This window comes from Bidens hawaiensis, unplaced genomic scaffold, assembly GCF_021521415.1.
Source record: "Bidens hawaiensis isolate Kalapana, Puna unplaced genomic scaffold, B.hawaiensis_p1.1 tig00002772_1, whole genome shotgun sequence".
Lineage (NCBI taxonomy): Eukaryota > Viridiplantae > Streptophyta > Magnoliopsida > Asterales > Asteraceae > Bidens > Bidens hawaiensis.
Genome location: NW_027491150.1, coordinates 929,583 through 1,001,671, shown reverse-complemented (window position 1 = coordinate 1,001,671; position 72,089 = coordinate 929,583). Strand labels below are relative to the sequence as shown.

The following is a 72,089-nucleotide window of genomic DNA, read 5'->3' as shown; positions in this document are numbered from 1 at the left end:
TGAGAAGTGATGATGATAAAGATTTGAAGGTGGTGGTGAGTGAATGTGTGGATTGTTTGAGAGTGAATGTTGATCTTATTATTATTATTATTATTATTACCATTGTTATTGTGATGATTATTAGGTTGGAGTTATTGGTTCATTTTAGATGGGAAAGGTGTTTGCTGCTGCAACTGCAAGCTAAGAAGAAAGGGGGGAATATTGGAAGAATGTGTATAAAACCCGGACGAAGGTAAAATGCAAGCATTGGAGCGGTACGTTGACGCTGATTTAGCCGGTTTCAGTTACGTGCGTTATAACAAAAATTTATAAAAAATGAGGTGGACCAATGGGGTGACGTCGGCTAGTAAAATTGGAGCGTTTGTAGAACCAGGACGGTGTTGAGGTGGCCAGTCTAGGTAAATTCAGCTAGTTTGTGTCATGTTTGTTATGGTACCGGAACTAAAACAAAAAAAATATAGGCATTCGTCGGGTTCCGGAACGTTCGTTACGGTAGTGAAACTATAACAAAACGCGGTGAGTTTAGGCGAATTTGGTTGGTTTTCGTCACGTGCGTTATCGTACCGGAGCTAAAACAAAAAAAAAGTTTGGCAATCGGTCGGGTTTCATAACGTTCGTTACGGTTTGGAACCATAACAAAATGAGACGAGTCTACGCGAATTTGGTTGGTTTTCGTCATGTTCGTTACAATACTGGAATTACAACAAAACAAAAGCAAAATTGAAATTCAGTCGGTTTTCGTTATATTTGTTATGGACTGGAACTAAAAAAAATACGTTGCACAAATAAGGTGCCGCAACGTGCCCTAATCGGGGATTTTGCAGCACCAAATTTTTTATCTGTATATTTTAGTAATTAGTAATTCGGTTTTCGGTTTTTTTTAACAGTGCTACTATACAACTTGTATTGGCTTATATGGGTCGTGTAGATGGCAAACTGGCAAAGTGTGTCAAGAGATGTTGACTAGTAAAAATCATGCATCGTATAAGCCTATACTTGTCATATAGACACTCATACTAGTCATCTATACCACTTGTATAGGCCTATGCGAGTTGTATAGGCCTAAGTGACAAAATTAGAAGCAGAACCACCACAATTGAACTATGTCACCGGAATCACACCACATGTAGTGATTTGAAGGGTCAAACCATACGAAAGATAGTTTGTTGATAAATTAATAACGAAAAGTTTTGATTGGTTGGAGAGTCAACGGAGCCCGGACTCCGCCCCTTAGACGAGTCATTGAATACCTACAGGTGATCGGGTTTCACATACATGTGTCCATTGTTTTCTAGTTGTGTTTGTTAATCTTTGTGTATGCTTAGAAATAATGTGTCAAAATCACAAATTCAAAATATTATTTAAGATAGTTGTGGATTTTAATCTTTCTATTAATGTGGGCTGGATCATGAATGTTGGGCCTATTTCCTCACATCTTTTTTTTTAGGTTTTTCTTCGGGCTTCGGCTAGTCTTACTTCTAGCCCAAGCCCTGTTATTAATAGAATGTTCCCATAGACAATTAGTGTGGAATAGGATGAGCAATAATCGTACCGTTAACTGAAACTAATGAAACGGAACCAAAACTAACTGAATTAACCAAAAATCAGTTATCGTTATTTTGTACCCTCGGTTAACCTAAACCGAACCAAGCCACTCACATTTCATATATTTCTAGCTTAAGCATAAGTTTTAGCCCAAGTTTAATTTTGATTATTAAACCGAAAACCGACAAACTAACCGAAAACCGATTGATTAATTCGGTTGAAGCTAATAACCGAACCAAACAACACACAACCTTGGTGTGGAATTACCACCTTCTTTTTGTTCTACATGCGGTTATAGTGCACAAAGTACAAGATGTATAGACTAATTCAGGCCTACAAGTTACAATGCATGGAGTGCAACAAGTAATGCATGTTGCACAAACAACATGCAGGTTAACATCTCCAAATAATAAGCAAAAAAGTTGGGTATAATAAGTCTATGAAGCAAGTAACCTTTGGTGTTTGTTGACTAGACTGTTAGGGCACGGAAATTTAACACTGTGGATACGTTATCCTGACATATGTTCTTGGATCAGTTATCCTTAGACAGATCCTGTCAGGATCAGTGGTACTCAGTACTTGGTATTATTAACAATTGTTTCTTGTGTGTAGGTTGTTATTTATTAAGTATAACGGCGCCAAGACTTATTCCACCGGATATCTCGCTATTGGACTTGTCAAACACGTGGTCAAATGGTTGTAACACGTTTAGTGGGAGAAGTGGCGGATTTATAGGACTTCTTGTTGTGTCACAAATAACTGAGTACTGAAGATATGTTATTCTTGAAGACATGTTTGAATCAATTATCCTTCTGAAGAGTTCCAGAGCTATGTCAGGATCATGGATCCTCGGTATTTGATGCTGTTAACGGTTGTTTCTCATATGAATGTTGATATTTATCAACATTAACGGCTCCAAGGACCAAGTCTGCCTAAACTTTCGCTTCAAGACTCCTTTATGCATGTGGTCAAAGATATGGAGTGGATAGTGGAGGATTTGCGGATTTTTAGGACATGTTTGTTAGTTAGTTATTAATTATTTTCTTTATATACTGAGATTATGATCGATTAGGAGGTTCATTCGTCACTGTATACACACACACTCAGAGCAGAACCAAACACTCTCTGTACACATTAGCAATTCTTGTAAGATCGATCTAATCTCCACAACACTTGTAACTGATTTTTACCATTAATAAACTTGACGGTGATAGTTTTCACCGTCCGGGGTTTTTTGTGCCGGAGACCACGATAATCATATACTCACCGACCAAAGGTTACCTTGTTGATCATTGACTAAAGTAATCCGACCAAAGATTATCTTATTAATCCTTGACCGGGGTTATTTTACCAACGATTACCTCGATAAGTTTTGACCAAAGTAAGACTATCGTGATTAAGGGCTTTTTCCCTCGTGATCAAATTATTGTGTTCACCTATATTACAATCATACACTTGCTTTTACCGAGTTAGCACCTTACCTCACTTAACAGATTTGGATATGTGATCCTTGACAGATTTTTGTCCAAAACATAGACTTTTATCATTGCTACTCCAGGTAACGTTTTTTAACATGTTGATCGAACTTGCAAAGGACGTGTGGCGGCGTTCATGTGTCTCTCACGAGTTTTGAGTATGGGTCGTGTTCGGGTTAGGCCCACCAACCGACTAACACAACCTGTTCAACCCCCCCCCCCCCCCCATTTGTCTAGGATATCATAAACTACACCACCTTAGCACAAATAGTTCGCGATGAGTTTTGTCTTACAATCATAAACTATACAAGTGACCCTGACCTTCTTATAAAGGCGTGAGATTCTTTGTAATCACGTATCTATTATTTGGAACTCGTCAACTAAATTAAAGCTTAAAATATCTATCATATGTATTAATTTGAACTCGCTAATAGTTAAAGTAAACTTATGACTTTATGAGCTTTTAAGTAATGTTTTAAAATTTTCGAATACCTTTGACTAAAACAATGACTAAATAGCAATTTGCAATAAAAAAGATAACTAACTTAAGCCAAAGTCCCATTTTGAACTATCCTATTAAATGTAATCCGACTAATAACTTTGATTAAGTAAGAATTTTAGTAAGGTATAGTAAACCACTACCATCTACAATGAAATTTTTTTTGGGGCTACAGACTAGATACATAGAATAGACTTTGGTCCATGGACCGTCCGAGAGGGGGAGAGAGAAAGGTGCGTGGTCCCTAGGAGAGGCGAGAGAACGTGATGTTTCATAAGGGGTAGTTTATAAAGAGACATCATCGTGTTGCAGTTGTACTATGGTTTATGCTACTGATTGATAATAATTTATTTAGATAATGTAGAAGGTGTACAAATTATGTCCATGTAATTTGTCAAATGTTTATGTGAAATTACAAGTACCCTTTTATAAATGATGAGCTTGTGTTTAAATGTTTGAAGGATCGTATTCAAGAACTAGTGAATGTGGTGTGATAGTGTTTATGTTATTGATTATTCGGTTTGTAACGAACTTCCCGTTGGTGTCATTCCACCATAGAGAGCCTTTATAAGTAGAGCACATTTCGCGTTATTGTCGTTTGTTGTGACTTAATGATTCATGATGGTTTGTTGTTAATTTCCCAATTATGTAATCCCACATAACGAGACTCAAGATGGGTTGTGGATGTCATGTTGGTGGAGTTGGGTATATATCACCTTAAGATTAATGTGGATTGTGGAATCAATATTTTCTATGTCTATAAGCCAATCAAAACACTTTTATTTTATCACATATAAGATTTTCCAACGAAGTAATCAAACCTGAAACCGAAACTGACTGCACGTTTTCTAATATCGTTCTTTTGTTTTAGTTTTGTGTGTAGGTTAGTACTTAGTTTATCTATACGTAATTTAATCTAGCATTAGCATAGTTTGTCATGAATCAACGATATCTTTGGTTTTAGTTTTCATATTCAAATGAACTTTGTAATACTAACAACATGTTGATACCTTAATTACCATAGTTTATGTAAACTTGCCTTTTATGCACCACATTTCAAGCCTACGAAAAACAACGATGACAATCCACAGATACTTGGGGTTTCCGGTGCACAACAAGTGACGATGACACTAGGGTTTTTAGGAGTAAAACTATGGAACAATAAAACGCTTGTGTAAAGAAGTTAGTGAACTAACATTTAGGCTTATAAATGATACTGTTGAGACCTCGAATGAATTGTAAGGATTGAATGTGCGCGTGTGTTAGGTCAAAGTGGTCGTCTTAGTCGTAGGTGATCGTTTACCGGTGAATGGAAGGTATTCTGTTAAATTTAGTGAACATGAGCCTATTACAAAAAGAGTGTGTTACATATATAGGGTCCCAGAGGAATCTTTTCCTGGGACCGTTACCCTAGGCTCTAGTCTATTATCCGGCGGTTATTTCCCATCCCTCTGACTTTCACAGGAGGCTCGCTTTTGTCCGCTAGGTATGTCCTTTGCTCCAGGAATACGTAAGCTTCAGCTATGTCGGGTGTCAGCCCCATAGCGATTAGTCCCTTGTTGACTTCAGTCTTTGTCTTGGTGTGCACTTGATATCCTGGACTGGGCCTCGCTTCTTGTGTCTGCCTGTCTTGCTAATGCTTCTTGGCTTCACCAGGCTAACTCTGAGGTAGCCTCTTTAGATACCATTAGGTTACAATAGAGAATATTTACGTATAATAACAAAGACACTCTTGGGTATAAAACATATTAACACCGAAATAGACAGAAGATAGTATTAGATAATAAATAACAACCGAGCTGATTCCAAGCTTGAAAATCAAGTCCGAGCTCGAGTGGCGTATAGAAAACTCGTTTAGGCTCTTGGAACTTTGAGTCTTGTGTGTTTTAATTTTGCATCTTATAAACTTCTATGAATTAATTTCACACTACACAGTTGAACTTAAGCTAAACTTAGGCTCGTTTAAGTACTAAACAAGTTCGAGCCAAGCCTAGTCTTATTTAAGGGTTTTTTTCCCCTCAAAATATATAAAAAAATAATTAAAAACATATGTAATTTAACTAATAAATAACAACCGAGCTGATTCCAAGCTTGAAAATCAACCAGGGGCGTAGGTAGCTTTAAGGGAACGAGTTCGGCCGAACCCGTACAACATTTTGTTTTAGTATTATATATTAGTGTATTTTGACATCGAACCCGTAGAAATTTCAACATCGAACGCGTAGAAAATCCAAATCTAAGTGATAAACAGTCGTTTGTCTGTCCCTCGAAAATTTTCAAACCCGTAGGAATATATTTCAGGCTACACCATTGAAATCAACTCACGGATCTTAAGCTCGAACAGTCGTAAGTCAATACGAGTCAAATTCGGCTCGGTTACACCCTTAGTATAACAAATTATAGCATTAAAGGAAAGTTATATTTTTTTTATAACAAAGACTTTTATCATAGGTGATAAACATCCAAAGAGTTCTAGTCTTCTAGATAGCATGCTCAACTTTATAAATTACAACACATTGTAACACTCGTTGTTAATGATGTAATAATATTTTGGGTTGGGCATTTGATCAAACACCTTTGGTACCATTTGTCCCCACATTATTAAAGAATGGCCTTGTTATTTGTATGGTGGTCCAATTCTTGGGCCCCAATATTCACCCATTCACCATCATTTACCCAATCCCACATCCTCTCTTTCTTTCTTGAATTCAGAGAATCGAAACCAAACCAAAAACCAAAACTTTTTCATTCATCTTTACAATCCCATCTCCAGTTCTTTACCACCATGACATCCTCGCCGCCGTCACCATCACTTCCTTTAATCCAACTAAAGAAAGAAACTTTATTGGAAGATGAGCAGCAACAACAACAGTTGTTGCCACCTCATCCTTCTTCCCCACCCCTCCCTACTATGCTACAGCCAGCGCAGTCTTCCAAACGGTCCTCCATGAAGGACCGCCACACAAAAGTGGAGGGTCGGGGAAGAAGGATCCGAATGCCCGCGATCTGCGCCGCGCGGGTATTCCAGCTCACCAGAGAGCTCGGACACAAGTCCGACGGCGAAACAATCCAGTGGCTTCTACAACGAGCCGAACCGTCCATAATTGCCGCCACCGGTACCGGTACCATCCCCGCAATCGCCACGACAGTAAACGGCACTCTAAAAATCCCCACCACCTCCACCACCGCCACCGCCACCACCAATACCAATAACAAAAGAAAACTCCCATCCGATTTCGACATAAACCGAACCGGAACAGAAACCGAAAAATTAAATACACCATCCACCGTCACCACCGCTACCGCAACCGTATTCGCTCCTATCACAACCACCACCACCACACACCCTCAATCTTTCGTACCGGTATGGGCGATACCGGTTAACGGAACGACGGCGTTTTGGGCGTTCCAACCACCCGCAACGCCATTCGTAAACTTATCCGCAACACCGATTTCATTCCTCGCCACCGGAGAAAATAAACCGAAAATGACGAATGTCACACCTACTCCCAGCTCCACTTCCACCACTGAAACTCAACTAGTGAGCAAGAGCAAAGAGTTTCATTTCATTCACACAAATAGTCCAACACCTTAACAACTAGTTTTCAACAAGTCATGTTTATCTTCTTCAATATGCAGTTTCTTCTTCATAATAATAATATTATTATTATTAATGATAATATTTTTTAATTTTGTTTATCATGTGTGAGCACGTGAGTGAGGAGTGGGGTCTACAAGGTGGGCAGGCATTGGGGTCTACGGTAAATGTGGTGGGGGCTATGTTAGTGGGGCCGAGGGGCCCAGTAAAGGACCACAGATGGTGGAAAGTGGGCCAGTGGGTTTTAAAAACAGTTGATTTTATGCGCGTTAAAGTGGGGCCGGGCTTACGGTGGGCCTGCGAAGCATACGGCAACGAAGTCTGCCATGCGTCTTATTCGGGATGGCTTTACGATACTTTGTAGGGCTTTGACACGTGGATGTTTTTCATTGGTTGGTTATTGTTTTTTAGTTTTTAGTTTTTTTTAATATTATTTTAGTGGGTCCATATTTAGATGCACGCGGGGTAGTCTAGTCTAGTGCTCCACCCACCTAGTCTTGTATTCCTTGCTTTAGTGACTTGTACTTTATGCAATTAAGTATGTACGATCTTCAAAAGTCAATTTTAGAACCTTACACTTGGAATGCTTTTAACTTTTTATAATTAAGCTAAAAACAGGGGTGTAAACGGGTCGAGTTTTACCAAGCTCGTGGCTTATATAAATCTCGTTTCGTTATCGAGCGTGAACTTAAGTTTATATGAGAAGCTCTTTTAAGCTCGTTGAGCCTTTATATCTTTTAGTTATATCTGTTTTGGATTTCCATCTATTAATTTCACATTTCCCGGCTAACTTTAGAAAAAGAGCTTGAAATGAGTTGAGCTCGAGTTCTCTTAAGTCAAAATGAACTGAGCTCGAGCCAATTCAACTAATGCTAACTTTTTGTAACCTAGGGACAAAATATAAATTTATTGAATGTCTTATAACATTATAGCATAGATGAACAATTTTTCGAAGTTAATAACACGTTAACATTGAAAGATGGAACAATTTTTTTCAAAATCAATAATAAGTAAAGAACCACGAGCATAACGTACTATACATTTTTGAATGTGATTTAAACAATGTCTATGTAGCCACTTGTATATTTATCTCCCTTACTACTTATGATTATATTATGTGCACAACGTATGTAATAATCTTATCATATTATTGGTTATGAAATGAACATGTTCCTGTTTTATTTTATTTGAAAAGGTAAAAAAAGGAATGATCGGTTAAGTGAAGACCTCATATCTCCTAACAAGGACCAAAAATAAATATTTATCTCTCTTATGTTAAGATTATCTTATTTGCACAACGTATATATGCAATAATCTTATTATATTATTGGTTATGAAACGAACATGTTCCTGTATCATATTATTTTTAAAGGTAAAAAATCAATGATCAGTTAAATGGAGGCCTCCTATCTCCTAACAATGACTAAAATCAGCATATTAGATTCTTAATAGAAGATATAAGTTTTAAAAGCCCCTCATGCTTCATGAGTAGTTTAAAAAGGTGTTATAAAGTTGTTGATATTCTATAGTCTATAAATCATAATAAAGAAGCTTTATATCCATCCACATGGAGTTCGTTACCTGTGACATCCAGTAAGTATGGGATTCAAGTTTATTTACTCTGTTTCTGGACCAGTTTTTTAAGTGGGACCATTTAAGATACTTTTTTCCAGACTTAATTACTTTATTAAATGTTGGTTCGGTATTTGTGTTCAATAAACATTGTTTATATTATTTAATGTATTTTTTTATCGGCCAACAAACTACCACCGTTAGCTGGTCCACCTTAGTCGTACGGAGCTCTTAAATACCTCAAAATTATATTCAATTATGGGGAAACCTCACCTGCCCGATTGTTCACTTATGGTAGAAACCTGGAAGCCATCAGAATTGAACTGAATATCACAGATTACTGATGTACTATATAATCTAAAATTTGAAAATGAGTTCAAATTTAAGATAAACAATATTGTTTTAATCAATGGAAACTATTACTATGTAATTCTTTTGAAGATAAACAAATAGAATATTTTTTGGTTAAGTTATACGTTTAAAAGTTGGACCAAGTTCATGAAATACGTTAATAAAGTTTGCGCATCAACTTTAGGCTATGTGTAATTGATATGTAAGCATGAGAGGGGCTCAACCACAATATTGACAATAGCACCACACCGGGTTATGTGAATGGGTCGTGGAAAAGTCTATTGTGAGAAAGCCCACAGGCGTTACTCGTAAGGCTATGTTAGAGGTACACAATATATCCGGTTTCGGACACGACCCGGTGTACCTGACCTAGAGCCGATTTCTATCCGGAAACAGGTGGGTATGACATGATATTGGGTTTCTCCATGGAGCCGTACCCGGAATCAGACCCGACGGAACCGGTTCCACCTCCGGTCAAAACCCGGACCGACCCTACCTGCAACTCGAAAAAACCCAGAATAGCCGGTCAAATACTCGACTAACCCAGAACCGGGTCCTACATGACCCGATTTTGACTTTTGTTGACTATACCCATAACTAGTTTCTACCCGTTCCATTTACTGAAAATCCCTGGTTTGTACACCTCTGGACTATGTAGAGTAGAGGTGCACAAATCGGGGTTTTTAAATACCCGGGTTCGGGTATAGAACTGGGTTCGGGTATGACCGGGTACAGGTATGATCGGGTATTCGTAGTAATCGGGTCGGGTTCGGGTAGGGTATTATCTCTAAAAACCATACCCTATGCATCGGGTTGGGGTCGGGTATAACACCGGGTATTCTAAAACCGGGTATTTGAATACCCTATTATCGGGTATTGAAAAAACCCTATTTACAGGTTTTTTTCCGGTATTTTTTTGGTATAGATTGGATTTTTTAAAAGTTTACACTTTTTAGGGGTATTATTCGGGTATGTTTAAGGTATTTTTTGGGTATACATCGGGTATTTGAAATACCCGGTTTCGGGTATTGGAAAACCCCGGTTTCGGGTTCGGGTATTACCGGGTACAAATCGGGTTTTCGGGTATTACCGGGTACAAATCGGGTTCGGTTCGGTTCGTGTTTTAGTGCCAAAATGCATACCCTATCCGTACCCTACGGGTCGTGTACGAGTTCGGGTATAAAAATCCCGGGTATTAGAAAAACCGGTTCCGGGTATTTATTTCGGGTCCGGTTCCGAGTTCGGGTTTTTTGTGCACCTCTAATGTAGAGGATTCAAGACTTAATTTGGGCCAATCGTATACCTCCACAACACCATAATTAAATCTGGGAAGTAAAAAATTGGGCTCACACAAAAGTTTGGGCTTTATAATGGTTGTGGTCCTGTGGATTATTTTTTTTAAAACCAGATGTGAAATGGGCTTTGGCACTGGAATGGGCTTTAACTTTAAACATTTGACAAATTACATAGGCATAACTCATAAGTTGTAAACCTTCTACATTATACATTATTATACATTATGTATATAGTTTAATATCAATCAATAGCGTATTTAATCAAAATCTCTTTTCATTCTAGATCGTAGTACTTTACTATAACTTACTAAAACTTTTATTTAATCACAATCATTAGTCGGGTAACGTTTAATAGGATAGCTCAAAATGAAACTTTGGCGTTAGATATCTATGTATTACAAATTGCTATTTAGTCTTTGTTTAGGTCACTCAAAGGTGTTTGAGACTTTAATACATGACTTAAAAGCTCATAAGTTCATTTTAAAGTTTACTTTAATCTATCAGCGATTTCTAAATATAGATAGTTTTATCTTTACTTTTAGACGAGTTCCAAATAATAGATACTTGATTATAAAGAATGTTACACATTTATAAAAGAGACATAGTCACTTATATAGTTTATGATTGTAAGACAAATCTCACTACGGACTATTTGTGCTAAGGTGGAGCTTATGACACCATGGATAAATCTCACGTGTTACCATAAATGTTGTTGAGGCTAGGGTTGATAATTTCTGACACGAGGCAAAGTACGACAAAAAATAATTAAAATTGAGTCATCATATCAAACCAATTTAATAAAAGAGTGTTGTTTGATTTAACTCGTTAAGTTAAACTTGTTCTATATGAATTGACTTTTTTTAATAATAATTTAGATGGGCTGATGTTAAATAACTTAACTCGGTGGTGTCAGTTCCAAGATTCATTAAAGGAGGGAAAGGAAAGATTAATGGGAAAAACAAAGAAGAAAAGTAAAGAAAAATTGGAAAGAATTGAAAATAAAAGAAAGGAAAGAGGGAAAGAACAAGAAAGGGAAAAGAATTGAAATTCATAAACATCTTAAAAACAACATTGTGATAATAACACGTTCCACGCATACATAAAAATTAGCAAACAACATTATAGAACAATGGACAAATGCATATTGAGCTCCTTGTGTTTACTCCGCTGCTTGAATTCCTATCTGTTGTAGGCATTCATCGACTCGTCTAAGGGGCAGAACTCCGGTCCATCAAACTTTTCATTAATAGGTTATCAACATGCTCATTTTCCGTATGGCCAGTGGCGGACCCAGGATTTTTTGTCGATGGGGTCCCAATTTTTCGGTTTACAAAATTTTTTGGGTCGGTCGTTATTCGGGTCGGGTCGAGGCGAGGAACATAATAAAACACGGAACTATGGTGTCATTGGAAACGAGTAAGTAGAAAGAATCTAAATTAGAAACTAGATGAAACATACACTTTTAATTCATACCCGAAAAACATGAACGTAATCTGATGGAAGGTCTTCCAAATCAATTTTCTTAGATGTATTACTTGAAGAAGACGAGGGCTCAAACTTTCTTTTCAATGATTCTTGCATAATTAACCCTAAAGTTCAAGTTTTTAAGAAAACTAAGTCACAATCTAACAACAATATACAACATACAATAACCAACATGAGTATAAATGTATAATTATATATAAAATCAATCAACTAATTAGCCCTAAAATTACCTTTAGTTTGAGACAAAATCAGAGGAAACAAAGACTTATAAGACCAAAGAGGGGTGAACGGTGGCTGGAGTGAGGCGGAGGCTGGCGGATATGGGCGGAGATGGGCGGAGGCTGGCCGGAAAAACTGAGAGAGGCGTGAGTTAGGGATAAGCAGTGGGGTTGAGATGTGTGTGGAGGGTGTTACGTCTGATGAGTTGGGTTGGGATATGTTAAAACCCATGGGCCAAAAGTCAAAACTAAAACTAATATAAAGTAAATTTTTAAAAAACGAAATACATAAAAAAACGGGAAAGAGCAAGGCTCGAACTCGGGTCATTCGTGTGGTATTGGAAGGGGGTTTCCACCAGACTAGAATGGTAATATTGATATGGGGTCCAAGTGTTAATTTATATGGGGTCCTTCAAAAATTTTCTATATCGCTTCTAAATAAATTTTAAAAAACATTGGTGTCCCGGGACCCCGACGGCTACTATGTAGGTCCGCCCCTGCGTATGGCTTGACCCTTAGTTATTACAATATTACATATGGTGTAGTTGAAGCGAAATAACATAAGTAAAAGTTTGTTACGACGACGTTCAGCTGTGGTGGTTCTAGGAGGAAATTGATGGATGGCATCTTTCACCACTCATTATGTGGCGTCCGATATCATGAATCTTTACTCCATCCATCATGTGATGCCTATGTAACACAACTCATCTTTTATCACTCACCAGGCGTAACACATGCATAAGTATATACCTTTACAAATAAAAATAGATATTTTAATTAATTAACAGTTATATAGATATTGATGGTTAACTAGTTGTGTACCACCGCGTTGTGGATTTGCATTAACGTGCATTCGGTTGGTATAAGTTAAGTTCATTATGATAACGACACTAAGTTTAAAAATTAAAATCTATCAACGCAGTAAACAGTAGCGACACTCGTATAACTAATATACAAAATAACATATATATATATTACATATACAGTACCGGCACGAAACACAAAAAATAAAATACTAAACATTCAAAACAAATCGTAGATTTCCTTTCCCCAGTAACGACAAAGGGGGGACACCATTCTCCACATCTCCGACGACCCAATCCGATGCATCCATAGGGAGGGTGAGGGTGCCGAATGAAGGTTACTGATACTTACCGTTAATTCTAAAGTCACTAATATAGCCAATGTGTTTGAGCTTCTTAAAGATTAATTATACAAAACCTGCTAGCTTTCAGCTTCTATCTACTTATTGTGTTTTGATACAACAAATAGTTGGTGTACCACGGATATTTAGGATTAAAGGGGAAAGTTAACGTACAAATGAAATTAACGTGTTAAACGTGAGAATCAAGTAGAGTAATTATATATACAAGTAAAGTAGTTATATAATTACGTCATAATTACTTATGCTTCGCTAGGTTCTTCCAATTCAACGGTTGTTGGAATTGTGATAAGTAATCTAATATGTTTGTAAACAACTTTATTTACCCAACTCCTTAAGATCTAATACTACCATCCCTGTTTTATTTTGTATTTTTCAATCACAGTTAGAGCATATATACCATGATTCATGGGAATGACTTCATAGAGTGATAGAGGTAAACTAAATTTAGTGTGTTGTAACTTGTAAATTATACGTTCGGAGTGTATTCGCATATTTAAAACCTAAAGCAATTTTCTTTTTTATAATTTTCAATGACAGTACCATACAAGAATCCTGAGAATGATGTCACAAAGCGTATATATAATTTAATGTCCTCTAGATTAGACAAAAAGAATTGTTTATTAATCCTATTATTAACGGACTTTGTGTTGAAACCGTGCTTTTCAAGAGAAGGTGAAAAGAATTATATTAACGAGTAAAAGTTAACCTAGAAACAAGAAAGTTATTTTGTTATTAACGGGTCAAACAGGTCAAAATGATCCTGGTAACGGGTTAGAAATTTTGGCATCAACAAGTAAGAATTAACACCGAAACGGGTAATATTTGTTATATTGTCAACAGGTTAAGTTATCCGGGTAACTTGTAAAAGTTTATTAACCGGTTATGATGTCATTTGGGTTAGTAATTGGTGGCACATGATATGGATTACGTACGTAACTTAATTTTATTAACCACATCTACAATACTATTTTAAAACAATATTGTTTTAAAAAAGTGTGGTGACTTCATATTATGAAGAAGACACGTATCAATGTGATTCTTGTCCTCATAACTGAAATGCTCTTTTTGTATGATGATTATGACTTCTAATTGTTGATTTTACATGTATGTAAGTTGATTAGTCATTAGTGGCAACATTTTGAGGAATGGATTAGGAATCCAAAATTATAAGAATGTGATTATTTTTTTGGTAAGAATTTATGGTTTCACTTAAAATTGCTAATCAGACCTCATGATACCCATAAAGGTTCTTGGGTCTAGGCAGTTTTCTTTGACAATGGAGCAAGTTCTATTTCCATTATTTGGTAAAAAAAATACATGAAAACTATTTGATAACATCTTCAATGGTTTGAAAATACTTTATATACAAATTTTATTGAAATATAAACTAACTAATAGCATATATATTTCCAATTTATACCCAATTTAGTTTTAGTTACATAAAGCAGATTTTAAAATCTGGTTTTCCAGATAATTTTATTGATCTATTTTTACCCGTTTGGACCCATTATATATAATGTTGTCAAGATTACCAACTTTACTTATTTTAAATGTGTAGGCTTCTTCTTGGCTGGTTATAACTTATAATCTTGGTTTATCGGATACGGGACAGGAGTTCACATGTAGCAGGTTAGTGGGTTAGCGGGTCATCAACATTTAGATTATTTTGACATGTTTCTTTTGTGTTTTTGATTGTGTCAAGTAATAATATTATAGTGGGTCAAAATCATAGGTGTGTTTTATGGCTTTTATAGGCAACTCTATCTTCAAGGTGAAGTATTAGTAGAGTAGAGGCTAGTCGGTAGATTTCTGTTTTTTGTAGCCTATTTATGTAAAGTTTGGTAGTCAATAAAATATGGGTTTTTGAGGCCGTAAATTCATTAATTCAATTCTGTTTGCTACTTTGGTTTTTGAGTGTTCTAAGCTTTGAAATAACACAAATCAAATTAAATCTTGGCTACAAAAGCCATTAGCGATTTCAACAGAAGGCATGAAAACAATTTCTGTGGAGTTTGATTTGGATATTTCATGATGTTTGGTCGGTTTACGGAGACCGGTGGAACTCACTTTAAAAAGTATAATGCATATAGATTTTTTATATCTTATTTATTAAAAACCTTAACTTTTTTAGTAGCCTTAAAATTTGTATGTATATATATATTGCTGACCACACTCAGTTCAATATCTTTGTTGAAACAGTTAAAACTTAAGACAAATTCTCATTCAAGTTCTTCATCCTAATGTGCTTTATATTGTCTTGCCAGTCGGATACTAAGTTATTATGTATGGACGTTGGATCTATATTCAAACCAACATAAAATGTATTTGATTTTATTCGCATATCAATGATAGTTATTTCGTTTACAGTTGTTTTTGTTACTAACTTATTATAATATGTAAGTATTCGAATACAATATTTATTTATTATTAAATTTTCTTAATTTCAACATTTTTTAGACCCAGCCCCGTGCAATATACGGGTTTATAACTTAGTATATACAAGATAACTTACCAAATCAACATCCACAATAATAACCGATACGACTAGAAGTCTAGAACCAAAATGTATAAACCATTTTAGCTAAGAAGTTCATTTAAAAACTTTGTTATTTTGACCATATAACATACGAAATGTCAAATCCAACACGCTAGCATAAGTAAAGAAATTTATGCATGCCCTTAACCATGAAACATAGCTTGACTAGCAACAATGCTGTCTCTGAGGATTTCAATACATCGGCCGACCAAAATAAGAAGGCCCATAGCCCTAATGAGTAACGTAATATAAACTAATTTTTTTAAACGGCGATTTATGTTATAAGAATAAACATAGAAAATATATTGTTAAAATAAAATACCGTGAACTAACCAATGATTCGTGAAGCTCTCCTAACATTGGGAAAAAAAAAACATATTTTGGTCCTTGGTGGTTGGCTTGGTCAACCACGGAGGTGCCTAGTGGTCAACGGCAAACCAACAATGGTGGTCGGCTGGGTTGGTCGTTGTTCATATTTTGTTCTGCATTTGTATAGAAGGAAGAAGCCAAGGAAGAATTTCAATCGGCCTCAATGCCTTTTATTTTGTATTTGATTTTTACTTAATTATTTAGTTTTTAGTTTTGGTCCAATACTTTAAACTTGATTGGATAATGCATTAAAAAAAGGTTTCAGGCCCATTAATTATAAGATGATAAAAGATCAATCATATTTGATAAGTTTTATATTTTTAAATGTATATATAAAAACATTTTGGCCTCCAAAAATTAGGTGCCCCGGCTGACGGTCCGAAGGGCACCACCTCCCAGCCGCCCCGAGTCTAGCAGTATAACTAACATCATGAAAAGCACGAGCCGAACATCTCGTCTTGAGATCTTGCATCTCATTCTTGATTGCATCAAGCTACATAAACCTTCCATCATTCACAAGTATTGTTACTAGAACTAGACCAACACTTAGGCAAATAACAAGGTGCATGCTCCTCCTTTTTCTTCCATGAGTTGGTACTAAGTGAGTAAACCAACACATTGTTGTTGTTGTTGTTGTTGTATCGAAAGTTCTCGATAGAAAACCAAACCCCAAGACAACATGCGAACTTGCATCAGGCATGGCAAAGCCATTAATAAACAACATAACTCTTCAACTTCCGCCAAGCCCATATGTTGTCTAGCCAATCCCGTTATCCGTAAATTTCACCCGCGTACATTATTAAATGATCCGATACTTAACACCACTTATTTCTCTCAAGTTAAAAACAATAAAGGGAATTGAACCTGAAATGTCACCTCTCCGCGTCAACGGTAGATCCATTGGCGAAGTTTAGTCGCCCCCTGTTTTTTTTGCGTAACAGTGTAAATTTACATGTTTTCGGCTGAAAATTATTATACGTAGTGTAAGTTTAGTCCTTTTCGGCCGAAAATTTGAGCCTGACCCCCTCGTTTGTGAAATTTTGCATACATTTTGAGCTCGCCCCCTGGTGCCTCAGCCCAAGTTTCGCCACTTGGTAGATCAAAAATGTAAATCGTGTTATTGCCACCTCTAATATCGTTTCATAACTCGGCTTAAGTCAACCCCTAATTCTTTAACTTCTCTTGAAATTTCTATTATAAGTTTCCACGGACCCGGAATCAAAACCTTTGCCAGAATAAACGACCATAATCTTTCCGAATGATGAATACCCCCAAATTATCTCTTCAAAGCACGTCTTCTCATTCATGAAATTCCATAGCTAATACGAATATAAACGGTTACAGTGGGTTCCCTTGGCGAGCCATTTACTAAAGTGACGACGTGCCACACGCCAAGATTTCCGAAACCCAACTCCTCCATTCATTAGGGAAATTCATTTGCTCAAGAACAAAGTCAAGGAACTTCCAACTCAGCGAGTCATAGGCCTTTTCAATGTCTCCTTTAGAAATCATACCCCTCTAGCTTCTTCGCTTTTTTTCAACAATGCTACTATTTCGTTTAAGTACATTAGTTGCCCATCGAGTATACTTATGTTTGACAAAAACACCTATTGTTCGACACCTTCTTTAGCCGATTCACTAGCATTTTATATATTACTTCGTTTATACCCAATTAGGCTAATTGGCCTAAAGTCCACTAGCTTAGCCAGGTCATTCACTTTCGGTATAAAATAAGGCAATGAAAGAAGCCAAAACTGATGTTATAACCATCTGGGCCGGGTGACCGAACTTCCTCACAATTCCAAACAACATTTTTAATTTCTAGTCAAACGGGGCGCTTTGCGATGAATTTGGTGGGTTCGTGGGATCTATAAGTTTGACCATCTTAATGTAAATAACAAACACACATTTTATATGATGAAATAAAAGTTAGAAAAAACAAAAACACAAAGAAAGTATATGTCTGACTTCACTTTCAGATTAATCAGAGTTCATAGTTTTCCTTGTTAGTTGTCAAGGTTCTTTCAAGTCATTTGCATCTAGATATATATATGTTCATCACACACACACAAATTAATAAAACTAGTTCTTTTCATTCATACTGATAAAACTCTGACTCAATAATATTTCAAATATCTCAACAACTAATTAACCTTTAACCTAGCCACAAGGAAATCAAAAACAGTCTAACAAGTAAAACACAAATGGTATAAGGAGCACCCCCCTCTATCACCTTAAAATTCTTCCATAGCATCAAAGTAGACAACCGGTTCAACAATGCAATAAATCAAATCAATCCTTGTCCAAGCGTGCCCCGCAGTTCCCCAATCCTCCCCTTTCACATCCCTTACCTGAATCGAGTAGTCGTTAGGTGTCGGGTTGTCCGCCAATGTGTAAATACCTGTAATCAACATAGCGTGGCCGTCCGCATTTGGGTCCTGATCCACACCGAAGTAATCTCAAGGATTCTCGGCAGTGCAACGTGCTGCGTTACTAGGAAACGCAAATGGTCCATATTTATAGCACGCCGCGATAAGCGGATACCTCTTCCCTCCCGGGCGAAAGTTGGAAACCAGGATCCCGATCTTCTCTTCCATAGTGTGGTGAACAGTCAAATCATCGATCGTGTACCTTCTCTCATGTGTATACACAAAATCCATAATATTAGGGTTTGGAACCCGCTCGTCCATTGCTTCCAGGCCTAACCAAGGATTGGTAAGATACCATATGAGCTGCTCAAGTGTGAAGCACCTGTTGAATATAGCTTGAGGTGAGAGCTCAATGTTCTCATCATCTCCCTCCTGCCTGATGACCATCGTCATCATGCTGCTTGCCACATATGGTAAGCAGTTGGGCGTGTCGTTGACCCAAATTCTGGAATAATTTATTGCTGTCGTACCCAGAAATCCAGCCCTTCTGGGATCTGGCCTTCAAGATTAGATTAGGGTTTAATTAATTAGAGAGGAAAAATATAAATATTGATTTTAACTATTTCCCAATAAATACAAACATAACTAATTATTAACTTTCTTTCTTTTGAACAACAATAATTAACTACTTGAAACAGGTTAACCAAATCGAAAACCGGTAAAAAAATAAGAGCCGATGATAATTGATCGTAAACCGTGCAAAAAAAAACGGTTTCAACACAAACCAAAACCGATCATAAACCGGTTTAGGGTTTGAAACCGATTTGTGCACCCCTAATTTAAAAAACAAACTAAATTTTAGATATATAAGAAAATGTTTAGATGTGATCAATAATTTATCATATAACATTTAACAGAAATATAAACATTTTGGTGTAAGAATATTTAAATCACCTACTTGATCAAATATGCTAAGTCTATCTATTTTATAAACCAGAAAACGTTTAGTGATTGATTTTAGTGTAAGAATATTGTAAAAATCAGCTGCTTGATCAATTATGCTAAGTCTATCTATTTTTTATCAACTACTTGAAATTTTATGTTTTTTGTTGGTGTGTAAATTGTCTAATTTAAGGTGAGAGACAACATAATTAATACTAGGGGTTTAATTAGAAAATAGACAAGGTGTAGTTACTAGCTAGAAAACCTATAAATAAAATGAAAACTGTTTTTCAAAGGTTAGGGTTTAATAATATGAAAGATCTTACAGTAATGACACTTCAGATTTAAAGGAAGAACTTACTGCACTGGAGCACCAACTTGATTTGGGTCTGCCATGCAGGGGCGGATCTACAGTGATATCGGGTGGTTCCTCGGAACCACCCGAGTTTTGAAATAATAGTGTAATTATATATAGAAAATAATAAAGGAACCACCCTATAAATTAAAAAGGAACCATCATATAACCATTTGAAGTGTTTGTTTGTCTGGTAACATGCCGGTTTTGTAACCCGGAGGTCGCGGGATCGAATCTCGTTTTTTTAATTTTTTTCTTTTTTTTACTAACTTACCTAACATCAGTTAGGGTTTTAAACAAACACAAACACATAACCAGCACAAACAACACAGCGCCTCTCCACCCCTTACCTGATTTCAGCCCCTGACTCGGTCACTCCCGCACTCCGGCAGCCTCACTCAGTCACTCCCGCACTCCGGCACCGTCACTCCGACCATCGCCGTCGGCCATCCCCGTCCTCTGTCAGCCGTCTCCTTACAGTCCTTACTCGAATCCTCTTAATCTCCCACTTTGAAGGTAATTTTACATTTATAATTCATTGTTAAATGTTAATTATTCTTGATTTCTTGTTAATTGTTCTTAATTGTTAACTGTTAACTACTTAATTGTTTAAGTTATTTATTAAATTTAGTTTTAGTTTGTTAGATTATTGGTTTTAATTTGTTACTTTCTTAGTTTTAAATTTGTTAGTTTGTAATTGTTGATTTGTAGGTATGTTGAATGTGAAGATATATTATCAAAGTGAACCATCGAACCTTGGATCATAAGCATTTTATTTTTAATTCGTAAAGACTACTGTATAGATATTATGTGTTTTTTAATTTCTAACGACGGTGTCTCTTTTATTAATTTTGTATATTTATTATGTAATGAACTTTTCCCAAACCATCGAACCGACCGGAACCTCAAACTGACCCGGAATTTTTTATACCCGACACGGTGAAATTGAAACATCTAAAAGTAGTGCACCACCCGAAAAAAATTTCTGGATCCGCCACTGCTGCCATGTGAATATGTGATCGAAAGCTGCACATTTAAACGTATATGTTATAATCCAACCTTAATAATCTTTAAGATATTACGAAGTATTAAACAAATTAATAAAACTAATAATCTTTAAGATATCAAAAGTATAAAACAAATTTGAAAAAACAAGTAAAAAAACTAATCTTTACAAGTTAAACCAAATAAACAGATTCAAAAGCTGAAACCGAATCAAGAAAAACAGACACAAAAATAAATAAATAAATCAATCTAGTAATCTTGAAGATATATAACAAATATGAAGAAATCGAGAAAAAACAAATAAAAAATGCTAACTTTAAACAGCTGATGATATGATTCGATCAAACGTGAAAAACGATCAACAAAAACTAATAAAAACTTCAATAAAACAATTTCACCTTTTCTGATAAGAACTGTGGGTGTGAGAGGTGACTGGTGTGCTGTATATATAGAGTATAAATTACATATTTGGTCCCTGAAGTCTAGGAAATTAAAATCTTAGGTATGTTCCTTTTGGCGGATTTAGTCCCCATTCTGTCGTTTTCTTTAAACGGCTTTATTTTTTCATTGAAGACATTAGTTAGCATTTTAATCCTTGATAATTGATATGCTTGTGAATTTACACCAATAATATAAACTATTTATAGAAACCATGATAACAGTGGCGAAGCTTGGACATACACGTCGAGGGGGGCCGGACTCAGTATGTATAAAAATATTCATAAACTAGAGGGGGGTAGGCTCAAAATTTCGTTTGGAAACACGCTAAGCATAAAAATTTTCGGCTAAAAAAGGATAAATACACACTACCGAGCATAAACATGGAGGGGCCGGGCTCAAAATTTCGGTCGAAAACGGGTAAATTTACACTATGTATACAAATTTTCGGCCGAAAAAAGGATAAATTTACCCTGCCGAACGAAAAACAGAGGGGGGCGGGCTCAAATTTTAGGTCAGATACAGGTAAATTTACACTATGTATAAAAATTTTAAGCCGAAAAAGGATAAATTTACACCACCGATCGAAAAAACGAAGGGGGCCGGGGCCACCCCTGGCCCCAACTAAGCTACGCCAATGCATGATAAGAATAATCGTGAATTTTTTGTATTTGAATTTATAAGTTACCTGGATTGATTACGGAATTTTAGATATCTTGTACAATTTGAAAATTATAAACTTGTTAGATAAGTTACTTTTGAGTTTTTGTTATTCAAAAAGGGCTAACGCGTAGCTTGTTGCCCATATGACTACTATATTTATGTAAAACACTACTTTTAATGAAATTTAGTTATGATTTGGAATATTTCAAAAATATTGTTTGTTAAATTTAAACGGAAAAACAAAAATAAAATGGAAGCAATCGTATATCGATCGCTAAATAGATACCTCAAATGGTCACAAAAATTATGTGTTGCGAATAATTGTCGGTCCCAAACTAGTCTTAAAATGGCTACAAATAAAACGCTTTTTTAATCGTAATTTTGATCACGAGTCAATTAGGCAAAAAAATAAATGAACTCTTCCTTGAAAAAAATTTATTAATGTTTATAAACACTAAAAAATTAACAGAAATGTAATTTAATATCTTTTTTAATATATCGTTTACAACAATAAAATAAAGTCAATACTTATAAAACAATTAGTAAACGTTTTCGAAACAATAGAAAAATGTTTGGAAACTTATTAAAGCGTATTTTGCTAAATTTATAGATTACATATATTGCCTAGTTTCATGGTTAATTTGTTTATATGGACCAAGGGTAAAAAAGGTAATATTTCATCAGTCTAACGGAAACAAGTTAACCTCATTAGTCATTTGAATCAACAATGGAAGAAAAACGACAAGCCTAAGGACTAAATCCACCAAAATAAAAATCTTACATTGTTGTTATGCATGAACAATAAATAAAAGAAACACTGTATATACATGAGAATTGAAACCATATTTTGTACCATTTTATCAGGACTCATTCGCTTTCTTACCACTTGAAATTTGCGAAAGATCAAAATGCATAAAGAGAATAGATCTCGAACTCATATGGATAACGGGGGTGTACATGAAGATAAAAGATGCGAACAAACGGGGCCTTATGATACACAAGCAAAGTGGCGAATACAAGAATTTTCTAGAGGAACACAATACTGGTTGGATCATAATAGGCTCGGTAAAAATTACATCTGGATAAAAGAAACAAATGGCAGAATAAATAACGTTTTCCGATTTTCATTTTTTATAAGAAATTTCGTCTTTCCTAACAATATTAACACACGTTAAATAAGAGGTTAAATAACTAATCAACAAAAATAAGATGTTATTTTTTGGTTTTTAATTTTAGGGTAGTTTGGTCATTTTCAAAACTTCAGGGGAATATTGAAATTTGTAAGTTAGACTAAAGGACAAAATCTGTTATTACATAAGAAAAATTAAAATAAATATAAAAGATAGAAATTGTAATTTGTTTGTTTTTGTTGTGTAATTGGCCCCACCAAAGATATTATGCTCTCTTCCTCCTCACACACACATAATCGTGGGGATTTTTACACGTTCATATATATATATATATATATATATATATATATATATATATATATATATATATATATATATATATTTTTTTTTTTTGAACAATAAGAATACATATTAGGCTGAGGGGTGTGGAGCGCGAGAGGGGGCGCGTGAGCCCATCCGCTCGCGCCCCGGGGCGCGAGCACCACACCACCGAGGCACGAGAGGGGCGCGAGAGGGGCGCGAGCACGGCTTTCAAAGCAGGCGCAAGGCCGCTAGCGGGAGGGCAGAGGCGTAAAGGGGTATTGGGAATGCGTGAAGAGCCGTTGGGATGAAGAATAGAGCCGTTGGATAATATTAACATTGGCCAGCGTCGGATTCCGATGGCCGGAAACCCAAATCGGAAAAACAGAATGAAGGAGATGGCTAATTAAAACAGAAATTAAAATAAATTAGCATATTATAATTTAAATGTATTTTCACTTTTAGCCCTTGATCTTTGAAGCTTTATTAAAACAGAAATTAAAATAAAGTTGCCAATTGGACTTTGTACTTTGAAGCTTAATTTTTTTTATATGTTTTTTTATTTAATTTATTTTGTATTTTAGTATTATTGTATTTTTTTTATTGTATTATATATTATTGTATTGGTTTTTTTGTTTTATAAGAAAAAAAAAAAGGAAAATGTTGGGCTTCGAAGCCCCCTCATCATAAAGGTGCATTATGAACGTATCCGAAAGAGGTTGATCGAAGAAGACCAAGCCGAAGAATAAGAATAAGGTTTTTTTTTATTTTGTACTTTAATTTTTTTTTTTAGATATTAATGTGTTTTTTTAATTAATGTGTGTTTTTTTAAATAATTTATGAGTTTTTTTAATAATACGTTTTTTTAATACATTTATAAAAAAATAAAAAAAAAAACCGCTCGCGCCCCCTCTCGCGCCCCTCCACACCAGGGCCAGGGGCGCGAGCGGGGGCTCCAACACCCATCTTATCAAGTTTCTGTCTCTGCCACACGTCACAATATTATTGGCTGGAGCCCCCACTCGCGCCCCCTCTCGCGCCCCCCACACCCCTCAGCCTTAATACAAAACCATCAAACACTCCCTAGTTACAAAGAGAAGAAAAGGAACCGGAAAAATTCTCAAAATAAACGTGTATGAAAATGTTTTTTAGGTTTTAGGTATCGTTTGCAAGAAATTCCAAAAGTATAAATTATAAACTAGTCGTAATGAGTAGTTTACGATTACACACGAGTAGTTTGTAGTTATCTTAACCCGGAACACGAATGCGCATTTGGAAAGTTACTTCATGGCTAGCTTTGAGATGTTCTGATCAACTTCTTACACTAGGTTGATAACATTAGAAGTTGTCAAATTTTTTTATTGATACTATTAGTGAGTGATTTTAACAACATAATATGATTTAGGTTACCTCTAGAAGTTGAGAACGTTACACAACCATTGATACTCGCTTAATTGATTTTGCCAACCAACCACAAATGGTAATTCATCTGGTGATCAATTTAAGATTGCCTTACGTTACGCAAATGAGAAAAGAGGCGTTATATACAAACACCACCTCATCGTGTCTGTATATACCTATACGACTCGTATAGGTCATGCTTGACTGAGCCGTATAGTACAACTCGTATAGCCTTATACGAGTTGTACGTATAGGATTTCATGGTTCGTATAAGGCTTCATGGCTATACGGACATTACATTTTTCGCTTGTATGACAACGTTTGACATGTTAGTTTGTACTTTGACCGGCTATTCCATACATCATCAATAGAGCTATATGAGTCGCGCTCATATGGTTTCTAGATAACCAACTTGGTGTTGGTATTACACGTGCCCGAGAAAAACATAGCTGAATAGTTTGCTAGGTATCATCGTTTATCAATGTTTTTCTTTAATTATTATGTAACATTTAAGTTCCATGTTATACTAATAATAATCCAAAGCCAATTTCCTCACTATAGAAGCTAATTATTTTCATTAAGACGTTATTTTGCAATATATTTCTTACTTTCTTCGGCTTCCTAGCTCTAATTAAGGTTGCACACCTTGTACAAATAAATACATAGGGATGTCGGTTTTGTAGTATTGTACAGAGCTTTAAGCAGGGTCATGGTTATTCATACACCTTTTTTAGTTATTCACATACCCTTTTAACACACATTTAAACCCTATATACACCCTATAAAGGGTGTATGAATAACACATCCCTTAAACAGACAAGACGTACTATACTACTATACAAACATTAAATGCTTATTGTTTTTGGTTTTATGCCAGAAACAGAAACCCTTTCTGCCTTTGATCACTTTCTGGTCATGTTTGACCTTATCTATCTTAGGGAATGTATTTATAGGCTTTAAGCAGACTAAACAAAAACCCTAGGTTTCCTGATTAATTATAGGTATTATTAACCCCACTTGTTACATAACAAAAGTTATGTCAATATGCACCCCAACTCGGATTTACACCCGTCGATTCAACACGTATTATATTTGACCCGACTTGTTACCAAACAAAATTTACGTCGGAACATACACCAGCTCAAAACGTATATAAAATAAGCACGAAAACGCATTGTACTTGACGTCAAAATGCATATGATCATCAACTTGAATTTATAACGACGCCTACATATTATTCAGCACGTATAAGTAAGTTATTTTTAAGTTGTTATGAAGGAATATCAGATTATGTAATATCAGTAATATGTGTGCTACAGCTTAGAAATTCTAGGAGCCGAAAGCCACAATATACAAAGTTGAAGGGACGTTTGGTTGGTCACGTGTTTGCATATTCATATTTGTTTATTTATAATATAAACAATTTATTTATTATAATCATATATTTTTTTAGGTTAAATATTTTCTTAACTAATGTACTTTGAATAAATATTGACAATGAATAATTTGAACTATCAATTGCAAGATTGTCAGTTCAAATTCCAAGCTCATCTGGTTTTTCGTCTCATCGTGTGTTACGTCAAAGACTATGGCTGGTATATCGTGTATGGGTACCTGTACACGGTAAGACAAGGACACGAAATGTGTATACCTGTACACGACACGAAAACTTATCGTGTACCTGTATCCCAAACACGAACCCAAATTTGTTACTACCTGGTGTGGTATACACGATAAGAACTTACTAAATTACTTATAAGTATATTTAACGATGAGGCAATAAGCTATGACGACGGGAGGAAGCACTGACAACTGCGGGTTATGACCGGAGTTCAGCGGGAGCGATGATGGCCGGAGTTCATAGAAGCTGGTGACCAGAGAGAGAATGTCGTGAGTGGTGACGGGAATGTTATTGAAATTTAGGGTTTAGGATAACTTATATATATATATATATATATATATAATTATAAAAATCTAACCAGGTACTTAACATGTACTTAATAAGTAAATAAGTATTTTACTTGTTTAGACACGAAAATTAACAGGTAAATCCGTGTCTACCTGTTTAGTACACAAAACCTGTTAAGACCTTATATGTTATCTGTTAAAGTAGTGTAGGTACGTGTTGTGTATTCATGTCTCGTGTATAAATTGTCAATCCTACAAGAGACATATGCTTTTGTGGTGGCATAACAACTGTCAAGTGACAATTAGCAGTACGGTTTTCTGGGGAACACCCAAGCCAAATTCTAAAACGAACGTGAGCTCAGTTAAGATAACATAGTCTGACCATAGTGGGCCAACGAGTTATCCAATTTAAAGAGCGTGGTAGCTTAAACACAAAATAGAGAGTCGTTATTTAAATAAAAAATCCGTCTTGGCAAATAAGTTTTCAACAAAATCCATCATGACCGATGAGTTTTGAAAAAATCCTTATCGGAAGATAACTTTTGATCCACACTTGGTTCTTCTACTTTTTTTCAATATTTAATTGTTATGTTACTTCATGACTATTTTGCAAATTTCTTTCTTAAAAAAAATACTGTTTTAAGAATTTTTTTGAAAATTCAACATCAGATTATAATTACAATCAGTATTTACAAGTTAAAAAAAAATAATAGCTTACATCACCCTGGCCCTATAACTTTACTGCACACATTGCCTATCTATGTAAGGCATCACCTGAGACTAAAAAAAAAGGTAATTCTTAGTTTCCCTGTTTAAATTATTTAGAATTTAAAATTTTGACTTGAGAATTGTGAGAAAGGGAAGCGGATATATATGGCTCTATGGCTTGATTTTTTTGCTTTTACTTTTTAATGAATTGCAGTTACTTTATCTTTGCTAATTACGTGAAAGATATTACCCATCACCATATTTGAATCTACTTAACTGTAGGTTATTTCCTATATTTGTCGAAAAAAATTTTGAAATGGGAAAAATTTAAAGAGTAAAATGGTTTTTAGGAGAGAAAAAAATTATTAAGAAAATAGAAGATCCATCAATTGAAATGGCAGATGTCAACATATAAGTGGGGTCTGTCAGATCTTATCTGGTGAGGTGGACGACTACCACGTGTTCCGCCATTTCAAATGGCGGATGTTAACTTTAGTGATCCGTCAGTTTGACTGGCAGGTCACAATTTCCAAAGTAGGCTATCCCTATGTGTATAAGTGTATTTTAATGGACATCCGCCATTTCAAATGGAAGATGTCAAATGGCGGATGTGAATAGTATTTCTGGTTGATTTGACACATCTTTTTGATTGATTTGACACACCACCTTTTCAAATATTATTATTTATTTATTTTCTTAATAACGTTTTTTTAAATAAGGTTATTTAACAAATGAAAAATGTATTAATAAATAACGTTTTAACATTCCTTTTTTTCTTTTTTATTATTTATTACTTTTCTAAATATCAGTATTTAAAAAAATACAAAATTTAATATTAAAAAGATTTTTTTTAATAAAAACACCATTTTGTATGAATGTAAGGAAGTAGAAATAACGTTGTATATATATATTTGTTTAGTTTTTATTTATAGTTTAGACCATTTTTGTATAAATATAAGATGATTTATGTATATAAATTGGATTTGGGGTTTTGGGTTGCCACGATGTCTTGGTTGCTATAATTTTTATTTAAAAGAAACAAATATGTAGAAACGTTGTTTTTGGGTTAATCAAAGAAGCATTGTTTTTTTATATTATTTACTACGGTCTTTTCAATATTTTATACTACAAAGAAGCGTTGTATATGGCACCATTTTACACCGGTTTTTAAAGCGTTATTTTTTGTACCATTTTACACCGGTTATTGAAATGTTTTTTGTACCATTTTACACCGGTTTTTGAAGCGTTGCTTTTGGTTTCAGTTTACACCGGTTTTTAAAGCGTTATTTTTTGTACCATTTCACACCGGTTTTTGAAGCGTTGTTTTTTGGTACCATTTTACACTGGATTGGGAACCATTTTAAATATGTTTTGCAACGCATGGTTTAAAGCGGATTTAAAACCATTGTGTATGCACTATTACACTGTTTTAAACTAGACATTTTCTGTTATAGTGGTAAAATTCAATAAACGATATTTATAGGTCTAGGATGAAAAAGTCATAAATAAATTAAGAATGAAACCAATTTTATTCTCGTATATCCATCCAACCTCAATGAATCCATGGAGTTTTCATCCATCTCTTTAGAACTATAATACAAAAGTGTGTTTTATTCATGCTAATTTTATATATGATGTATTGATGCTCATTTTTTGTGTCATTAATAATGAACGCCTTATCATCTTTTGTTATAGTTAGCTATTCTATTAAAAAATATAATTACAGCTTATAAAGTTACTAGGTGCATATTTATTGTGATTATGAAGAAATTGCATCATAAATAAGCAGTTAATACGAAAAAAATACCGGATATCGGTCGAGGACCGATATTTGAGATATCAGTTACCGCAAAAGGATATCTTTAATTATAATATCATGCAGAATTTACACACACACACATATATATATATATATCAATTTAACACTAAGAATTTTTGGGTTTGTCACGTGTCGTATATGTTTTCATTTTTAGTAATCAAACATTCGATATCCAAACTGAGATTTGTATGGGTTAGATTTGAATGTGTCTTTCACACGTGTGAAGGTATAATTAAGAATCAGAATAAACGTAAGAGAGGTTCATTGAGGTTTCAACAATTGTGTGAGCTGAATTTATTTGCCTAAAATAGTTATTACAACTGAATATAAAATCAAAGCCTTTAAATATTGTATATATATATATATTGTATACCAATTGGTATCAAACCCTAATAACAATGCATGCTAACGTAAAAATGGTGAAGGACGATGATAAAGATCGAATTAGTAAGTTACCAGATTGCTTACTTTCTCAAATCCTTGGTCGTTTACCCAACACAAGATACGCGATTAGAACAGGTACACTCTCCAAACGATGGAAACATATTTGGACCAGTGTTCCAAATCTCGTGTTCATACATCCTCACCCTATTAGCTTGAAAGTGAACCCGAGTTTCTTTTCTTCAGTGGACAAAACCTTAACTCAACGCCAACAATTAAGGTTGAAGAAATTCAAATTGCATAGCAACTACAGTCCTCGGTTCGAATCACAAGTCAATAGTTGGCTTCATTATGCCATCCATTGTAACGTTGAAGACCTCTTTTTGAAGTTATATGGTTTGGATCGTATAAATAAGTTTTCGTTGGATCAGGTTTTTCTCAGCAGTTCATGCTTTACTGATTTGTCATTGGCAGGCTGTATGTTTGATCCAACGAGGGCGGTTAGTTGGCAAAACCTGACGAGTTTATGTATTTCGTATGTGAGTTTAGACGAAGATTTGATTGAAAACATACTGGCGGGTAGTCCTGCGTTGGAAACTCTAGAAATGAAAAATTGTTATTGTTATAGGTATCTCAATATAACCTCAAAGAGTGTTAGGAACCTTGTGCTCTCGGGACAAATCCCTCCTTTGCAAAATTGTTCGGAGATCATTGAAATCAATGCTCCGAATATTTTGTCACTAACAATCAAAGGACGTTACGCTTTGTGGAAGTTTGTGTTGCTGAATGTGTCTTCCTTAGTTGAAGCGGACTTAGATTATGTCAAGTGTCCGTGTTTTCGTAATACAGATAAAGAAGATGAAGAAGAGATGCTTAAAGGATTTATACTCAAACTTCGCAATGTTAAGGACCTCAAAGTTGGGACTTCCTGTTTTGAGGTTAAGTTACTTTTCTTGTTTTGTTAATTTAAAAAAGTAACTAATAATAATAATAATAATAATAATAATTGACATTTCGTTATTGTTTTTCGTTTGTAGGTTCTTGCTCGTTTGAAAGCAAAAGGTTTTGTTTTTCCATCGAACTTGAAGGTCCTTGATTTTATTCCTTAACCTCTACATTTTTTTTAAAACGACATCTATATCATAAAAAAAAGTATCTGGAAAGTAACGAGATAGTACGATATATCATCCAAATCGACCTATAAATAAAACCGAAGAAAACTACAGGTAGATAGAATGTTACTACTTGAACTTTGTATTAACAATCTTAGTTGATTAATGTTACTTTATATCCATGTTTAGTTCCGAAAGGATTTTGACATATAAGTGTTTTATTAAACCTAATTAATTATGACTAAAATATATTGCAGGCACCGATCATGATGATCAGATGATCTTCGTCAGCTCAGCCGTGTAATCAGTTTCTTGTTTCAAGATGTGTTCATTGCAAAGTCCGGGCGTTTTTCATACAAAGAGATGATTTGCAGTTTGCAATTTGGTGTGAAAACAAACAAATTTTATTCCCTCATATTCATCCAACCTCAATGAATCCATGAAGTTTTCATCAATCTCTTCGAAATAATATAAAAACGTGTTTTATTCATGCAAATTTTATATATGATGTATTAATGTTCATTTTTTGTGTCATTAATAATGAACGTCTTATCATCTTTCATTATAATTAGTTATTCTATTAAAAAATATAATTACAACTTATAAACTCAATAGGTGCATATTTCTTGGGATTATGAAGAAATTGCTTGAGAAATAAGCAGTTAATACGGAATAATATCGGAAATCGGTCGAGGACCGATATTTGAGATATCAGTTATCGCAAAGGGTTATCGGTAATTATAATATCATGTAATATATATATATATATATATATATATATATATATATCACCTTAACACTGACAATTCAGTATACTTTTCTACGATTAACAAATTTTCATTTTGCGACTTGCAAAACACTAACAATTGTAGCAAGTATAAAATGATTAACACTCAAAAAACTAACATTAAACACTAAAATTTGAAATTGAGACTTAAAACAATGATATCAGGAATATCAGTGATATATCGTTGAAATATCGGTTAATATTACCGATATTATCAGTACCAATAACCGATATTATCGGTACCAATTATCTGGCCGATATTTTGATCGATATTTCATATGAGGACCAATAACCGAGATACCACCGATATTGACTGCATAGCATGAGAATACACCACGTATTCGTACGGATATTCTATTAGAAAATATTATTTGAACTTATAAAACCATTTAATTTTATAAAAAGGGATATTGGTTTTAGATACTCCAAACTTTGACACATTGGTAGATATCACTCCCAACTTACGAAATGTTCTCCAACACTCCCAACTTTTAACGTATTTTCTTCTGCCACTCCCGGAGTAACGAGGCACTAACTACGTTAGTGTTTTGGGTAAAAATGTCATTTTTCAAAGTTCAAGGAATAAAATTAAATTTTTGTTTATTATTTGTTCCACCATCACCTAACCACTATCCTCTTCCCTGCCGACAACCACCAACCACCACTGCCACTAACAACCACCACTGCTACTTACATCCATTAATCACCCCTCTTCTTTAGTGTTTGCAATCGAGTCGGTAAAAAATCTACAGGAAACACCCCGAATCGATCCCACCCCACCAATCTTTCCGGTTCATCAGCATCAACCCACCTACAACATTTTTCCTCCTTTTTTTCCTTGAAAACCACCTGCACCCCATCTCATATTAACAAATAAACGATATCAATTTACGAAACACTGTAACTCAAATCATAAAAGAGGATTAAAAATTTCAGATCGGCCGGCCAATTACAAATCACGGAGGTTAGATTTTCAGGCGGGGTTGGGTAATAGACTGTTGTCGGTCGTTGCTTCCACGGTCGCCGGAGGTGTTTTATATATTTCTAATCTCTTTCAAGGTCCTCCCCTGGTGTTTGAATTGAACTGAACCGAACCTGTGACCTTCATTGTCGTCTAATGAATTGCCGGGTATGACGACGACGAGGTGGCGGAACCCTAGTCGTCGCCACCTTCCTCTTTGCCTACATCCACCCATGTTGTTGTACTTAGTACAAATCACCATCGTCCCAACCTTGCGATGTTACAGGATTTCGTCGAGGAACAGAGATTGATAAAACCGTCGCCAGAAATATTGCAGACTGCCGCCGAAAATATTGCAGACCGTCGCCGAAAAATATGGCAGACTGCCTCTTTCTCTCTCTATGATTGAAGTATCTCTCTCTCTTTGGTATGCTATTTGGTTATCTTATTTAAGTTTAAACAAATTAATTTTCTTTTTCACCCCCTCAACTAATTTGAATGACATTTTTTGTCCAAAACACTAACGAAATTAGTGTTCCTTTAGACGGGGAGTGGTACAGGAAAATAGAGCGAAAGTTGGGAGTGGTGGACAACAAATCGAAAGTTGGAAGTGTTATTTACCAATTGGTCAAATTTAAGAGTATTAAAAACCAATATCCCTTATAAAAATATATGTTTTGTTTTTAATTTAATCAATTAATTTTTATAGCTTAATTATATTTCTTTTAAGCATTTCATGCATCACACGAGTCCTAAAGCTAGCCAAAGTATATATGATTATGATATACTTTATGTATATTGCATAATTTTATATATTTTTTAGTCTTCCACAAAAGAATTTCCCACATTTGGATTTGCTCTAAAATCTCGGAGCTCGATGATTTAGATAACAATTACTACTTCTTATTAAACTTGTTTCGGGTTGAAAGGTTGAGCTCGTAGAATGCTGAACACGATTCTTTACACCCTAACCCCTAACCTTAACACATTCGAATAATGTAAACCGCCTTTGAATTTGATTTGAACTACTATAAAATCCTATCAAACAAACATGCCATGCCATGTGGTAATTTTAATTTCTTCAAAGTCTTACGAATTTCGCAAACCAAACGTGCCCTGCTGGTATTTGGGTTGAGATAGCTATCAAGATAGCTGAATTTGTAGTATGCGGTCCCCACTCTCCTCGAACAATACTTTGAGGATTGTGTCCAAGGCCATTCGTGAGAATGCATGGCCTTCATGGACCCCATGCAAGTAAAAAGTGACCCCTAATATAAACTATATGTAAAAAAATTTAAAAAAAAACAACTTTTAGTTTGTCTAGCTGTAATTTGGACCCTGTGTGTGGGACTTTTGCCGGTTTGGGTTTGTTTATTCGGCTTTTGAACTTGATGGTTGTTGTCTAAAATCAAATTTTGTGGGGCTTTTCAGCTTTTAATTTTTATACAAAAAAAGATAAATATATTTATTTAAAAATGTCGGCCCCATGGGTTGATGGGCATGTGTGGCTGGCCGGCTGCAAACCTCGCACAGGCCCTGCTTGTGTTTGTATGCAAGATCGACACCAAATATCACAGTATGTGGTTGTAGTTCCGTTTCTAATATTTTGTAGGTACTAGAAAAACATACTATGATAAGTAAATTGAAAAAAATACGTTTGAGTGCAATATGAAATAAATTCATTTCAAGGAAAGTATTTGGCGTGATGTGAAGGTGGGACATTGGATTTGTAGGGCCTTTGTGTCTAATTGTTTTGTTATTGGGTTTATTCCTAGTATTCTTTTTTGTCTTGGTTAGGTTGGCATTCCACCATGTATACTACTCACTAGAGGTGTAATAAAAAAAACCGAACCCGTAACCGGACCCGGAAAAAAAACCCAGAACCGGATTTTTTTTAAACCTGGGTTTTTAATACCCGAACCCGACCCTACCCGTAGGGTACGGATAATGTATGACTTTCAATGTTGAAACTCGAACCTGAACCCGTACCCGATCTAAAACCTGAACCCGTACCCGATCATAAACCATAATCTTCCAACTTCATGAGAAATTGCATACATATAAAGCTCTTAATGGGAAAGCATAAACTTACCATTTTGTTTCTATTTATATTAGGAATCAAACATGTAATGCATAAACATTTAAATTAAAAAACCAAATTTACAAACTATACCGCGTGTATTTGCCAAAAGTGTTCGTCTTCTCTACTGTTCTATCCAGATTACACATATCACATTTGTCAATTGTCTAAAATAATCTTCACAATTAAAATGCTATGACAATATTTTAAAAAGAAAGAAGACCCGAAGAGAACGACTTTAGATATTTGTAATGACATTTGACGTATTTTTTTTGATTATCTTAAGTTGGATTATCTTTTGTAATAATATTTGGAATACTTTTGGTGACTCCCTTTTGTAATGTTATTTTAAAGTACTTTTGTTAATTCTCGTTAGTTTTATTTTTTATACAACCCGAAGCAAAGTAGAGCAAAATATTTGTATAAGGCGATAACCTCTACAAATCTCCGAGCCCCATGAAAAGAATTTTTGGGTTCGTCACTGTTATATCTATTTTCATTTTTAGTAATCAAACATTCGATTTCCAATATGAGATTTTAATGGGTCAGATTTGAATGAGTCTTTCACATGTGTGAAGGTATTATTAAGAATTGGAATAAACGTAAGAGGTGTTCATTGAGGTTTCAACAATTGTGCGAGCTGAGTTTATTTGCCTAAAATAGTTATTTCAATAGAATATAAAATCAAAGCCTTTAAATATTGTTATATACCAATTGGTATCAAACCCTAATAACAATGCATGCTAACGTAAAAATGGTGAAGGACGATGATAAAGATCGAATTAGTAAGTTACCAGATTGCTTACTTTCTCAAATCCTTGGTCGTTTACCCGACACAAGATACGCGATTAGAACAGGTACACTCTCCAAACGATGGAAACATATTTGGACCAGTGTTCCAAATCTCGTGTTCATACATCCTCACCCTATTAGCTTGAAAGTGAACCCGAGTTTCTTTTCTTCAGTGGACAAAACCTTAACTCAACGCCAACAATTATGGTTGAAGAAATTCAAATTGCATAGCAACTACAGTCCTCGGTTCGAATCACAAGTCAATAGTTGGCTTCATTATGCCATCCATTGTAACGTTGAAGACCTCTTTTTGAAGTTATATGGTTTGGATCGTATAAATAAGTTTTCGTTGGATCAGGTTTTTCTCAGCAGTTCATGCTTTACTGATTTGTCATTGGCAGGCTGTATGTTTGATCCAACGAGGGCGGTTAGTTGGCAAAACCTGACGAGTTTATGTATTTCGTATGTGAGTTTAGATGAAGATTTGATTGAAAACATACTGGCGGGTAGTCCTGCGTTGGAAACTCTAGAAATGAAAAATTGTTATTGTTATAGGTATCTAAATATAACCTCAAAGAGTGTTAGGAACCTTGTGCTCTCGGGACAAATCCCTCCTTTGCAAAATTGTTCGGAGATCATTGAAATCAATGCTCCGAATATTTTGTCACTAACAATCAAAGGACGTTACGGTTTGTGGAAGTTTGTGTTGCTGAATGTGTCTTCCTTAGTTGAAGCGGACTTAGATTATGTCAAGTGTCCGTGTTTTCGTAATACAGATAAAGAAGATGAAGAAGAGACGCTTAAAGGATTTATACTCAAACTTCGCAATGTTAAGGACCTCAAAGTTGGGACTTCCTGTTTTGAGGTTAAGTTACTTTTCTTGTTTTGTTAATTTAAAAAAGTAAATAATAATAATAATAATAATAATAATATTTGACATTTCGTTCTCATTTTTCGTTTGTAGGTTCTTGCTCGTTTGGAAGCTAAAGGTTTTGTTTTTCCATCGAACTTGAAGGTCCTTGATTTTACTCCTTAACCTTTACATTTTTTTAAACGACATCTATATTATAAAAAAAGTATCTAGAAAGCAACTAGATAGTACGAATGTACGATACATCAATCCAAATCGACCTATAAATAAAACCGAAGAAAACTACAGCTAGATAGAATGTTACTCCTTGAAATTTTGTATTAACAATCTTAGTTGATTAATGCTACTTTTTATTCATTCCGAAGTGATTTTGACATATAAGTGTTTTAATAAAACTAATTAATTACGACTAGAATATATTTCAGGCACCGATCATGATGATCGAATGATCTTCGTCAGCTCAGCCGTGTAATCAGTTTCTTGTTTCAAGATTTGTTCGTTGCAAAGTCCGGGCATTTTTCACACAAAGAGATGGTTTGCAGTTTGCAATTTGTGTGAAAAATTTTAGACTCTTCTTTGTATTAAGAACAAAGTATTTGGGTTGTTTATGTTTTATTTAAACATCATAATATATACCTATTACATCATAATTGTGAGTAAAGTGAATATATATATACCAACCGGTTTACGTTAGAACATAAAAAAAATTCCTTAAAAGTTGACAAATAGTACAATATAAAAATCTAAGCCCTTTAAATATTAAATTGAGCCCAAAGGCCGAAACATAAAAACTTATATATACCAATTATTAAACCCTAATATCCATTAAAAAAGTATTAAACGTCCTAATAACAATGCATGCTTCCTCCTCTATAGTATCGTCACCGCAGTAGAGTTTAACCACCAAGTTCGGGATGGGTTGGTGTGGTTTTTCTACGCCTAGGACACCAGAATATCGAACCATGAACGAAAAAAGGTATAAGGATCATGAAGATCGAATTAGCAAGTTACCAGATTGCTTACTTGCTGAAATCCTTGGTCGTTTACCGACATAAAATACGCCATTAGAACAAGTACGCTCTCAACACGATGGAAACATATTTGGACTAGTGTTCCAAATCTCGTTTTCATACATCCTCACACTACAAACGTTCAAGTGAACCTGGGTTTCTTTTCTTTCGTGGACAAAGCCTTAACCCAACGTCAACAATTAAAGTTGAAGACATTCAAATTGCATAGCAACAACTATAATCTATATGAATCACGGATCAACAACTGGATTCATTATGCTATCGAATCTAACGTTGAAGACTTCTCTCTCAAGATATATGGTCTCGAACATATAAAGCTGTTTTCACCAAGTCATGATTTTCTCAGTAGTTCAAGTTTAACTGATCTGACATTGCCAAGATGTATGTTTAAACCCATAGGGGCGGTTAGTTGGAAAAACCTAAAAGAGTTTATTTATTTCGTATGAGAATTTAGATGAAGAGTTGATTGAAAATATACTATCGGGTAGTCCTGTGTTGGAAACTCTGGAGTTGGACACTTGTTATTACTCACGACTCAATATAACGTCAAAGAGTGTTAAGAACTTGGTGCTCTCTGGACACCGCCCCCGAGGGCATCATGGTTGGATAATCGAAATCAATGCTCCGAATATCTTGTCACTAACAATCAAAGGACGTTTTTGTTTGTGGAAGCTTTTGTTGCTTAATGTGTCTTCTTTAGTTGAAGCTGATCTAGATTATGTCAAGTGTCCGTGTTCTTATAATTATAAAACCATTGAAGAAATTATGTTTAAAGGATTTATACTCGAACTTCGCCATGTCAAGGACCTCAAAGTGGGGAAATTATGTTTACAGGTTAAGTCGCTTTTCTTGTTTAGGTAATTTAAAAATAAATAATAATATTTGACATTTTGTTCTCGTTTTTTTTGTTTGTAGGTTTTTGCTCGTTTAAAAGCTAAAGGTTTTATTTTTCCATCGAACTTGAAGGTTACTCCTAGTCCTCGACCTTTAAAGCTAAAATTGCGCGATCTGATCATGAAGATTGGATATTGATTACAAAATCCTGGCATTTTTCACATAAATAGATGGGTTGCAGTTTGCAATTTTGTGTGAAAACAACTTTAAATTCCTCTTTGTATTAAGAACACATTATTTTGGTTGGTTATGTTTATTTAATGGAAAATTGGTTTTTATTGGTCTCAATTATCGTTTTTTGGTAACTGCCGGTCCCAACTAAAGAATTGGCTGCTGACAGTCCCAACTTTTAACGTATTTGTTCCTAACGGTCCACGACTAACAGACTTCTAACGTCGTTAGTTTCAGGTCGCCGGAAAAACGTTTTTGGCCGGAAAACACACATTTTTTCCCGAAAACTCAACAATTTCGTCCCAAACATCATGGTAACTTTGTATCGTACCTTTAGGAATCTTTTTTCTAGTAAAAGCCCCAATTATTGAGGTCGCCGGAACCCTAAAACCATCGTCGGAATCAGTTGATGGTGCTTAAGTGATGTTGGTTGGTTGGCGGTGAGTCAATTGGTGGTGTTTTCTGGCAATAAAATTGACTTTCCCGGCCAAAAACGTTTTCCCAGCGACCTGAAACTAACGGGGTTAGGATTCTGTTAGTCGCAGACCGTTAGGAACAAATACATTAAAAGTTGGGACCATCAGTGACCAATTCGTTAGTTAGGACCGACAATGACCAAACGGCAATAATTGGGATCAATAAAAACCAATTTTCCGTATTTAGTTAACGTAATATTATTACAAGCTTTCTAAAGGGAAGAACATTCAAAAGACACAAGTTAAATCTCATATGACGACCCCATTTCAACCTCAATTTTATTTCTTAAATGTTTTCTCTAACTGAATTGATCAAAGATTTACCCATGACATCAAAATTGCGCGTAAAATGTATATGTATTAGTTTCCGTACCTTTTTTTAACTAATCACATGAATGGTCCTTGTGGTTTTAAACTAGTAGTGTATAATAGCCATGTCATTATCCATCTTTTGGTTAAGTTATAAGTCCGAAAGTTGGACCAAGTATCAAGTTAATGAAATATGTAAATAAAGTTTGCACGTCAACTTTAGGCTATCTGCAACGGGTGTGTGATCGTGAGAGGGGGCCGGCCACATCAATACTACGACCAAGTCCACATAACACCTTGATGCAGTTTTGTAAGCGGGGCGTGGAGGAGTCTATCGTGAACAAGCCCACGGGTCGTTAAGCTATGTCAACATGGAAATTTTAGTTCATGTATTGTATTTTACTACAACTACAAAATTACATGTAAAACATAACTTCAACTTTTCTTTTAACTTTTAGGTTTAAACATTTAATAAGCAACCGATTTACGCTTGAACTTTAAACATTCCTTGAAACTTTACAAAATAAACACGACTTGTGTGCCGACAATACTGCTTATATTCATGGGTTGTACTGACTACTGAGTAGGGATGACAATGGGCCAGATACAAATTAGGCATTGGTATCATACGTGAAGATAAACAAATATCCAGTGATTACCTTAAACTTAGTTAACAAAACATTATTATTCCATAAACGAACGAACGAACTATCTTCCAACTTCATGAGAAAATTGCATACATATCAAACTTCTAACGAAACTCGAAGTTTGGAAAACATTTGATAACTTACCATTGTATTTCTATTTTAATCAAGAACCAGACATGTATGTGTAACGCGTTTGAGCTCCAACCAAAAGCTCGATCAGCTTCGCTGCAAAAACAACAAAACAACAAATCTTAAAAACACAATATCAACAAAATTTAAGAGTACAGAAAGAATGTTCTTATTTTAACAGTTGTTACCTGTAAGAAACCCGACAATAGGTACATGTTCCAATGTTTTCTCGGCACCTTCTAGTCTTTGACTGAAAAAAGTCAACCGATATTAAGTCAAAGTCAATCTGTTTTCTACTAGAAAACCGAATTTACAAAATATACCGTGTGTATTTTCCAAAGCACGGGTCTCTCATAAGGTAAAGCGCCAACAAAAGTTTTCGTCTTCTCAACTGTATTTTATTCAAATTACACATGTCAATTGTCTAAAATGCCCTTGACTATTAAAATGGGAAAAGTAAATAATAAAAGCATTTTACCTCATCCTTCTCGGGGTCAGAAAGACAAAGCTTCCAGTCTTGTTGACCAGTCAACAAAATAGTCGATGAACTCATTCCAACGAGGTCAATGGTCAACGAGACAAACCAAGGAAGCCATGACCGGGACCCGTATTTTCTTATTAATAGAACATAAACAAGCGGTCTTGCTATAAACATTACCTCCCCGAATAATAATAATCCCCCGGGAACACCTTTCTCGGACAAGAAACTCGAAAGTGTAGGTCTTTTTACGTCGGTTTCTGTAACCATTTAACCTTAAAATCAGCAAATAAAAAACATGAAAAAAAAATAAAAGAATGTTTAAACTTTAAACTTACCGGGAAGCGGCATAATTGCACGTTGATGATGTTCGGCTCTGCGAAACCATGTCGGATCAGAAATCATTCTAGCATTTTCACCAAATCTACTCATTGCAGATAGAGCCCTTCCTTCAGGTGTGAAATGACCATTTCGCCCCTGATGCAATAAACGTCCATGGGTCGGCGGTTGGTTTGCAGTTTTTTCGTCATTTATCGTCTCACCTCCTTGTAATAACATTCTGTACCCACTATTTCTCAATAAAGCTAGTCTAGCTAGTACCCTGATTCACATTTTGACATTATATAGTCAAACAGTTCACTTTTCAACTTTAAAATTTTACATAAAATTTTCATGATTGTTGAAAAAAAATGGTGAATGATATATTGGCCTGTAAACGAACTGAACGGCCGGCGAACCGTACGTATATCGTTTGGCGGGAAGTTTGTTTATGTTCATCTGAGTTTAATAAATGAACGAACATGAACAGAGAATTCAGTTCTGTAAACTTAACGGATGAACACGAACAGAGGCTGTGTTCGTTCAATTGTATTCATGAACGTTCGGTAATGTGTTTGTATAGGTTTGTTCGTTAATGTTTGTTTACGTTCGTTCATTTACGTTCATCCGGTTACGTTCGTTACATATATATGGTCGTGTATTAGAATTATAGTATTATACTACTACTATTTTTATCTATTTATTTATTACTATTACTATTCTGATATAATTATGTTCAAAATTAGTTAAGCTTATTTTTGAATATTATGTGGTGTACTTCCGGATTTATTGGGTAATTTTGTGTTGATTTAGTGATTATTATTCTCAAATTAATATATGTTCGTTTGGGTTCGTTGATGTTCATTTGGTCCTTTAGTGTCCAGTTATGTTCGTTTTTGTCCGTTTGCATCCATTTACAAAATTATTGAACGAACACAAACAAGCTTAATTCCTTAACAGGCGAACACAAACACGAAGTTTCGTTCTGTAAAGCGTTCATGATACGTCCATTTGTCCGACAAAAGCTTAACGGACGAACACGAACAAGGTCTCGTCCAGTTTGGTTCAGTTCGTTACAGCCCTAATAATATATAGCGCACAAGAACTTTACTAACAGAAAGTTTTTAAAGCTAAAATTTGAAATATGCGTATAAATTTCGAGTCTTGAAAGAACAAGATTTGACTCGCAAAAGTAAAAGGTTGACTTTTGAAAGAAAAAAGTCATTGCTTACTTTGTAGCCTCTGTGACAGCAATGAAATTCCATTTATTATCATCGCCATAGAGTTGTTGTGCCATAACTTCAACCAAAGACTCGACATCTTTCATTAAAGTCAAAAACAAAGAGTACGGAAAAAACGATCCTTCCGGAGGTCTCGTGTGCATTTGAGCCGGATTCGTTGGAGTCGTTTCGATTATATGTTCGTTGACAGATGTCACGATACCCAATATCGACGTTACTACATAAAAAAAACATTTAAAAAAATGTAAGAAATAATCCAATTTTTTGGCGTTTAGATGTATATATTTTACTCGTGTATGTCAAGAGTAGATTTAGAAATGTGATAAAAATTATTTTGTTACCAAAATATCACAAAACCTGCTTCTGGTATGATTTCTGACTCGGCAAATCTCTCGGGAAGAAGCCATGTTAATCCCTGAATATATAACAGCAGAGCGTAAACATCAAATAAAGAATCACTAATTCAGTTATCAAAGGAATATCATGTGCTTGAAGCCTGGAACAATTAGGCAAATTTAGAAGTAAACGTATACCGGTTTAGGAGGAAAAAATGTTTGAACCTGTCAAATTGATTTAGTTCAGGTTATAAACCAGTTTGATGCAAAAATACGTTTTTTTTATCAAATCGGGTCGGGTCCAAAACCGGTTTTAGTGAATGCAACTATGAACTGGTATACAAATCGGCGGGTTGGGTAGGCTCCAAACAAGATTTTTAGTGAATTGAACCGGATCAGAAACCGGTTTACCGGTCCCAGTCGGTTTTTTTACATCTCTTTTGTAGAGGTGTACAAATCAGTTAATGGGCCCAAACCGGTTCTGGTTAGCAGTGTTCAAGTTTCAGTTCGGTTCGGTTATTACTCTTAACCATAACCGCTAGCTTCGGTCATGTTTTATTACCATAACAGAATTAATCGGTTATGGTTTGGTTTCGGTTAATTAAACAAGTCAACTGCGAACTAAAACTTAAGCTAAATGAACATGTAAAGGAAATCGGTGACATCAAACGGGAACAGAACGAATGTCAATATATACCTATATACATATTCTGTAACATCCTGATTTCGGTTTTATTAATAGAATAAATATCGTCTATTTTATAGTGGGTCGTTATCGGTTTAGAGAAATAGAATACGAGTTGGGCTAGTGTTGGGTTAAATGGATATGGATTATGGACTTGGATTATGAAAGAAAGAGGAAAGGACCATGGGCTTAAGCCCATGATCCATAATTATATAAACCATTAATCCCTCATTTAATTCATTCTCACACATTCCATACACCACCCAAAACACACACTTAAGATTTCTCTCTAGTTCTTCCTTATCTCTAGCCGAAATCAAGAAGGAAACCGATCACCGGTCCGAGGTAACGATAGTTTAATATTGTATGAGCTTAACCCGTTAGATAAAGTTGCGAAACAACGAGCCGACACCGTTAAACCGTTTAAATCACGAGATCCGGGTGGAATCGGGTATAAACCGAACCTATGATGAGCTTAGGGATCACCCTAGCTCAGATCTGGATCGAACGGGGCGAAAAACAGTGAAAAACGAGTTAAAAATCGTTTTTCCGGTGAGTTCGCGTTTTCCGGCGGCCTTCCGGCAATGACGGCGCCGGAAAAGTAGTACGAGGTTAAGGGTATGTCAGGGAATGTTCTGACATTCCCTGACCTAACCCTAATTCGCTAACGGGAATTTAGCGAATTAAGGGTGATTCGTTAAGTAGATTCGTTGAGGAAAGATAACGAACTAGCCTTAGTTCGTGTCCTGATTCGTTAAGGAAAAGATAACGAATTAACCCCCCCCCCTTTCGTTATAGCCATTCGTTAAAGGAGATAACGAATTAGAAGGTCCAATTCGTTACTTGAACTGATTCGCTATGTGGACTGGTTCGTACAAGGACGGATTCGTCAGAGGTCCAGTTCGCTAGAGGGCTCAGTTCGTTACAAATGACCAGTTCGCTAAGATAAGTCAATTCTTTAAAGATTGAATAACGAACTAGAAAGTTTAATAAAATGACAGAACAGTCCCTGGACTTAGAAAAAGAATGATTTAATTACAAATAAACCCTTGAACTTTTAAGTAGCATATTATTCAATGATTCAAAATGCTAATGGAAAATGTGATAAGACAGTTAATGAAAATAAAATTTTTCCAAGCTGACCTGGCAGCTTAACCCCAGCCAGGGGCTCTGCCCCTTGGACCCCGCTAGGGGCGGCCCCTAGAACCCCGCTGCCAGGGGCGCTGCCCCCGGACCCCCGTTCGTTGAGGGTAATAATTAAACTAGAAAGACGATATGTGTAGTGATAGTTATTGATACGTATAATTATTATACAGTTAGTCGCGAACAGCTAAAGAAGGGGATAACCGTAAACGGTGAACGCAACCGCTTTGAGGTGAGTTTCTAGCCCCACTTCCTTGTTATGTTTTCGGGGCTGTGTGCATACTCGATGTGATAGTGAATACACTTATCTTAAGTGATAAGTGTATGCCTTGTATGATTTACGTATGATGATTGCTTGACGGTGCGTGAACGATCTTCGGATATTGCATGAACCGTCAGGTGGTAGTTAAGATATGATTGATAAGTATGATGAGAGATATGATGTATGTATGAATATATGATGTATGCATAATGTATGTATGTTATGATGATGGTACGTGAACGCTCTTCGGAAATTGCACGTATTGTCAAGGAAAGCATGTATGAACAGTATGGTACAGTTACACGAAACAAAGGGACCAGACCCTTATAATATCTGTGATGTTAGGGACCAGACCCTTATAATATCTGTGATGTTAGGGACCAGACCCTTATAATATCTGTGAGGTTATAGGGCGAAAGGCTCTTTAAAACGTATGATTATGTATGTAAAGGAAGTATGAAGGTAAGAATGAAAGTATATGCACTTACGTGTGTATGTAAGAAAGTTAAGAGGTTAAGTATGAAATGTAAGAAGGTATTGTATGATTATGTGATTAACTAGAACTCACTCAGCGTAGCTGACTTTTAGTATGCACGCAGGTGAGTAGGATGAGGCAGCTCGCGTGAGGAGACACGTGGCACTGAATAAAGGGGCTGGCATCGGAAGACTCAAGACGTTTAAGTTTAATGTTTTGTTTATTTTGAAAGACAAGATGTTGCTTTAAGACAAGAGGTGTTTTGTTATGAAATGTTTTATGAAAGCTTTTATATTCCGCGAATGTTTTAATTAACTCTGATATTTAGAACTGCGTTTATGAGTAAATCCAACACGAAAGTAGGGCTACCGGTAACGGGGCCTTACATATTCTCATGGTTTTTCGTTACAACATTGACACATACACCCAATCCACACACATACGTATAAACATTTAAACGTATACTCATCTTGACGTAAGCATATCTTAATTCTTTTTGTTTCAGTTCGGTTAATATTCGGCTATGGGACACCCTTAACCATAATCGACTAATCGGTTAATCAAATTACCTTAACCACAGCCGTCGGTTAATGGTTAATTCGGTTCAATGGCAATTCAGTTATCAGCTAACTTCGGGTTATAAACCAGTTTAGAAGGACAAATATTCAAACCTATCAAAACCAGTTTATGATATAAAAAATCTTCCAACCTATCAAATCGATTCGGTCCATGTTATAATCCGGCCTGGGACAAAAGAAAACGATTTTTCCCCAAACCAGGACGGGACGGGTCCGGTTTCAGACCGCTTTAAGTCTCCGAAGTGCGAGCTGGTATACAAACCACCGGTTTGGGTTGGGCTGGAAACCAACAGATTTTTTTTCGCAATCTCTATGCAGGTTTACAGTTATCTTATTCTTACATATTTCACTAAATGTGATTATTTTAAGTACCCCAAATAATTAAAAGTTAATAATCAAGTCTTTCAAACAAATACTGAATTACACACTCAATTCATCAATTCCCAATTCACTAAAATAATAATAAATCAAAAAACCTAATAAAACACAAGCAAATTAATAATAATAATAATAATAATAATAATAATAAAACTGAGTGGGCTTACATTAGCAAGAGACTCTAAGGAATGAACATACTCCTTATTCCTCCGAACCCATCTCTTATAAGCTTCCATAGCTTCAAAATCAACTGAATTTACAAGTCAAAACCCTCACTCAAGAAAGTCAAAGATTGAATCTTTTTGGCAATTGAATTGCATATCAGTTCAAGAAAGAATCTGGGTAAGAAACCCACGAGAAGGAAGCACACAAAGTTGGAATTTTTAATATAAAGTTTGGTCAATTTGGATCAAATCAGGGGAAAAAATAATATCATTAAGATAATATGTAAGGTGATTTATGACGTATACATAATAATATTGTTATACTTATTTATGGACTCCTTGGAAAATATAATTTACATGGGAAATAGTTAACGTATAATTAAATTAATGTGATAGCTGTGAGAATCAAGTAAGGGTGTGCGTGGTACAGTTCGGTGTGGTTTTTGGCTAAAACCAAACCAAAAACTAAAAGTTTGTTTTCGGAACGATTTCGGTTTTTTCGGTTTTTGCCATTTGAGCTTGAAAATTTTAGACCGAAAAAAAATTGACAAAAAAGTAATTAATTTAGGTATAAATAATTTTGTTAATTGTAAAATAATATACAATTATACATTTGATCAAAAATATTGGAGTTACATATTAATTGAATTCTTATAAATCACTTAATATAAATATAAAAAACAAAAAATTAGAAATTTGGTTCGGGCCGATTTTTCGGTACGAAACCGTCGGTTTTTGTTTTGGTTCGGTTTTTCGATTTCAGATCAGTTTTTTCGTTTTCTTGCACACCCCTAGAATCAAGAAGTGTAATTATGTAATTACACTACGTTGTATATATAATTACACTACTTGATTCAAACAGTTAACACATTAATTTAATATGTATTTAATATAAATCCTATACAACAAAGGATTCATAAGAATTGAGATTTAAAGCTTTTCATTTGAAAAATGTTTTATTATTAAGAATAATATTATTGTGTATGAATTATTAGTAAAAAAAGGTCCTGATAAGGTGGGTATCTTAGCAAGGCGAGAGTAGCTGGGAAGGGTTTCGATCATTCGATGTTGTCTTTGTTGGCTAAACAGAATATTAAAGTAGACTCCTTGGATTTCACGGCTTGTGGAAATATGGAGGAGACGGTTAAGCATATTTTTATTTTGTGTAGTATGGCACAAGTGGTTTGGCAAGCTATTTCATTTTGATGTAAAGTCATAAATATTTTTGCTTTTAATATTTAGGTTATTCGTGATCTACATAAATTCACGAAGTTCTGAAGGAGAATGGAGAAATCATTCAATGTGGTTTGTCTTGTCTCGTTGAGGTGTTTATGGAAAGCACGTAGTAATGACAACTTAACGGTTACGGCGGAAAACATGGTGGGAGAGATAAAAGCCCTTAGCTACCTTTGAATATCGCGGGAGGATTATGGTAGATTGGTAGGTTTAAAGTGTAGCTAGTCGTGTTTGCAAATGTTGGGGCCTTGGGGGTGATATTGGATTATTGGTGATGCCTCTGGGCCGTGGGCTAGTTACTTGATAGGCCCAGCTCGTGTCAGTTCTGTTTATATCAATATAAGCGTTTTTGTTGGTAATGTAAAATAAAAACAAGAAAAAAAAAAAGCAAGTGGGAATTTTTGTTGGCTTCTTTGGTTATTATTATGTTTAGCATTGAGAATTGAAATATTACTATATTAGTTCGTAAGGAATAAATCATTAGGACACATTATAAAAACTTTTAATATAGAATAGTGGCATATTTTCTTAATAATAATAAAGTCTAAAAGAGATAGACCATACAAATACATAAGACTCAAGACTCGTTAAGACTCACGAGCCAAAACTAACTTCCTAGGTAAGAAAACACTTGTAGTGGCATATTCTCTTGATATTGGTGATCCACATTTATTTTAAATATTTAAGAAGTTGTAAACACTTGTATATACTTTTAACAATTTTTAACTATCTGTTGTGTGTGTAGTCAAAGTGCTCAATAATGTTTTAGTGACAACAAAAACCCAGTCGGTTAAATGCTTACCAAATAAAATTGCTTTAGGGGGGGGGGGGGGGCGGGGGGGGGGGGGGGGGGATGGGAATGAGAAGGCCAAGGTTTGTTTTCTTTAATAAAATACTTTAGTTATGCAAGACAATGTGTAGTGAGTGTCATTACCGTCAGTAACATAAGCACTTGGGACGTCAAACGCCATGTCGTGGATGACAATGACTCCCCCGTGAGTGCTAAGGTGTGAGAGAGTGGAATTCAATATTCAGCATGCAGAGCCAGTGAGTAGGCAATGAAAACCGACCGTTTGGAGGAGGGGACACCATTAAACTACACAGTCTAAATGTTGCACATCTCTTCCCAATGCCATGTTATTAAACCACACGTAGTGGCCTTGTTGTAGAGTCTTAAACGGGCCTAAAATTTAGCGCCACACCTGACATTGCCCCTCCCCCTCGTTTTCATCTTCATTTGGGATATCTCGTCGTGTAGACAATATTGTTAACACGGCAGGGTCAAGGAGGGAAATCAGCCAATGATCATGGAGGTTGGGTGTTTTGACTGTTTTCCATTATTTGTGGTCCTAGAGTAAGAGGTGTAAACGGGTTGTGTCATTGTACTTGAAAACAGCTTTTTGTCCGTTTTTCTTGCATTTTATATATATATATATATATATACACATAATATTATAAATATAAAAATAATCAAGTATTTGAAAAATAAAGTATATTGGTGAATTTTAAAATGTTTGTTTGTTAAGACTTATAAGTTATAACCCAGATTCCATGTTTTAGGTAAATGGGCCTTTTTGGGCTGATTTCCTTATTTATTTGGATATGGGTCAAACTTCAAAGTGGTTTTGTAATCTAGAGGTGCAAAAAAACCCGTACCCGGAACCGCACTCGAAAAAAAAATACCAGGAACCGGTTTTTTATATATCCGGGTATTCTATACCCGAAATCGGAACCGACCCTACCTGTAGGATATGGATAGGGTATGCATTTTGAGGCCAATACTCGTACCCGAAACCATACCCGATTTATACCCGTAAATATCCGAACCCGGTCATACCCTATACCCGGTTATACCCGATACCCGATACCAATTTTCTAAAACCCGAAATAATACGTGAGTTTTTATAGTATATTTTTATATTTACTTCACAACTTTTATGTTTAAGTTTTTGTAAAATGCATATTACTAAGTAAATAATACGTAATTAAGTGGATTTATGGTTTTGTAATATAGTTTAATTATTTTTAAAATTACAAAGCTATTTAAATTTTAAACAAATTAAAAAGTGTATAAAAAATTACAAATTCAAAACCGGGTATTAATACCCGGTCGTACCCGGTTCCAATACTCGAACCCGATCATACCCTACCCGGGTACATAGGGTTGAGTTTTTCATCTCAATACCCTACCCGAACCCTACCCGATTTCTCGCAATACCCAATTTTCCAATACCCGGTCATACCCAAAACCGGTTAATACCCGAACCCGGGTATTAGAAAAAAACCCGAATTGTGCACCTCTATTGTAATCAACTAGCTTTTGGGCAGATTAGTAAAACTCGAACTGTGATAAAGCCTAAGTGTTATCGGCCTCAACTGTTGAGCCGGTAATTCGACACGAATTTGATCAGTTTCGATGACATGTGTTATTGTACCAGATTTAAAACCAAATATATAACAGAAAAATATAAAAGTTGAGGTGGATTATTGAGGTAGCGTCAGTCGGTAAAACTTAAAAGCTCGACGCTAATAAAACAATTACATAATTTTATATGGGGTAAATTCATCAAAATCATCACATGCCATACAGTAAAAGCCTAAGAAAGTTTCTAAACACATGATTAAAATAATTAAAAGATGGGGTAAATTTTCATCAAAATCATCACATGCCAATATGCCATATGTGGAATTTCCAATTATACCACTTGATGCCTACTTGTATCATTTCACATTCCACTCCACAAATTCTGTATTTTTCTTATAATTATTAAAATGATTATGGATATAATAATATTTTGGTTTTTATATTTATATGATTAAAATGATAACAAATACTTTAAACTTAAATTTATAACAAATTTTGTGGTGTTCTTTCCATGTGATTAATTCATACAGTTTATTTGTTTTGTTTTTCTTTTCTCTTTTATCTAACATGTGACATGTTATTATAAATATGGTTCATGATATGTTTGAAACTTTAAATAATTTATTAGAAAAGCTTTTTTATATATCCTTTTTATTTTTTGTTTCACTAATAAAATAACAATGATTTATGTATATAAAATAACAATGATTTATGTAAGTTTGGTTTAATAAATGCAATGCCATATGTATGAAATTTTTTGAAACACAAATACAAATTTGTTTTTCAAAGGTACTTTTGGCAAAATTTTCTTTAAGATAACTTGAACCCCTAACCATCCCAAGAAAATAAACCGTTTAGAAAAATCTTCCTAATCATATCATGAGAGTGGTGATTTAAATATGTATTATTTGTTTGTTAGAAGAGTGGATAAAAATTAGTTGAATAACATAACAATGTAAGGTAAAAGTAACTTTTTTTATAATAATTTGTTTTTTTTTTTGTTTGAAGGGCAAATATTATCACAAATAAACTTTTTGAAATATGTTGTCCTATTGGTCAGTTTTTTTTACTAATTAAGGTATGATGCTTTTAATTTTGCTATTTAAGTATACGTACTATTTAATTTGTCTCAAGCAACTTGGTTAAATATAATTGCTAACAAGAAAACAATTTAATGACTTAGTGGCAATGTGAGGGCGAGATGTAACATAATATCAAATAATATAAATTAAGTTGATTCTTTAAAATTGCCTAGTTTAAAATTATTATTTTGTAATTAACTTAATTTCATATTAAGTTATTGTCATTTGAATTTTTAATATCTTGAGCAACACAAACCATCACGTACACCATTATTCCACTATGCAAAGGCACGTAAACCACTATGCCCACCATCCAAACACCACTTAAATGACACAATAATAACATAATATATAAAATTATAAATCACATGCTTAAAATATAGGAGTTTAAACGAGCCAAATCAACTTGTGAGCTATTTAAGATAGACACTTAGAAACTCGAATATGCCCGAGCTTAAATAAGTTTGAGGTCGAGCATTATAATATACTTGTTTGAAATGAGTTTGAGCTCGAGGTTTACTTATCGAGCTCGAGTTAGTTCACGAGCCTAAACGAGTCTATTGTTATACGGTTTTTAGTTTGAGATACTAGATATATATTTATATAATATAATTTATTATACGTAAGATTATAATAAAGTAACTAAATAATATATATTAAGGTATACATAAAAATTGTATAAAAGAAATCTAGAATGCATATAAATTAATTAACAACTAACAAAATGAGATGAAAACACGCCGAGTTCAAGCTCTCGTGAGTCAAAACAAAACAAGTTGGGAATGAGAAGGCCAAGGTTTGTTTTCTTTAATAAAATACTTTAGTTATGCAAGACAATGTGTAGTGAGTGTCATTACCGTCAGTAACATAAGCACTTGGGACGTCAAACGCCATGTCGTGGATGACAATGACTCCCCCGTGAGTGCTAAGGTGTGAGAGAGTGGAATTCAATATTCAGCATGCAGAGCCAGTGAGTAGGCAATGAAAACCGACCGTTTGGAGGAGGGGACACCATTAAACTACACAGTCTAAATGTTGCACATCTCTTCCCAATGCCATGTTATTAAACCACACGTAGTGGCCTTGTTGTAGAGTCTTAAACGGGCCTAAAATTTAGCGCCACACCTGACATTGCCCCTCCCCCTCGTTTTCATCTTCATTTGGGATATCTCGTCGTGTAGACAATATTGTTAACACGGCAGGGTCAAGGAGGGAAATCAGCCAATGATCATGGAGGTTGGGTGTTTTGACTGTTTTCCATTATTTGTGGTCCTAGAGTAAGAGGTGTAAACGGGTTGTGTCATTGTACTTGAAAACAGCTTTTTGTCCGTTTTTCTTGCATTTTATATATATATATATATATATACACATAATATTATAAATATAAAAATAATCAAGTATTTGAAAAATAAAGTATATTGGTGAATTTTAAAATGTTTGTTTGTTAAGACTTATAAGTTATAACCCAGATTCCATGTTTTAGGTAAATGGGCCTTTTTGGGCTGATTTCCTTATTTATTTGGATATGGGTCAAACTTCAAAGTGGTTTTGTAATCTAGAGGTGCAAAAAAACCCGTACCCGGAACCGCACTCGAAAAAAAAATACCAGGAACCGGTTTTTTATATATCCGGGTATTCTATACCCGAAATCGGAACCGACCCTACCTGTAGGATATGGATAGGGTATGCATTTTGAGGCCAATACTCGTACCCGAAACCATACCCGATTTATACCCGTAAATATCCGAACCCGGTCATACCCTATACCCGGTTATACCCGATACCCGATACCAATTTTCTAAAACCCGAAATAATACGTGAGTTTTTATAGTATATTTTTATATTTACTTCACAACTTTTATGTTTAAGTTTTTGTAAAATGCATATTACTAAGTAAATAATACGTAATTAAGTGGATTTATGGTTTTGTAATATAGTTTAATTATTTTTAAAATTACAAAGCTATTTAAATTTTAAACAAATTAAAAAGTGTATAAAAAATTACAAATTCAAAACCGGGTATTAATACCCGGTCGTACCCGGTTCCAATACTCGAACCCGATCATACCCTACCCGGGTACATAGGGTTGAGTTTTTCATCTCAATACCCTACCCGAACCCTACCCGATTTCTCGCAATACCCAATTTTCCAATACCCGGTCATACCCAAAACCGGTTAATACCCGAACCCGGGTATTAGAAAAAAACCCGAATTGTGCACCTCTATTGTAATCAACTAGCTTTTGGGCAGATTAGTAAAACTCGAACTGTGATAAAGCCTAAGTGTTATCGGCCTCAACTGTTGAGCCGGTAATTCGACACGAATTTGATCAGTTTCGATGACATGTGTTATTGTACCAGATTTAAAACCAAATATATAACAGAAAAATATAAAAGTTGAGGTGGATTATTGAGGTAGCGTCAGTCGGTAAAACTTAAAAGCTCGACGCTAATAAAACAATTACATAATTTTATATGGGGTAAATTCATCAAAATCATCACATGCCATACAGTAAAAGCCTAAGAAAGTTTCTAAACACATGATTAAAATAATTAAAAGATGGGGTAAATTTTCATCAAAATCATCACATGCCAATATGCCATATGTGGAATTTCCAATTATACCACTTGATGCCTACTTGTATCATTTCACATTCCACTCCACAAATTCTGTATTTTTCTTATAATTATTAAAATGATTATGGATATAATAATATTTTGGTTTTTATATTTATATGATTAAAATGATAACAAATACTTTAAACTTAAATTTATAACAAATTTTGTGGTGTTCTTTCCATGTGATTAATTCATACAGTTTATTTGTTTTGTTTTTCTTTTCTCTTTTATCTAACATGTGACATGTTATTATAAATATGGTTCATGATATGTTTGAAACTTTAAATAATTTATTAGAAAAGCTTTTTTATATATCCTTTTTATTTTTTGTTTCACTAATAAAATAACAATGATTTATGTATATAAAATAACAATGATTTATGTAAGTTTGGTTTAATAAATGCAATGCCATATGTATGAAATTTTTTGAAACACAAATACAAATTTGTTTTTCAAAGGTACTTTTGGCAAAATTTTCTTTAAGATAACTTGAACCCCTAACCATCCCAAGAAAATAAACCGTTTAGAAAAATCTTCCTAATCATATCATGAGAGTGGTGATTTAAATATGTATTATTTGTTTGTTAGAAGAGTGGATAAAAATTAGTTGAATAACATAACAATGTAAGGTAAAAGTAACTTTTTTTATAATAATTTGTTTTTTTTTTTGTTTGAAGGGCAAATATTATCACAAATAAACTTTTTGAAATATGTTGTCCTATTGGTCAGTTTTTTTTACTAATTAAGGTATGATGCTTTTAATTTTGCTATTTAAGTATACGTACTATTTAATTTGTCTCAAGCAACTTGGTTAAATATAATTGCTAACAAGAAAACAATTTAATGACTTAGTGGCAATGTGAGGGCGAGATGTAACATAATATCAAATAATATAAATTAAGTTGATTCTTTAAAATTGCCTAGTTTAAAATTATTATTTTGTAATTAACTTAATTTCATATTAAGTTATTGTCATTTGAATTTTTAATATCTTGAGCAACACAAACCATCACGTACACCATTATTCCACTATGCAAAGGCACGTAAACCACTATGCCCACCATCCAAACACCACTTAAATGACACAATAATAACATAATATATAAAATTATAAATCACATGCTTAAAATATAGGAGTTTAAACGAGCCAAATCAACTTGTGAGCTATTTAAGATAGACACTTAGAAACTCGAATATGCCCGAGCTTAAATAAGTTTGAGGTCGAGCATTATAATATACTTGTTTGAAATGAGTTTGAGCTCGAGGTTTACTTATCGAGCTCGAGTTAGTTCACGAGCCTAAACGAGTCTATTGTTATACGGTTTTTAGTTTGAGATACTAGATATATATTTATATAATATAATTTATTATACGTAAGATTATAATAAAGTAACTAAATAATATATATTAAGGTATACATAAAAATTGTATAAAAGAAATCTAGAATGCATATAAATTAATTAACAACTAACAAAATGAGATGAAAACACGCCGAGTTCAAGCTCTCGTGAGTCAAAACAAAACAAGTTGACCTTGAGCTCAGTCAAGCTCAAGCTCGACTCGGCTCGTTTACACTTCTACACTACCCACAAAAAAGAAAGCTAAACTAAACATCAACTTTTGCAATAAACCGGTTAAAATAACAAACCACAAGAAGTAAACATAAAGTTAAAAGTTGCATATTTTTAATCATTTTCTTTATTTTTATTGGACCACTTTAACATTTAATTAGTTTCACGAAAACATACATTCAGCATTCTGGTCCAATTATATAAAAATGATGGTTAAAGTTTAAAATATTCGATGTCTTAAATTCTAAAACTGACTCAATGAAAATTTCCCATAACGATTTTTTTATTTGATTGTTTCTGAGTGAATCAGACATAAAACATCACTCGTATCCGAAAAACTCATTCGGAAATCTTATAAAAAAGTTTGGCAAAAACAATTGTTTCCAAATCACTTCTTATCTCTGACACACATACTTCTCTCCTACTGCCACGTGTACAAACATCCTTTGCTTCAAACTCGGTACCACCTCGGAAACAAACATACGACCGCTTCCTGTTTGTTACTCATGCACCGTCACTTGTACATTAAATAATCCGCCACCTGTAATACTCATGGTCCGTGTGGGACCACTATGAAAGTTGTTATTTTCTTTTCTATTTATTTAATATTTTATTAAATGAGTTTAATAACAAGATATGTAAGTTTACTATTTCATGATATCAAATATTATAACATTATAACTAAAAATTTATTAAGAAAGTTGTATTTTCTGTACTATTTGTTTAATATCTGTTAAATGTGTTTTAATGACTGAATCTCAACTTTACTATTTCATGATGTTAAATACAATTTTGACAAGAACAAGTATGATGTATCATGGATGAGGTTAGTTAATAAAAATAAAATATCACGTTATTACGTAGATGGATAAATATTTACTAACTACATTCTTAAACAGCCATCCATATTGGTTTAACTAAAGAGCAATTATTATTTCATATATCTTTTTTATATAAACATGTAAGCAAGATATTTTAATTAGTTGGATTTGTAGTTGTCCTCGTCCTTTCAGGTGTTATTGCACTAGCGCGTATAGGTGGCTCGACACCATCCTCTTGAAGATATGTAATGGTTTGGCATTGAAATTGACTATATGAACAAATTATTTTAATGGTTTGGCTTTCGACGATGAGAGTCCGTCTCCTCATGTCTAGTGCCATCTCAAATTGCTCAATTGCCCCCCCCCCCTCTGCAACGTGTGCTGAAGATATGTCCTACTTCACCCTCTCGGAATTACAATCTCTCCCATCTGCATACAAGAAGCCGTCTTTTCATCAAAATCATCTCGCCACTTTGTAGAGTGCTTAATTACACGTTAAAGATAACCGTTGTTTTAACAAAAAAAAGTACATATATTCTTGTAATAAACAGTTCATACTTCAATCGAGATACAAAGATACTAAAAGTGTAAAATAGAAAATCAATGATTCATACCATGTATAACAAAACAAGTAGTCGTTAAAAAAGTTGTGTTTTAATCTAAAACAATAAAATTAAAAGTTAGTTTAGTTTTATAACACAACAAGTAGTCGTTAAAAAGTTGTGTTTTAATCTAAAACAATAAAATTAAAAGTTAGTTTAGTTTTATATGTTAGAACAAGACTATTCTTTATAGCTGTTATAGCTAGAAAATATCTTTATAACAATTTTTTAATTGACTAATTATGAAGTAATATTTTCAAAAAAAAGGAAATAAATATCTCAAAAGAAAATAATAATAATATCTTAAATAGTCAAAATCTGTTAATGACTTAATTCACTTTCACACACCACCACCTCTTCTCCAAAAACCAGAATTCCAAGCTTTCTCTCTCATCAAGCTTTCTCTCTCTAAAGCTAAACATTAATAATATATTTTTCGTGTGTATTTATTTTGGTACATGTTTGTTTACCAATATATTATTTATTTCTCTCTATAAACTCAACATGCACAAATATATGAAGTATTATTATTAGTCTTTGATCTTTCTTTCATATTGATTGATAAAAATCAAGACTTTTTGAATAATAATATTTATTAATAATAGTAATAATGAAGAACAATCTCGATCTTTGTTTGGGATTAGTCTCTCTGACAGAACAAAATGGCAGCAGTTTGTCATCTGTTCTTCAGGGTTCTTCTTTGGATATCTTGTTAATGGTGTTTGTGAGGTAAAGTTTGTACTTTTGTTGTTGTTCATGTAAATTTTGTATTTTTATTTCAAGATTTGTAAAACCCATGTTGGGTTTTCAGTATTATTCATGGGTTTGGTGTTAATTGGTTAAATTTGTGAGCTTTTTTAAGAAATTGGTGTTATTGAAAAACCCAGTTTGATGTGATTTTTTTCAAGAATTGGGGTTTTTTTATATAAATTTTGTCCTTTTTTTAAAGATTTATAAACCCATGTTGGATTTTTAATATTATTAACGGATTTTGTGTTAAACTGTTAATTGTAAAACCCATGGTAAAATTTATTAGCCTTTTCAAGAACTTGGTTAACTTGAAAAACCAAGTTTGATTTGATGAATTTTTTTTCATGTAAATTTTGTAGTTTTATTTCAAGATTTTAAAAACCCATGTTGGATTCTTAATATTGTTCATGGGTTTGGTGTTAAACTGTTAATTATAGAACCCATGGACTTAAATTTATGAGCTTTTTCAAGAAATTAGTGTTCTTGAAAAACCCAAATTTGTTTGATGATATTTTTTCAATAATTAGATGTTTTGATCTACATAAACCCATAATTTGATTTGCTTAAAGTTTTTAAGAATTGAGATTTTTCTTGTAGATACTAAATTAATAAAATAAATAAAATAAAATTTTTTATTACATGCAATACTTTGTCCAAATTGGCTGGATATTTTTTAGGCTTTATTGACTCTTTCTTCCTCTTAATCTTTTGCTTTTTCCTTAATATTTATGCTTTTTATCTGTATCTTTTATTAAAAGATTTCTAAGTACTTGATTACTGCCTAACTGCCTTGAACCTTTTGGTGAATCCTAAATGGGTCCCACTCAAATTATAAAGTTTATTCTTAACTCAATTTGGTATCAAATAATAATCCGTGCAAACTACAAAGTTTTGTTTGTTTAAAGTTTTGGATAACATCAACATCTCTCATTGAGTTTCAATTATTTATTTAACAAATATTAATAATTTATTAATATTAATAAAATTATTAGTATAGTACTTACATTCAAACCCCACAAACTGGAAAATACAAGTTTTGTTGCTTAAAGTACAAGTCTATATTGCATTTATGTGTTATGGAAGAAAAGAATGAGAATTTATATATTTGTAGATCACTAAACAGATCACTAAACTTGTTTTGTATACTACTTAAAGCTATTGTGTGTTGCTTTAACTTGTGCTTTTGATCTAACTTTAATTGTGTACAAGTTAAATTAAAGTATGGTACAATTTTTCTTGAGTTTAAAGATTCATAGTCTTAAACTTGATGCTATGTGACTAAATATTCTGCATAATTTCTTGTAGTATTATTATATCTGTAAGCTTAATGTAGTTAATAATAATAATAATATTATAATAATAATAATAATAATAATTGTGACTTATTATTAATATTATTATTGTTAGCTTAATGTGACTAATTATTATTATTATTATTATTATTATTATTATTTGATATTGAAAAATATGTCATTTGACCTTCAAAAGTCAAACTTGGTTACTCTCTATGATGATCATAATGCTAATAAATTACATTCATGCTATTTTTGTTTCAGGAATATGTATATAATAGGCTCAAATTCAGGTAAGCTATTAGGATCAAATCTCGAATTTAAGCATTCTTCGAAGTACTAATTACATTTTCTTAAAAACGTCGACTTATTATTATTTTTTTTTTATAAATTCTGTTTCGTGTAGTTACGGCTGGTATTTTACATTCATTCAAGGATGGGTGTACCTTGCTTTGATTTATTTGCAAGGGTTCACCACAAAACAAATGGTGAACCCTTGGAAGACGTACGTGAAGCTCTCGGCGGTTCTTATGGGCTCACATGGTCTCACCAAAGGCTCTTTAGCTTTCCCTAATTACCCTGCTCAACTCATGTTCAAATCCACCAAGGTCAAATGTTTATTTCTTTTATGCAATGGTTGCATATTGACTAGGGGTGCAAACGAGCAGAGCCCGCGCTCGACTAGGACAGAGCTCGAGCTCGAGCTCGGCTCGTTTCGAGCTCTATTTTCAAAGCTCGAGCTCGGCTCGTGAGTAGATTTTCAAGCTCGAGCTTGGCTCGTTTACTATTTATCAATTAGTTTTTATATAGTTATAACTATTTTTATATATTTTTTCTATAATAATATTTTATGTATAAAATAATATATAGCATTTAGTTATATTTATTTACTTTTTCATAGCATTAGATATATTAATTAATAATTATTATTAAATATATATTTTAAAAAAAATATATAAATGGCAGGCTCGTTTAGGCTCGCGAGCCGGCTTGAGCTCGATAAGTGAAGCTCGGGCTCGTTTATTAAACGAGCTTACTTTTAGGCTCGGGCTCGGGCTCGATTAAGCTCGGATCGTTTGCACCCCTACGATATTGTTTGTGATCACAATGTCGGTTTATTGGTTAAAGTTTTGGAACCAAAATTTGGCAGGTTCTTCCGGTGATGGTAATGGGAGCGTTTATACCTGGTTTAAGACGAAAATACCCTCCTCATGAATACGTTTCTGCGTTACTATTGGTTGTCGGTTTGATACTATTCACTCTTGCGGATGCAAACTCGTCCCCAAATTTTAGCATTCTTGGTGTTGTGATGGTTTCTGGTGCTTTGATCATGGATTCGTTTCTTGGCAATTTTCAAGAAGCTATTTTACCATGAATCCCGATACAACACAGGTAAATCGAACGCCACTTGATAGTAAAAATTCAAGTTTTTTTTTGTTTTGTTTATTTTATTGAAATATTGTGTTTCTTGTGCAGATGGAGATGCTGTTTTGCTCAACCGTTGTCGGTTTGCCTTTTTTGATTCCGCCAATGCTTTTGACAGGGGAATTATTCAAAGCATGGAGTTCTTGCTCTCAGGTGAAGTTTGTGTTCTTTAATTAGTCAATCATAGTGCTTTACAAGTTTGAAACAGATATGAATTTTTTTATTAAATAATTTTTGTTTTGTCATTGTGCTAAGTTTCATATTTGTTCAGTGTCATTATCATACTCGGTTGTCGATTTTTGTCAAGAATTTCAGTGTTAAATTGGAACTTCAAAACTTGTTACTTTGACCCCAAAAGGTCAACTCTTTAAATATTATTTTAACCAATGTCATTATCATACTCGGTTTTCGATTTTTGTCAATAATTTCAGTGTTAAATTTGTAACTTCAAAACTTGTTACTTTGACCTCAAAAGGTCAACTATCTAAATATTATCTTAAATCACTTACAAAAGTTTTCTTTCGAAAATTTCAAGACAGTCTTGTTCATATTATAGCTAATATACAAATCTTGCAAATTTACAGAAATCTTGTTAGCTTGACCTGAAAGTCAAGAATTGACCTTTTTGGTCAAACAGACTTCCAAGTTTACATATTTCATATTTTTTTGTTTTGTTGGGTACAACATCCTTATGTGTATGGTATCATAGTCTTTGTTTTCTTTTGAAAATTAGAAGACTTTCTTGTTGATATTGTATTTGCTATACAAATTTTTAAAATTTAGAGAAATCTTGGTAGTTTACCTGAAAGTCAAGATTTGACCAGACTTGCAATTTACAACATTTCATATTTTTGATAAATTTTGTTTTGTTGGGTACAGCATCCTTATGTGTATGGTGTCCTAGTCTTTGAAGCAATGGCAACATTTATCGGTCAAGTCTCGGTTCTTTCCTTAATCGCCATATTTGGAGCTGCCACCACTGCAATGGTACATTTACTTGATTTCGATTAACTTTCCATTAATACCATCTCTCGTGTTTAATCCGTGCTTCTGAACTTTTACGAACTTTTACCTATAACAGATAACGACCGCAAGAAAGGCGGTCACATTGCTGCTATCATACTTGATCAGGCGGTCACATTGCTGCTATCATACTAGATCTTCACAAAGCCATTGACAGAGCAACACGGGACGGGTTTGATTCTGATATCTATGGGAATTGTTTTGAAGATGATACCCGAGAACAAACCGAGTCCAAGAGCGGCCACGAAGATGAAAGAGTTGGCTTCGGTTAAAGACGAAAACCGAAGAGTTGAGAAGAGGATGAAAGGAGGCCTTTGGTTTGATCATACAAATATTATTATTATTATTATTTACTTGTTTTTTATTTTTTTGTTTGGTAGAGATAATTTAAGGGATTCTTGGATTAATTAACTTACAAGTCCACAGGAATAATAATCTATATATCTATCTATTCTTTATTAATGTTTTGACTTTTTTTAGTAAAATGGGATAGCTATAACAAAATAGATTAGTTCTTGCAAAAATAAACAACCTATCATCTTTATTTAGGATTTTTATGAATTTCTTTGGTTACTATTTTTTTAGAACCTTTTATATTTGTGGGTTCATCAATATCATGCAATCATGCAGGATCCGTTTTTTTTTAACGACTAAATGTTTTGACATTTTGTTTCATATTCTAACCACCTTATCACCCCCATAAAAATGGGAATGACCAAGATCTTGTCTCAAGCGGAAATCACGCAACATAGTAAATTTTCGGGGTATGCATAAAACCGAGAACGCTTGTCCATAACTGAAAAACCGATTGTTTACTTAGATTTTTATTATTTTTATTTAATTTTCAGGGTATGCATAAAACCGAAAACACTTATCCATAACTGAAAAATCTAACTTGTGTTTATGTTTTGGTTTTCATTATTTATTTTAAATTTGAAGTAATGGATGTAAATTCAAATACTTTTAAGTGTATAATAATCAATTAATAACTATAACTAACATAATTTATGTCTACAGTCCTTATTTTGGACCACTTCTTTCCTTTGACCAATAAATTTCAAGCCTAAATTGTAAACGCAAAACCAAACGGTTTACAAAAACGTTGTTTGGTTTTAGCTCAAAACCGCACACAGAGCCATGCATAACCCTAATAAACTTAAGGGGACAAATGTTAATTTAAAGTTTATGAAAATCAACCAAAACAACAAACAAAAAGGTATGCAAAGGTTAATCTACAAGCTTCAAACTTCATGTTCAATTATCAATATATCATTATCATATTATATAACTTATAATCAAGGCTTAAAGCCTTAAACTAACAACCATCCAGCCAACAGTAACATGTACTACACTTGCTGCAACATCAAAATAAGCAACCTAATGCATTTAAATCCCAGAAATTTAACACAAAACAATATACTAAGACATCAATGTCTAGTAAAAAATAAGGTGAAAGGTGAAATTTGTTAACGTTAAAACGGTATGTTTTAACTACTTTCACTCAAAGCTAACTGTAACGCGTGTTCTGCTTCTTTGAGAAATTGCCTGGTGAGTTGCTTTTGGCCTCGCCTATACACTATGCTTGCATATTTGTTTCGACTCATTTCTTGATTCTTAGATGCTTCATTGGCGCCATTACTTCAATCACAAATTTTAAAAATATATATATATTGATGTTAAATGTATAAAATGCCCTTTAATGAAACTCCAAAAAAGTTGACTATAAAAGTCAAAAGTTGACTTTTTTACGTACCTTTTGCCATCTTCTAATGTTTTATTTTTGAAACAGTTGACTTTCTCGAGTAACTCAGTGTCGGAATCTTCCGTCCCCGAACCCTCTTCAAGACCCATCATCCTTTCAATTTCACGAAACCACAAAAGTCAACGTTGACTTTTTTTAAAAAAAACAAGAAAATGAAATGTAGGCCAACCTTGTATTAAGAAGATCAACGAGCAATTGTAACGCACTCGCATCCCCACACGCTTCCCATACAGCAGCACGGACTTCTATATCCGACGGTTGCCGGTCCCCTTCCGAATCAACAAGCTTTAACACCCAAAAATATCGGTTATACAAAAAATCACAAACATAAGCAAAATGCATAAAAAGAATCAAACTTTCTAAAATGCCTCTTCAAGCAAAGACGTAACTCTAAATATTTCGTCTTCACTCATCGCAATAGTCCTCAAGCAAGTTAAGAATTCTTCTGGGAAAACTAGGTTGTTCAAGTAAGACGGTGTCTTGCGTCGACCACTCCAACTATAGTTAACAGCTTCGGTCTTCTTGACGTTATCCCTCGTTTCTTTTTTATTTGAAAAGAACCCGTGATCAAGCAGATTTTTCGATAAAAGACACCTCATTTCAGCTTTCTGAGTAGATTAAATAACTAGCTTATTAAATATCACTACACTAAATTATTATTTTTTTATTAAATTAAATTAATAAATTTTTATGTACGTCTTATAGGTAGAAAATGTATTACGTGTAGTCGTATACTAACGATTTTTGAAAAAATTAAGAAAAATATGTAAAAATCAATATATAGTTAGATTTCGAGGATACATTAATTACTATATAATGTAATTTGACTTTCATTTAATATTTGATTGAAAACAAAGGTTACATAATTAGATATTAAAATTTCTTAATAAAAGATATAATTTAAATAAATCATTATTAAAAAAAAGATGGGTGTATTTAATAAGAGATTTTTATGGAGGCGACACATTGCATGAAAGATTTTTATTTATTATACAAAAATACAGAATACATAATATATAGATGTTAATATAAATTAAACCCTTGAATAATATAATGAACTAATGGTCAATAATTAGTAATAATCAAAATTCACAATGAAGTAATTAATTTGACTTACTTGTGCTTCTAAGAGTTGTAGTTTGGTTTGTGAAAACGGTGCATCTTTGATAGCTTCGGCTGGATAGTGTAACTGCGCATAAAGAAATACGCTTAAGTAAATTGACCATATTACCCCCAAGAAACTAACCATAAAAAAGGTCGATAAACAATTACCATGATATAATCATTTGGATTATTATCAGTGACAAATCCATATAGGTATAGAAGTTCCTCATTTCCTTTGTTACCGTAGCTAATTGATATCTCTTCGCCAACTTGAAGACGCGCTTCTTCAACTATATTATTACAAAGGGCGAAAAAGTCAATATCAATAATTCAATAATTCAATCTTTTTTAGACTTAAATAAAATAGTCAAAGATTGTACTTAAACTAGTTTGTTGCTCTTAAGTCAAACATCACAATTTTCATGGAATATAAGAATTATGAAGATATTGATTTAAGAATGATTAATTACCAGAAAGAAGATACATCGACAACGGAACACCAGTTGCCGATCCTGTTCCATCAACTTCCCATGTTGCAGCAGCCTTTAAATCTGCAAGACAAAATCTTTGACTTTACTGTTGACTTTGACCGTAACTTCTCAGTTCTTAGAAATTAAAGTACCATGATTGCAAAAGTCAATGCCAGGAACAAGACCCTCGACCCAAACGGTCTCTTCTTGTATCGAAGAAATATCAGCCTCCAATTCTGAAATGAATATAAGAATACAATACAAAAGGAAATTATTTTAATTTCATTGAAATGGATAATATGTAAAAAAAATATAATAATAATAATAATAATAAAAATTCACTTTTGTCATTATCACCATTAGTATGGTTATCTTCTTCTTGAACTTGGGGAAATACAAAAGACCGAGGAAGAGGTATACTCAAAGCACGGGTCCAAAATATTGAATTAGCCCTATAAATATAATTCCATGTGAAGCAAAAAAGAACATAATAAGCGTAAATTTAGAAATAAAGATAATAGCTTTTTAGAGAAAGATGAATACCAAAGAAAGTCATTGAAACAAACTTCACTACAAAACAGACAAACACGCAGTCGTCATTAGTAAACGAATATTGTTACGATTATTTGTTAATGAGATTAGTAAACAAAACATGATTTCCACCTTTCTAAGTCACCATCGAGAACCAAAAGCTTCTTCACCAACTCTTTCACTTTATTGTCATACAAAGACTGCAAACTCTTTTTCTGTTAACATACACATGTGACATGTAATATGTTACCATTAGTGAAAAATTTAAATATTATTTTTCATTTTTTAGTACTAAATAGTACCTGCAATTTGGTTGCCTTAAACAAAGTAGTCCCTTTTAGATCCGATAACTCGTCTTCTGAGAACCAAAGTGGATTTCCAAAAGTGGTTGGAAGCATATCAAGGTACCTAATTTATTATTTTATTCAGCTTCATTTCAAAATTTTTAAAATAAGAAAAGGGGTATATATATATATAAACAGACCGAACGTTCAATGAACAGTATGTGAACAGTCGCGCGAGAAGCTCGTTTATGTTTGTTTATTAAATAAACGAACGAACATGAAGAAAAGAATTTTTTATTTAGTAAAAGAGCGAGCATGAACACATCCCTCAGTCAGTCGATTATTAATTTATGTTCGTGAATGTTCGTTCAATTAAGTTCGCTTGTTTACGTTCATATATGTTCGCTAGTTTACGTCTGTTTAGGTTTGTTTGATAATATATTCATTTAAAAATTTGACCGTTACAACTTACTCGAGTTTTAATAACTTTTTATGCCAGCACACTGTTCATCGCATTACTTTTAACTTGTTTTAGCTCAGTTATAAAGCGTTCGTTTATACTGTTAACAAAGATACATGAACTTGTTCATTTTCTTAACGAACGAACACGAATAAGAGACCCGTGTTAGTTTAAATGTTTGTGTTCGCTCGTTTGTTCGACTAAAGTTAAATGAACGGACACGAACATGCTCTGTTCGTGTTCGTTCAGTTCATTTACAAGCCTAGCAAAGCATGAATCAAAGTTTTGTTACATACGGTTTCCATGAAGAACTTTTTCGTATAGACTCGAACGTAAGAAATAATATTATCAAGAATCTGTCGTCCACTTCCCCTTCCTCAAACATTGCTGAGCATACAGGTCCCAAAACCGGATCTTGCAATACCCTCATTGGAGTTATAGCCAAATTAAGAGGAACCACCAATAAAACCCCTAAAATATTTCAAAGTTAAGAATCATTATTCACTGGAGAGTTAGGAAATCCATATTTAATATCATAAGCTCATTTCTGATAGGGTTGTAAGCGTACCGAACATTCGGTGGAAAGTTCGTTAATGCCCATTCTTTTAATAAATGAACGAACACGAACAAGGTACTCCGTTCGATTAACTAAATGAGCGAGCATGAACATAGGTCATGTCCGTTCAATTGTGTTCGTGAAAGTTTGATAATCTGTTCGTTAATGTTCGTTTTTTTATGTTTGTTCATTAAATGTTTTTAATATTTTTAATGATTTTTCTAATCTTATCATATAGATTTAAGTTGGAGCTCGGGGTCTCTTAAAGCAACCTCTCTATTCTCTGGGATAGAGGTACGATTTGTCTGCATCCCACCCTCCCCAGCATCTCTGCTTATAGCTTTGCTATTAATGGGATTTCACTGGGTATGAATGTATGATTGGTTGGTTGATCATATAGATTTAAGCAAAAATACTAACTATAAAACGAAAATATATATGAGTATTACGTGATTAAGATTATGGCTGTTCATCGTTTCGGGTATCGGTTTATTCGATTTGTTTAAATCGGTTTATTAGGATTTGGATTTTTTAGTCGCCAACCGATCACAATTCAAACGTGCATAACCGAACCAAATCCCTCTAAATTTCATAAACAAACCTACAACTCTACAAGCATACGTATTATTATTCGGTTAAATCGGTTGGCCAAAAAATCCTATTTCATAAAAATGTATAACCGAAAACCAAATCGTGAATTCGGATACCAACCGAATTCACAATTTGGATCATTTTTTTGGTTACGGATACGATTCGGTTTTCGATTCTTTTTGCATACCCCTACTTGAAGATCTAAACATTGTAGCCCTAACTATAAAAACACCTTAACTTCATATAATTACAAAAAAAAACAATAAATTAAAATACATAAAAAATTTCAAATTACCATCAGTGGCAGCATGAGATGAATACACACCAAACCCTTTGTTTAAATCATTGTACTTGATGTCACACCCACGGAATTGGACTCCATTTAACTGGTTTTTTTATAAAGATTCAAATAATGGGTTATAAATAATAAGAATTTAATATGAAAAAATTGATAAAAATGTTACCTTTAACCATTCAAGAAGAAGCTGAAGCTTTGATTCTTGATTCTCAGCCATGGCTGCAATTTAATTTTTAGTCTTTGGGTTTTGGGTTTTTTTTTTAATTTATTTGTTTGTAGATGGGGCCCTTGTACTTTTGATAATAACAATTTCAGTCCAAAAATAATATTTTAGTTGTTTGAACTTTGTAACCATTTTAGCTTATAACACTAACTAGCTTTTTACTTGGTAAAACCTGGTAAGTTGACGCGAATTCGGTCGGTTTCGGTGACGTTCGTTATTGTATTGATATTAAAACAAAAAACTATAAAAACTGAGGTGGACCAATGTGGTGGCGTTGGTCGGTAAAACTCGAGCGCTAGTAAAACCCGACCGTTGTCGATCCCAGGTGTTGAGGCGGTGAGTCTACGGAAACTCGATCGGTTTTCGTCATGTTTATTATGATACCGACTAAAAAAAATTGGTGTTCGGTTGATTTTCATTACATTTGTTACAGTGACTGAACTAAAAAAACAAAAACAAAACTTACGGACCAGTTTGGTGCCGCCAAGTGGCCTAATATGACACTTGCGGCACCAAACTTCTCTTTTATATATATTAGTAATAGTAATAATGTTACGTGTATCCTTAGGCGTACTTAACTATCACGTAATTTGCCACATAATATTCTTAGAGATCCTTTACAACCCCAATCTCATCTCCAGCCATATTTATAATTTATATAAAACCTTTTTTTGTACTTTGGTTTCACATTTTTACAAGAATCGAGACAAAAACATGTTCTTGTGTAAGGACACCTCACCTAAGACTATCTCTAATGCATCGTTAGAATACATGTTCTTAATTGTCCTTATAGGCCTTTACCATTAGGCCATGTGTAGTGGATGGGCTACAATTGGGGGCGAATTGTAACACGTGGCGCCCAGTCAGCATGGAGTAGAAATTTGTTTTTGGGGTGTAATGGTGTAGGGGCTACAATTTAGGCCCACAGTGTCTTTTTTTATTATTTTCTTTTTATAATTAAACTAATTAAATAAAAACCAATTTATTTAAATAATTAAATAAAAATGCATTAAAATTAAAAAAAAATACAAATAAAACATACCTAAAAAAATACATAACTAAAAATATTAAAAAAACATAACTAAAGAAAAAAAAACATAACTAAAAAAAGGAAACTAATATTTTTTGTGTTTACGGGTCGATTTTTTGCTTGAACCGGAGGCCCGTGACGTTTGCGTATCCGGTGCCGACTCCGGTGGTGTAGACCCGAACGCCGGCATTGTGTTTTGGGGGCTGAGAAAGTTGGCGTACATGGTTAGGTTCGGGTCGGAAAGTTGATACGGATAGCTCGGTTGGTTCGGTTGGCTCGGTTGGTTCCGTTGTAAGTTTGGTTGGTTCGGTTGGCTTGATTGCGAACCATACGTTTGACCGAAAGCAGCGAATTGGTAGTTCGGTTGGTTCGGTTGGCTCGATTGCGAACCATACGTTTGACCGAAAGCAGAGAATTGGTAGTTCGGTTGGTTCGGTTGGCTCGATTGCGAACCATACGTTTGACCGAAAGCAGGGAATTGGTAGTTCGGTTGGTTCGGGTTGTTTCTAGGATTCATTTTGTTTATTTTTTGTAAGAAATTGGGTATGATTTGTGTATAAAATGAATATAAAATGGAGAAAAAGAGTGTATGTTTATATATATATATATATATTGTTTAATTTATTTTATTTTTTTTTAATTTGACCGTTTCACAACGGTCCTTTTATTATTTTATTATTATTTTCGAGTTTAACGGGCGACAAATATTAGCCGCCCCCGCCCAATTTCAACCAAATATCGCCAGAGGGGCGGTGTTCCATCCAAAAATCGCCCCTTTTTTGCCCATATACTCGTCCAGTACACTCAGCCTTAGAGAATTATTTCCTAAGGTGTTTGAAGCAACCAGCCTTTCCATAGTGACGATTTTTGTTGCTTTTTCATATGAGGTGGGTACATTTATCACTCCATTTCACATCTAAATGTTGTACAACGTGGGGCATTAAACCCTTGACCTCCCATTTCACGTATATACTGTCTTATCAATCCACCAAAATGAGAATGACCAAAAAAATAAAAACACCCCAGTTTTAGCGACTTTCACCGAAACGAAGATAAAATTACAGTGACGACGAAATCAACAGATAAATTATTTTTAGTACGAAGACTTTCTTGTGATTATGCTATAGCACTCTCCAAATATGGAGAGCCCCGTTACTTCACTCTGCACATACTATGTTGTCTTAACTGGGCCCACGCGGGCTTCAGAGTTTGGCTTGAGCGTTCCCCGAGAAACCATTTGTTGATTGCCACTTGTTGTGTCGCCACAAAAGTAGAACTTTCTGGCATAACACACGGCGGAACGAAAACCCATGTGGGCTGGGGATTCGAATTGACAACATTACACAAGACCAAGCTCAAATCATGCATTACCACAATTTACCAAAAGTGACGATCGAACTTGAGTCCTTCTACCTATTCGTCGCAAGTGGTGGATTAAATAAATAAACACTTTTAAAAGAAAATTACGAAACATGGTTTTTAAATTAAAATTAAAATTATAATTACATTATTATTACATCTCAGGATGTAAGAACCCTAATTTGTTCATCTTCTTTCTTAGACTTGTTGATTTTAATTGTGATGATGAACATGTTATTAATAAATAATAAACAAACAGTGTTGTTTTATATTTTCAAATTAATATATGTTTCGTTTACATTTACGTTTGTTTATAAAGTTAACAAACAACCATGAACAAGTCTATTTCTTTCGGCTATGTTCGGTTTGCTTACATCACTAGTTAATGAACAACCATGAACAAGCATTTTAGATCTAAAAGTCGTATCACAGATGCTCAAATACCAAAAATACTTAAAAAGAGATTCAAATATTGCAAGATTAGGCCATCATTTGCACTTTCAACATATAGAGGGTTGAATACCTCCGCAATGAGTACTACTAATAAGAAATATTCAAGAAATTCACAATATGGTAACGTGACTGTGTATAGTAAAGAAACCCACAAGTGTGTTACAATCAAACAATAGTATTGCAACTTTGCAAGTATACCATCTTTCAAGTTCAGTTTTCATTGTCCGCAACATTCTTAAGTTTAAGTAATTGTAGACGTTTTGAAATTTTCTTTACCTTCTTCCTTGCTCTCTCTCTCTCTCTCTCTCTCTCGCTCTCTCTCTCTCTCTGTCTTCAGGGTTTCGAAAACGAATTTTCACTTTTTCTGTAAATTTATAATCATCATTCAGCAACTCGATGCTACAACATGGATGACATTTAATCTCCATGCCCGCATAGACTCTATGCTTTAGGCTAATTATCATTCTATACTTACCATTAGTGTACACATATGCGTGAGATTGAGATTGAGATTGCATCCCCTCGAAACGAGAAAGTTTGACATTTAAACCTATATTGTGGGGCACATCCACGTCATACTCTAATATATTAGTGACATCTTCCTCTAAATACAACTTGACAATTGCTGTTTTTGTGTATGTTAGGTCTTCTCGACTAACTAAACACGCGTCTTCGAACGGTCTTGTTTAACTTCATTCAATGGTATATTCTTGAAATAATTTTTTATATCCTCAATTTCAATAAACAAAGGTAAGTTGGACACAAATAAGCATTTCTTCAAGACATTCGGGTCATCTTCTTTATCAAGTGGCTTTTCGTGAGCTCCTTCCTGAAAAAGAATTAACAAAATTTGAAAATTTATATATAAGTAAAATAAAAAGGGTTAAACGAATTTATATATAACCCAAAAGTTTCTTATTTTATAATTATAAAATCTTATGCAAATTTTGGCATAAAATTATACCTATCCAATTTAATTTGTTACATAAAAAACTTAAAAAAAAACCTAAAATTAAAAACAAATGGGGTAAAGAGGTTATAAACTAGCGAACCCACCCGTTTGGCTAAACGGGTTTGCGGGTTCGACCTAAAACTAGCTCGAGCCTGTTTATGTCAAACCCAAGCCCAGAAGTTTCATGTTAGGTTTGGGTCGTGTTTTGTTAAACCCAAACCCGTGAATTTCGTGTTAGGTTTGTAAGTTGTTTTCTTAGGGGCGGAAAAAGTTGACACGCTCGAAACACAGTCCAAATCCAACATGAAACATACATGCTTTGGGTCGGTTCAGGTCGACCCGTTCTGAAAACAAGTCGGGTTCATGTTGATATATTTATTTTTTTTATTTTGTCCGTTTTCCCATTTTTTCAGTAAATGCACTTGCAATTTACAATTGATTTTTAAAAAAATTAATATATTTATATATATATATACTAAAAAAATACAAATTACTCATTTAATCTACCAACTCTAATAATATCCTTTGTTTAATGATAAATGAGATAATTGGAATTATATTATTTAACTAGACCCACTTTTACCGGAGGATATGTTACCCCCACATAAAAATCCCATAATTGTTACTCCCCAAGGGATTCCCAAATTTTGTAATGCAAATAGGAAACTAACCTGCTCGTTAGCATGGGATGTTATATCATGTATTGGGACCATTATACAGTTGAAGGAGTCGAATGCAATGATAGAAAATCCTTCTAAGTCCCCAACCTTTTCCATGATTGTTCTTAAAAAACATTTATGCTCTTTACGATTTTCGCTTCTTTACGATTTTCGTTTCTAAGGCTTGCCTTTTTTCACTTCTTTAGGTGGCGTCTTTCTAACATTCGCGGGTAGATGAAACTGGATCCCACTTATAGTTATATTCTTTGCAATATCTTTATCTAAAAAGTCTCTCATGTACATGGTACATAGTATTGGGTATTTGGGTCATTCAATACCAAAATTCTCAAGTATAGTATCTCGAATTTTATCAATCTCTTCAAAATACTCCAAGTCTGTAATATAGTGTTGGTCACGCTCTAGTGGTTTTTATAGTGGTTTTTATCCCACCCTCCCCTCTTGACTCTTGTGAAAGCGTATGTATCGACGCATTCCATTCCGACGTTGACACAGAAATCTTGGAATGTGAAAGGAGTATTAAATTCAGCATCGATAATCGGTTGTTGTTAGATTATGATGCCACACCCCAAAATCGTTAACTTAGTAACGGAAGACATAATTTTGTTAATTTGGGTGGCGACAGACTTTGTTCAGCCAGTTATATTCAAAAATAATGTACCATGAGTTGATCTTTTTGTTAAATATCAGAGTTTTACACATGTCAAAC

At 34.1% G+C, this 72,089-nt stretch overlaps 4 protein-coding genes and 2 pseudogenes across 6 annotated transcripts; 3 read left to right on the top strand and 3 right to left on the bottom strand.

The window, feature by feature from the left end:
- LOC143621223 (uncharacterized) overlaps nt 1-103 on the bottom strand; it is a 2,735-nt pseudogene extending 2,632 nt beyond the window's left edge.
- Nucleotides 104-6,396: 6,293 nt separating this feature from the next.
- Nucleotides 6,397-7,135, top strand: LOC143621052 (uncharacterized). Its single transcript, XM_077092587.1, has one exon. The coding sequence runs from the start codon at nt 6,431-6,433 to the stop codon at nt 7,112-7,114; it is 684 nt and encodes a 227-aa protein (XP_076948702.1). The 5' UTR covers nt 6,397-6,430; the 3' UTR covers nt 7,115-7,135.
- Nucleotides 7,136-29,520: 22,385 nt separating this feature from the next.
- On the top strand, nt 29,521-36,341 carry LOC143621051 (F-box/LRR-repeat protein 25-like). The gene is made up of 2 exons (XM_077092586.1): nt 29,521-30,465; nt 36,224-36,341. Exons 1-2 carry the CDS (start codon nt 29,545-29,547, stop codon nt 36,293-36,295), a joined length of 993 nt encoding a protein of 330 aa, XP_076948701.1. The 5' UTR covers nt 29,521-29,544; the 3' UTR covers nt 36,296-36,341.
- Nucleotides 36,342-39,595: 3,254 nt separating this feature from the next.
- LOC143621050 (peroxisome biogenesis protein 16-like) lies at nt 39,596-46,083 on the bottom strand. Of its 2 annotated transcripts, none has more exons than XM_077092584.1 (8): nt 45,848-46,083; nt 42,182-42,239; nt 41,816-42,041; nt 40,604-40,866; nt 40,266-40,525; nt 40,111-40,178; nt 39,976-40,037; nt 39,596-39,883 (listed from the first exon to the last, which is right to left on the bottom strand). In XM_077092584.1, exons 1-8 carry the CDS (start codon nt 45,914-45,916, stop codon nt 39,822-39,824), a joined length of 1,068 nt encoding a protein of 355 aa, XP_076948699.1. In that variant the 5' UTR covers nt 45,917-46,083; the 3' UTR covers nt 39,596-39,821. The 2 variants fall into 2 exon arrangements, with proteins under 2 accessions (XP_076948699.1, XP_076948700.1); XM_077092585.1 differs by having other exon boundaries at nt 39,598-39,883; nt 42,166-42,239; nt 45,848-46,080.
- Nucleotides 46,084-56,728: 10,645 nt separating this feature from the next.
- On the top strand, nt 56,729-60,953 carry LOC143621222 (UDP-galactose/UDP-glucose transporter 4-like; annotated as a pseudogene). The gene is made up of 8 exons (XR_013151479.1): nt 56,729-56,869; nt 58,447-58,475; nt 58,589-58,790; nt 59,333-59,574; nt 59,659-59,760; nt 60,487-60,594; nt 60,689-60,706; nt 60,739-60,953. The product of XR_013151479.1 is annotated as a UDP-galactose/UDP-glucose transporter 4-like (transcript).
- A 1,006-nt stretch (nt 60,954-61,959) lies between these two features.
- Nucleotides 61,960-66,928, bottom strand: LOC143621049 (fructose-bisphosphate aldolase-lysine N-methyltransferase, chloroplastic-like). The gene is made up of 15 exons (XM_077092582.1): nt 66,853-66,928; nt 66,684-66,774; nt 65,538-65,712; nt 64,800-64,905; nt 64,630-64,712; nt 64,510-64,536; nt 64,309-64,418; nt 64,119-64,202; nt 63,967-64,047; nt 63,665-63,786; nt 63,510-63,581; nt 62,761-63,000; nt 62,562-62,677; nt 62,384-62,485; nt 61,960-62,268 (listed from the first exon to the last, which is right to left on the bottom strand). Exons 1-15 carry the CDS (start codon nt 66,901-66,903, stop codon nt 62,118-62,120), a joined length of 1,611 nt encoding a protein of 536 aa, XP_076948697.1. The 5' UTR covers nt 66,904-66,928; the 3' UTR covers nt 61,960-62,117.
- Between the last annotated feature and the right edge of the window lie 5,161 nt (nt 66,929-72,089).

Bases quoted from the DNA above. Each gene is read 5' to 3' on its own strand.
- LOC143621052 (XM_077092587.1), top strand. From the start codon at position 6,431: ATGCTACAGCCAGCGCAGTCTTCCAAACGGTCCTCCATGAAGGACCGC.
- LOC143621051 (XM_077092586.1), top strand. From the start codon at position 29,545: ATGCATGCTAACGTAAAAATGGTGAAGGACGATGATAAAGATCGAATT. The intron at 30,466-36,223 runs GTTAAGTTACTT...TTTCGTTTGTAG, and splicing joins TTGGGACTTCCTGTTTTGAG to GTTCTTGCTCGTTTGGAAGC.
- LOC143621050 (XM_077092584.1), bottom strand. From the start codon at position 45,916: ATGGAAGCTTATAAGAGATGGGTTCGGAGGAATAAGGAGTATGTTCAT. The intron at 40,867-41,815 runs GTAAGCAATGAC...AATGTGAATCAG, and splicing joins GCTGTCACAGAGGCTACAAA to GGTACTAGCTAGACTAGCTT. The intron at 40,179-40,265 runs GTAAAATGCTTT...AATAAAATACAG, and splicing joins CTGACCCCGAGAAGGATGAG to TTGAGAAGACGAAAACTTTT.
- LOC143621049 (XM_077092582.1), bottom strand. From the start codon at position 66,903: ATGGCTGAGAATCAAGAATCAAAGCTTCAGCTTCTTCTTGAATGGTTA. The intron at 64,419-64,509 runs GTATTCATCTTT...TTATATTTATAG, and splicing joins TGTTTCAATGACTTTCTTTG to GGCTAATTCAATATTTTGGA. The intron at 62,269-62,383 runs GTACGTAAAAAA...TTGTGATTGAAG, and splicing joins ACATTAGAAGATGGCAAAAG to TAATGGCGCCAATGAAGCAT.